The 60,948-nt window shown below is 44.1% G+C and overlaps 5 protein-coding genes across 5 annotated transcripts in view; 2 read left to right on the top strand and 3 right to left on the bottom strand.

Moving 5' to 3' along the window:
- The window catches only part of LOC115404660 (plexin-C1-like), a 6,776-nt gene extending 718 nt beyond the window's left edge, over positions 1-6,058 (bottom strand). Inside the window, exons 1-7 of the mRNA XM_030114064.1 lie at positions 5,073-6,058; positions 2,143-2,240; positions 1,028-1,162; positions 837-937; positions 660-765; positions 417-576; positions 158-260 (exon numbers count right to left, since the gene is read on the bottom strand). Of these exons, the coding sequence (XP_029969924.1) occupies positions 158-260; positions 417-576; positions 660-765; positions 837-937; positions 1,028-1,162; positions 2,143-2,240; positions 5,073-5,991 (1,622 nt within the window). The 5' untranslated portion in view covers positions 5,992-6,058. The remainder of the gene's footprint in view (positions 1-157; positions 261-416; positions 577-659; positions 766-836; positions 938-1,027; positions 1,163-2,142; positions 2,241-5,072) is intronic.
- Positions 6,059-26,643: 20,585 nt separating this feature from the next.
- LOC115404662 (fibrinogen-like protein 1) lies at positions 26,644-34,902 on the bottom strand. Its single transcript, XM_030114065.1, has 5 exons — positions 34,800-34,902; positions 32,720-32,811; positions 32,097-32,214; positions 27,047-27,226; positions 26,644-26,924 (listed from the first exon to the last, which is right to left on the bottom strand). Exons 1-5 carry the CDS (start codon positions 34,900-34,902, stop codon positions 26,644-26,646), a joined length of 774 nt encoding a protein of 257 aa, XP_029969925.1.
- Positions 34,903-36,365: 1,463 nt separating this feature from the next.
- Positions 36,366-40,843, bottom strand: LOC115404663 (angiopoietin-4-like). The gene is made up of 5 exons (XM_030114066.1): positions 40,810-40,843; positions 38,320-38,411; positions 37,240-37,357; positions 36,775-36,954; positions 36,366-36,649 (listed from the first exon to the last, which is right to left on the bottom strand). The coding sequence occupies exons 1-5, from the start codon at positions 40,841-40,843 to the stop codon at positions 36,366-36,368; spliced, it is 708 nt and encodes a 235-aa protein (XP_029969926.1).
- A 4,605-nt stretch (positions 40,844-45,448) lies between these two features.
- On the top strand, positions 45,449-51,724 carry LOC115404664 (fibrinogen-like protein 1). The gene is made up of 6 exons (XM_030114067.1): positions 45,449-45,575; positions 45,698-45,805; positions 49,451-49,542; positions 50,027-50,144; positions 51,131-51,310; positions 51,441-51,724. Exons 1-6 carry the CDS (start codon positions 45,449-45,451, stop codon positions 51,722-51,724), a joined length of 909 nt encoding a protein of 302 aa, XP_029969927.1.
- Positions 51,725-52,541: 817 nt separating this feature from the next.
- Positions 52,542-59,992, top strand: LOC115404556 (NXPE family member 3-like). The gene is made up of 9 exons (XM_030113947.1): positions 52,542-52,575; positions 55,245-55,282; positions 55,375-55,574; positions 55,726-55,906; positions 56,453-56,881; positions 57,037-57,332; positions 57,407-57,477; positions 57,591-57,794; positions 59,151-59,992. Exons 3-9 carry the CDS (start codon positions 55,462-55,464, stop codon positions 59,714-59,716), a joined length of 1,860 nt encoding a protein of 619 aa, XP_029969807.1. The 5' UTR covers positions 52,542-52,575; positions 55,245-55,282; positions 55,375-55,461; the 3' UTR covers positions 59,717-59,992.
- The last annotated feature ends 956 nt before the right edge of the window (positions 59,993-60,948 follow it).

Genomic DNA, 60,948 nt, shown 5'->3' on the forward strand with positions numbered 1-60,948 from the left:
TCTATCTATCTGTCCAAATTGCTATGATGAGCACGAATGATCACTTTACGCTGATGACCTTTTGCTGTATATAACTGAACCGTGCACTTCAATACCCCCACTGTGGAAACATGTTCCCCTGCAGCTGTCTCCACTGCTGTGTGAGTGAATGACTTACAAGACTCGGGTTGGTGGTCCACTCATATCAGAACAGTTCATTAACTGCAGTTGTTCGGTCAGACTTGTTGAGCCAAGCCTCATCTTTACAGTGACCAGCAGGCCTGTCGAACAGAAACATGATCTGCATTTCATCATTTTGAAAACTGACAATATGTTTTAATGTGTAACAGAATGCAATGAGACAAGAGATCAGTCAACTGGAGGTGAATATTGTGTCTGTTTTGCATTTCCTTCATCATTTCTATCAAATCACCCACCTTCAGGAGGAACGGTCTGCTTAGAAAGGATGCAGGTGCATTGTGGGAACTGTGGAGGAAGGCCATCCCGGCTACAAAGCTCCCCAGAAGTTGTGGAGAACTGACAGGCGAACCGCGTCTCTTTGCTCACATTCACATGAGTCTGGATGTTCAGAGTGAGCTGAGAGAGAAAGAACAGAAGATGAGTGGTGAATCAAGGAGCTCCAGCTGGTTTCAGTCCTCAGAGTGTGATCTGGTCTGAACCTGTCCAGTCCCGTCTTCAACAACTTTGTGGGAAATCAGTTTCTGCTGGAATACATCAGGAATGGACAGCCAGTGGGAGTCCTCACAGTCATCTTCAAAGGTGCAGCTTTGGAAAGAAACACATGTTCTCACCAAGTTCATGACTGCTTGAACTGTTCCAGAAGCTTCTTCTCTCACCTTCCTTTGGAGACACACCACACACAGTATGGATCCTGAGCAGTCCACCACTCCTGGACATTTGTGTGTGTGCTGCACTTTGCTACAGCCACACGCTTCATCTACAAACAAGAACATTGAGGAAGACTTCAAAACACACCAAATGCAAAGGAAAACTATTAGCTGTGAGAGACAATTCCATCAATATCTACCTCATTTTGAAATGGCACATACACATGTTTATGATCCACTGGATCCAGGTGCATTCTGGGAAACACTCGGCGGTCCTGGTTGGACATGTAGAGCACTCTGGGACAGGTGGTGTGATAGTTCCTGTCCACAGCAAGCTGATGACAAGAGTGTGAGTCAATAAATGTTCTGAGGAAGAAACTTCAACTTCAAACTGGATCCTGTTTTTCTCAGAAGTCTTTAAAAAGCTGTTAATCGTTCATCGTTCACAGGATGTGGTTTGTGATAAGTCAGAGCGAGGTATGTTTCGATGGTTTTGCATTTAATATGCGCCTGTTAAGATCTTATACTGCTGAGTTTTATTAGCATCAGGGGTTTCACAATCTTTATGACCGGAACAGCTTTTTTTCTGATTTTCCACCGAATCAAATTTATCTGGAGTCACAAAACATGTTTATCCTTTAAAATGAGGAGAGCACAGCTTCTCAAGTTCCACATATAATTCTTCATATATTATTTATAATTTATATTTGAGATTGATTGATTGAGAATTTATATTTAATTTATCATCCTTCATATATTATTTGTTGGTGTTCCACAGCGTAGTGAATGTGCAGATTATAACGTGTCCATCAAAGTGTTTTGGGGATGTTGGATTGTGTATTTGATGAGTTTGAAGAGGGGGAACAAAAATACCGTCCACTTCCATTGTGTTCGTCCCGAAAATCTTCCCCGACTCGCCTCTGAATAAACAACAGCTCACCCTCACAAAAAAAGTAAGTATGCTGTTTGAAATGACTCAGGAATTGCGCTAAATGGGCCAATTTGCCAAAATGTTGAAGTATCGCTTTAAGCTACAGCAAGATTAACGGTGACAAATAAAAACACAGAAAGGATGAAATGAACCTAAACAATATGAACAATATTTACAAGAAAAAGTGTTGCAGAGTTTTACGGCCTCAAGAAGGAAGAATTTTTAGTCATTTTTTACCATTTTATCTGTTTTTCATGCAACTTTTCTTTCCTCCTTTTTCTTGTAGATGAAATCGAATTACGGATTCAATAGTTTGAGGTTTTTTGGCTCTTAGGTCTCAAAAGCTGTTTAATGCTGACAAGCTGTACAGTTTGATGGACTCACCTTGATGAGCTGCCCGTCTCCAGTCCCGATGAAGAAAACCATCCAGCTGTTCTGCCTCATTGCCAGAACAGAGGTCATGTTGCTCTGTCTGAGGAGAACTGTATTGTGACGCACAGTTGTAAGCCACCTTTGAAGATTTTTCTGTAAAAATACGTATTTTTGGTAAAACCTGATGTAAATTTGCATGCTTCAAAGCAGTTTGCCATAACTTTTTACAGTAGTTGACCTGTTTTTTTTTTGTTTTTGACTGAGCTTGAATTGACTGTGTTCTGCATTAGTTGTCTGAGAAAAAGCAGGTTCAACACTCAGCAAAGTAAAATATTATGGATCACAGAGAAAGAAGTGAGGAGGATGATTTTCTGCTGAGCTTTGAGCTGCTAGCATGAAGCACCTGGACTGCACACACTGCTCTCCTCCATCATCTTTTTATCATCAGTGACGCCCTGTTATGACACTTTGTGTTGACAGGTTTATTATACATATTTTTTAAAGCTAAACATAAAGCTAAAGTCTCTGCTTTGCGTTCACCACGACCTCCTGAATGCTGATGTTTTCAGTCACTGTTAGCTACTAGCATAGTTAGCTTTGGCTGCAGAGTGGACACAACTTTGTTCAATTCTTTCTTATAAACCGTGGTTTGAGCACCGTGTTGCTTTCTTTAAGCCTCACAGCCAGGGTGAGAGTTTCACTATTGCTCAGGACTGTTTACGGTTTCATTTAAAAATATATTCAGGTGTAGATATTTTCCCTTTTGGTGTAATATGTTTTCAGATCTGTTTTTGTTTTTTTCTTTGTGATCACTGCTTTTGAGATCAGTCATACCTGAAGTCAGTCAGGCTGATTGGAGCTGCAGGATAAAGTGTGTGTGACTGCAGAGTGTGTGGCACACCACACTTATAAAGGAGTCATTGACTTAGAATGAGGTTTTATATAAACCCACAACACATCTCCACACAGAACCTCACTTCCACACAGGAACAACCCACACTGCAGCCACACATTCATGCTGACAATTTAAAGTCACAATTCTCAAAGTTCTCTTCAGTCAGATATAGTTCAGTTGAAGCGGGTTTTATGACTTTGTGTCTGTTATGACTGATTCTGAAGGCAGGGACCTAAAATGTGACGTGCAACTTTTATATTGTTGACAACCTGTTGAACATCATTAATTGTTCTGATGGATTGCATTTTACAAGACTTGGAGTATTTGAGGTTTGTTAAGCATTGAATGTGTTCAAAGCAGCAGGTCATCAAATTCAAAGTTATTTCCACATATTTTGTTTTTACATAATACTAATGGAAGCTAAACCCAGGACAGACGTCCTGGTGCAGCGTCGACACCTCCACTCCTCATCTTTGGTTCTGTGTCGCAAAATGTCACAACATCTGGAGCAGACCATGTAAACTTAGATCCTGCTTAGAATGAAGAATGCCCCTGAAAAGTCTGCTCTGTGTATCAAATGTAGACAAGATGTTGGCACTTTTATACATTCAGTATGGTCATGTATGCATATTCAGGATTTTTGGGTTGAGATTATCACAAAGCGAGATCTGGTATTTGGTAGGAATTTACAATTGGATCCAGTATGCCTTCTCTTAGGAATGCCCCATCCTCAAATTAACAACGTCCACAATCAAAAATCGCTCAGAGTCTTAACCTATGCTGCACGTAAAAGTTTATTATTGAAATGGATCTCACATAAACCACCATCTGTCTCTGACTGGCACAAGATTGTATTTGATTTGCTACCTATGGAATATTTGACATATTGGTCCAGGGGGACAATAGGACAATTCTATCATAAATGGACTCCTTTCCTTGATTATGTGGGCCCAAGAATATGCACTATTTTATGGAGGGCTCTGCCCAACCCAAGAAAAAATGGTTAGTGGTCAAGAGGAAGGATATGTTGTCTGTATGACTTTACCCGCTGTATGTATATATGTTGTAACAATGTTTAAATAATTTGATATCCCACTTTACAAGGCAGGACTATGCTGTGCTTTGTGTATATGTTGAAAATGTGCTGGTTTTTGTTTTGGTGGGGGGTGGGTGCGGGGTGTTAATGTAAAATGTTCATACTGTTTGATCAGGATGTGATGCTTGATTGTTAATAAAAATATTTTTCCAAAAAAAAAAAAAGAATGAAGAATGCATTGAAAATTTCAATGCAATGGATTTATATTTTTCAGTTATTTAAGGTGTTTGATACTGATTTGGTTTTAATAAAAACCTAATACTGACAAGTCATGTTGTGCCACTGCCTTTTAAAAACTTTACTGAGATGTATTAGTTTGAGGTGTGACATTTTTACATTATTTAATTTTAAAAAATTTATAGTAAAGTAACAATATCATAAATATATATGATTTGATTGATTTGATTTTATTATAGTGTCTTGCACATGAGTGCCCAGTCTCAAGGGCTTACAAGACACATTTAGCAAAATAATATTCAGATAAATCAGATAAATAATATACACATGAGAAATAGCACCAATCAAGCTGACAGTATGACACTGTAGGGATTCTCAGCTACACAATACTGTGATATTTTTCACAGTAATAATTATCATTGAAGAATTCTGGCTGTCGAAAAAAAAGCATCACTATGGTAACTTTAGCTGCCAATTCACTGTAAATTTACAGAGAAATTTCTAACAGAAACACATTGATCATCCAACCCAGTCTGAGTCAGATGATCACATAAACCTCCATATAAAAACACATGACTGATCTTTAAAAAAAATATTAAAATTCGATCATAAGTTCTGAACAGCATTGACTGTCATGTTGTTATTATGACTTTACAACAAATTGAATTTGTTTGAACATGTAAAACCCATTAAAAGTAAACTAGTGACTCACGATTGATCTTGATGAGGACAAACGATGATACCGCATTGATGTCACCCTAAGGAAAATAGGACTGATGTCAAACAGCAGCAGCTGGGTGTTGGCTTGTCCTCCATCCACACTGAACACGCCGCTCCACAGCAGCGGCACATCATCCGGGACGACCGAGGAGGCCAGCAGTCTGCTGCCATCACCACCATCGGAGAGGATGAGAGTCGCTAACCTCAGAGACTCCAGTGTGTCGTTTTCCTTTAAATTGTCTTCGAGCCAAAAAAGACGGACTTGGTTGTTTTGAGCGTCTGGTGGCACATTGGCAAGCAGATATATGATCGAGTTGATCTGAAATCCGTCCACGAACTCCACGTTCTCTTTACTTTGAAAAGTGTGTTTGCCAGACCACTCATTCAGAGACAATATTCTCGCGTCTGAAGTGTCCTCAGTGTTGTGAAGGTTAACAGTTCCTGAATCAGAGGGACATTTCTCCTCTCCAGACCCGTCCTGTTGTATCGCAGTCAGAATATAAGAGTCACTGCGAGGCTGGTTTTTCTTCAGGGTCACCAGAAAAGCGACGGACGCGCTGCTGCGTCTGGCTGGTCCCACCTGGAAGTTTTCCTTGTGCAGAATGTTGGAGATGTTGTTCAGGTCCAGAATCTCACAGTATCCACACGCTCTATCGATCACACCGCAGCTGATCACAGACTGATCAAACAGTAATAAAATATTGACCCTGAAAGTTGCGTTCCAGTCAGCGGCAGCAGGAACTCTGTAGAAGTCCTCCGTGTCCGGATTCAGGACTCCTCTCAGGGTCAGACTGTGGACCGGGGTCAGGTCGTGGTTCAGCTGGTACAGTTTCTCTTCAGTGGCGATGTAAACCGTGTTACTGTCCACGGCCAAGTGACGGATGTCTCCATCCAAGAGAAAGGATGTGTCTTCCTCCAGACACAGACTCGGGGCTCCACAGAGGGTTAAAAGCAGACCGAGCAGCAGGACCATCTTCCAGGGAGGGAGGCAGCTTCAGCTGAGAGACCCTCACACACTTCAGACCTGCATGGCTCTCTGCTCTCCGACACACACGTCCTGAAGCCGTGCGTAAAAGCGCACGATTGCCTCAGTGAAAAGAAGAAAAGCTGAAAATGGGAGGGAGCAAGACTGAAAGTCAACTGACATTTATCTGTGTTTATTCAGGAAATGTCACAATTACACAGCGCAGAACTATTTACTGCGCAATGTGTATTTTAATTTCAAAATTAAATCTGTCTGCAAATAATCTGTGTGCAAAATCTGACCATACCGATGTTGAGCGCTCCTCAGTAAAACACGACTTTAACCACAATGAAATTTGTTGAGAATTTTTCAGTGTGGAAATCAGGAACCTTAAAGGGGCTGTATCATGCAAAATTCACTTTTTGTATGTTTTAACCTTGTTATATGGCTATATACTCACCAAAAACACCCCCAAAGCGTTTTTTTCCTTTGTGCCTGCATGTTTGAGCTTTCCTCCTTGTTGTGCTGCTCAGAGAGGCAGCCCCTCCCACACCCGTGAAAACGCTCTGTTTTCCCACGTTCACGTCACACGGAGAAGATGGCTCCCCTGAGCCCCCCTCCCGCAGGCCTTCGGCAATCAGCGTTGCCGCTTTTTTCTAACTCTGATTACGGAGATAAGCTTTAACCATCGTCTGAAAGCAAGAGTCAAGCAAGAGCATAAGTCTGAAGGGTCTGTGCTTGGTGAGTTTCTAACAGGAAAAGATGTTTTCGCGTGTATTTCCGTGTAGAGAAGCGAGAGCTAAAGAGCTAAAGCTAACCCTTGGAGACGCTAACGAAGGAGGGGATTTCAACATGGGAGGGGATTTCAACATGGTTTCTGACCCACAATTGGACAGACTGAGTACCCCAGGAAGTCAATGACTCTGGCAATCCTCAGAAACTGTGAAACAGTACATGAAGGATTTTGGTCTTTGCGATGCCTGGCGCTCTCACCACCCCACTGCAAGAGAATACACATTCTTCTCTTCAGTTCACCATTCCTACTCTAGATTAGATTATTTCTTAACTGGCAGCACACTGATGAATGACATCTCAGAAATCAAAATTCATCCCATCGTCATAAGTGATCATGCACCAGTTTCATTTACTCTCAGAAATAAGAATAATAAACCACCAACTAGAAACTGGAGATTTAATACATCATTACTTAAAGATCCAGAGTTTATTAGCTATCTTACAAGAGAATGGTCTATATATTTAGAAAATAACTACTTGCCAGATACTTCAGCATGTGTTCTTTGGGAGGCAGGGAAAGCGGTGATGAGGGGAAAAATAATTTCCTTCTCCTCACACAAGAAAAAGAAAGAAGCTTCAAGAACTTTAGAATTGGAATTAAGAATTAAATCGCTGGAGGAGGCTTATCATGTTTCCCCACAAGAGAACAGACTGAAGGATATAAGGAAAGCTAAACTTGAACTGAATGAAATTCTAGATAAAAAAAAAACTCAATTCCTGATCCAATGACTCCGTTTAGAGAATTTTGAGCATAGTAATAGATCTGGAAGATTCCTGGCGAATCAGTTAAAAACAAACAAGGAGAAAAACACGATTTCAGCTGTTAAAGACTCAGAAGGAAACATCAGCCATGACCCAGACAAGATCAATAATATCTTTAGAGATTTCTATCAAGGATTATACAGATCACAAATAGACACAACAGATGAGGAAATTAATACTTTTTTTTAATGATATTAACCTTCCAAAATTGAAAGATGAAAATGGAATAGTGTTGGATTCTCCTCTTTCAGTGGATGAACTCCATAAATCTCTGCAGGATATGCCCAACAATAAAGCTCCAGGTCCAGATGGGTATCCAGCAGAATTCTATAAAGAATTCTGGACCATGTTGGCTCCCACTTTTCATAAAATGGTAATGGAAATAAAAAATAAACGAACAGTACCCTCAAATATGAACTTAGCCAAAATAACTTTAATACTTAAACCAGGGAAAGACCCCACACTTCCGTCCAGTTATCGTCCCATTTCATTAATAAATGTAGATCTCAAAATAATCAACAAAGCCCTGTCCAGGAGAATAGAAACGATAACCCCTCTCATAATATATCCTGACCAAACAGGGTTCATTAAAGGTAGACATTCATCCACTAACATGCGCAGATTAATTAATATAATAGATTACTCTACAATACATAATCTAGAATCCATTATTATCTCTTTAGATGCTGAAAAAGCTTTTGATCGAGTAAATTGGAAATTTCTATTTGGAACATTAACCAAATTTGGGTTTGGAACGTCTTTCATAGACTGGATTAAAATCTTATATAACAACCCAGCTGCATGTGTGAAGACTAACGAGCAGACTTCTCCAAGCTTCTGTCTGCAGCGAGGAACCAGACAGGGCTGTCCACTCTCTCCCTCACTGTTTGCCATCTTTATCGAACCTCTGGCAGCTGCTATAAGACAAAATAAAGACATCAGAGGGATTCTGGCCAACAATAAGATAGAACATAAAATAAGTCTTTATGCAGATGATGTATTGCTTTTCCTGCGGAACTCTCCATTTTCTGTCTCCCAGACAATCACACTTATTGACAAATTTTCACTAATATTTGACTATTCTATCAACTGGTCTAAGACTACAGCCAAGCCTATGAACTGTGATTTACAAAGTATACCCAATGCTACAATCCAGTCTGGAAACATTAGATATTTAGGCATAAACATTTCTCCAAGGATATCAGAACTTTCAAAACTAAATTATGTTCCGTTACTGAAATCAATAGAGGATGACCTCTTATGGTGGAGACGCTTACCTGTATCTCTTATGGGGAGGGTTGCCACCATTAAAATGATGACTTTACCTAAGGTTAACTATTTATTTTCAATGATACCAACCAAACCATCGTCTGGCTGGTTCAAATCACTGGACTCATACATATCTAAATTTCTCTGGAAAAATAAACCATCACGTATCAGTTTAAAGACGCTACAACAGACTAAAAACAGAGGTGGACTAGACTTGCCTAACTTCAGTAATTACTTCATAGCCAGCAAGCTGCAATATATCTCCAAATGGCTTAAACCTAACAATTTAGATGAGCCATGGCTGGATGTAGAGCAAGCATTATGTGAGGATCTAGTCATCTCTGACCTGCCATTCATCAGTCCCACCATCAAATCCCATCGGTGTTTTAAAAGTGTCAACATCAGTTCCTCTTTAATGGCTTGGTGGGACTTTCGGTAACGCTTCCTTTTACAGTACGGTAATTACCATGTATTAACATGGTAATTGCAAGGTAAGTACCATGTAATAAGGAGAAGTTACTGTAAAATTACCATGTAATTACAGGGTAACTATGTTGCTAATTACCTAGTACTTTTAGAGTAATTACCAAGTCAATTCCAGGCAAATACCAAGTAACTACCTGGTAGTAAGTATTAATTACTGGGTAATTATAATGTATATAGTAACTATGTCGGTAATTGCCAAGTACTTACTAAGTAATTGCTAAGTAATTACCATGTAATCATTGGGAAATGTAGACTTTTTACTAGGTATTACTAGGTATTGCTAGGTGTGTACGCTATGTATTTCCCTATTAGTCAAGTGTTTTTTACTACTTACCTGGTAACTTCTTAGTATTTCCCAGTAACTACAACATTTACCTGGTAATTACGGTTGAACTGTAGACGACTGCAAAAGGAAGTGAGGCCTGTTTCCACACTATTACCTGGTAACTACTTATTCATTACCCAGGAACTCCAAAAATACCTACCTGGAAATTACATAGTCATTAAAGTGGAATTGCACTGTAAAAGGAAGTGAGGTCTGTTTCGATGTTATTACATGGTAATTACTCATTTATTACCCAGTAAATAGAAAAATATTTACCTGGAAATTACATAGTTATTAAAGTGGATTTGTACTGTAAAAGGAAGCGAGGTGTGTTTCCATGTTATTACCTGGTAATTACTCAGTATTTAGCCTGTTACTCGGAAACTTTCACATACCCCACACACTTGCACCAAAAATGCAGCAAACCCCATCAGTGTCTGTGATACAGTCTCTGAACAGCACACTGTATCTGTCAGGGGATCAGAGTTTCCATCAAAACCACCATCACCAGCCATCACATTACATTAAGATGAACGCATTATTATTACACTTCCTCACTCCAAACACCTCACTGTGACAGACATGCAAAAACAAGAGAGCTGCCAAAGATAAACATTTTAATCAAATGGAGTTCAACTTCTTATAAAACAATTTACAAAACAGTGCACATTTTTAGCAGTCAGGCATCTTTTTTTTTCTTTTTTTAAGAAACAGAACAGATTTCTTTTGCAAAAAACAAAATACAAAAAACAGTGACAAACAATCACTATAAATCAACATTAATAAGTACACTGCTCCAGTCTTGTGAATTCACATCATCATGTGTTTTCTGCAGACCCATCTACAGGAACCCTTGATCTCCATCATCCCGAATACCCAGGACCGCCGTCCCCAGGTGTTGTCACGTCGTCCACGTCCAGACTTGTACCTCCCTCGGCGTGATGGAAACGAGGACAGCACAACAGTTCCTTCTTAATGCTCAGGGTTTATTCACTGTAACACCCAAACCCCAAACGTGAGAACTGAAAACATACAAATATACATATTAATAAACAGAAACTTACACAATCAACAACTATACACATTGCACAAGACACAAATATCTTTAAACCTTCAAATATACACATGAAACCGACATTACAACCGAAACATTAACCCAAGCCTGAACCACAGCCACCCAGCACCAGCTGCAGAGCTCCACACTACCACCACGATAATGATCAATAAAACACCAAGCAACACGGAAATATACACACCTCACTGGCTGCAGCACACTGTAAGCCGTTTGTTTTTGCTCATTTTACATACTTTTTGGAGCGTTTTCTCTCTCTCCCCACGTTTGTGTGCACCACTTAATGTGGTCCTACCCGGAACGTCTGCAGACGGTTAGTTCCGTCACTTGATGATATTTATAATTAATTAAATTTCGGTTCTACCTCGACTGAGAGAAAGCTTATTTATGGCAGAACGTCTGCAGACACTTGGTGATATGGTGATATTTATATTTAATTAAATTTCGGTTCCTACTCTAATGAGAGAAAGCGTGTTTACGGCGGAACGTTCCGGGTAGGACCACATTAAGTGATGCACAGATAAATGCGGAGAGAGAAAATAAGAACAAAAAACTCCGTGAAAAGAGCAAAAACAAACGGCTTACCTCCTTTACAATGTGATACAGCCAGTGAGGTGTGTATATTTTCGTTTTTCTTGGTGTTTTATTGATCATTATTGTGGTGGTAGTATGGTGGCTCTGCAGCTGGTGCTGGGTGGCTGTGGTTCAGGCTTGGGTGAATGTTTCAGTTGTAATGTCGGTTTCATGTGTATATTTGAAGATTTAAAGATATTTGTGTTTTGTGCAATGTGTATATTTGTTGATTGTGTAAGTTTCTGTTTATTAATATGTATATTTGTATGTTTTCAGCTCTCACGTTTGGGGTTTGGGTGTTAAAGTGAATAAACCCTGAGCATTAAGAAGGAACTGTTGTGCTGTCCTCGTTTCCATTACGCCGAGGGAGGTACAAGTCTGGACGTGGACGACGTGACAACACCTGGGGACGGCGGTCCTGGGTATTCGGGATGATGGAGATCAAGAGTTCCTGTAGACCAGACGGGTCTGCAGAAAACACATGATGATGTGAATTCACAAGACTGGAGCAGTGTACTTATTAATGTTGATTTATAGTGATTGTTTATCACTGTTTTTTGTATTTTGTTTTTTGCAAAAGAAATCTGTTCTGTTTCTTAAAAAAATAAAAAGGTGCCTGACTGCTAAAAATGTGCACTGTTTTGTAAATTGTTTTATAAGAAGTTGAACTCCATTTGATTAAAATGTTTATCTTTGGCAGCTCTCTTGTTTTTGCATGTCTGTCACAGTGAGGTGTTCGTAGTGAGGAAATGTAATAATAATGTGTTCATCTTAATGTAATGTGATGGCTGGTGATGGTGGTTTTGATGGAAACTCTGATCCCCTGACAGATACAGTGTGCTGTTCAGAGACTGGATCACAGACACTGATGGGGTTTGCTGCATTTTTGGTGCAAGTGTGTGGGGTATGTGAAAGTTTCCGAGTAACAGGCTAAATACTGAGTAATTACCAGGTAATAACATGGAAACAGACCTCACTTCCTTTTACAGTACAAATCCACTTTAATAACTATGTAATTTCCAGGTAAATATTTTTCTATTTACTGGGTAACAAATGAGTAATTACCAGGTAATAACATGGAAACACACCTCGCTTCCTTTTACAGTACAAATCCACTTTAATAACTATGTAATTTCCAGGTAAATATTTTTCTATTTACTGGGTAACAAATGAGTAATTACCAGGTAATAACATGGAAACGCACCTCGCTTCCTTTTGCAGTACAAATCCACTTTAATAACTATGTAATTTCCAGGTAAATATTTTTCTATTTACTGGGTAATAAAAGAGTAATTACCATGTAATAACATGGAAACAGACCTCACTTCCTTTTACAGTACAATTCCACTTTAATAACTATGTAATTTCCAGGTAGGTATTTTTGGAGTTCCTGGGTAATGAATAAGTAGTTACCAGGTAATAGTGTGGAAACAGGCCTCACTTCCTTTTGCAGTAGTCTACAGTTCAACCGTAATTACCAGGTAAATGTTGTAGTTACTGGGAAATACTAAGAAGTTACCAGGTAAGTAGTAAAAAACACTTGACTAATAGGGAAATACATAGCGTACACACCTAGCAGTACCTAGTAATACCTAGTAAAAAGTCTACATTTCCCAATGATTACATGGTAATTACTTAGCAATTACTTAGTAAGTACTTGGCAATTACCGACATAGTTGCTATATACATTATAATTACCCAGTAATTAATACTTACTACCAGGTAGTTACTTGGTATTTGCCTGGAATTGGCTTGGTAATTACTCTAAAAGTACTAGGTAATTAGCAACATAGTTACCCTGTAATTACATGGTAATTTTACAGTAACTTCTCCTTATTACATGGTACTTACCTTGCAATTACCATGTTAATACATGGTACTTACCTTGCAATTACCATGTTAATACATGGTAATTACCGTACTGTAAAAGGAAGCGTTACTGGACTTTCTAAAGCTAACCCAAATCTTCTCTGATCCCGTGTAAACTCACACCCATCTGGAACAACCCGGACATCCTGCAAAACAAAAAGATGATAAACTTCACTCAGTGGAGAAATCAAGGAATCAGCCAGCTTGAACATATCATTGAAAACGGCAACTTTCTATCATTCAATACTCTCATCTCACAATATGGAATCAGCAGCACAGCATTTTTAGAATGTCATCAACTTAAATCTATCATAGGTAAAAAGTATACCTTTAATCAATTGCAGGGACAGCTACCTCTCGGGGTCGAAGAATTCTTAAACCTCAGTTCCCCAAAGTTGCTATCAAAGATATATAAAATATTATCAAAGGTAGAAGATGAAATCTTCCTTCCGACCTTAAAATGGGAGGCTGACTTATCAAACAACTTTGACCCAAATGCGTGGTCACAAATATGTTTAAATACTTTCAAAATGACAAAGAATTCAAATATACAACTAATACAATTCAAAATTCTGCATAGAATTCATTACACAGGACGAAGGATGTTCCAGATGGGTTTATCACAATTTGATATCTGTTCACATTGCAATGATAACATGACTGACAGCTACCTCCATGCCTTGTGGTCCTGCACACCAGTGCAGAGGTTCTGGCAGCAGGTGTGTGAAGACCTGTCAACATGGTTCACATGCAATATCCCTGCAACTCCCACATTGTGCCTTTTAGGTGATTTGGGTGAAATTAACATGTCAATAAACTCTGTCGACATGGTTCCCATCTTGTGCATCGCAAAGAAAACTATCCTTGTAAATTGGAAATCCAGAAGTAATCTGAGTAACAGGCAGTTTAAGAGTCTTTTATTAGATCATATTAGCTTGGAGACAATGTCTGTCTGTTCAAAGGACCAATCAGCTGAATCTGGTTCCCTCTGGTCCCCTGTGATCAGCTCCATCACTTAATGTGAGGGGAAGATGAGGGCCTCTCCTCTTTGAGGGTCGGTTGTTGGTGGGGGGGGGGCCTGATGGCTGCGGGTGGTTGGCGCTGTCTTGGGGTCGGGATCTGGGCTGCTTCGCTGGGGGCTGTCTTCGTGTTTGGTTTGGATTGGGGGTGGGGGGGCCGCCGGTTGTTGGGGCTGTCTGGCGGCGGTGGGGCCAGGGCTCCGGGGGGCCTGGGTCGGTGGGTGCCGGTTCATGTCCGGGTGGCTGGGGTGTCCTGGGGCGGGTGTGGCTGAGGGCCCTGGGCCCTGGTGCGTGGGGGCTGTCCCCTTCCATTGGGGTGGGGGGGTCAGCCTGGCTGGGGGGGCCGGTCGGCTCGGGCATGCTGCCACTCCCTGGGTCGGTGCATTCCCTGGGGTCTGGTTGCTGCCCCGGAATCGAGGGGATCGGGGTGGGTGGTTGTGGTGGTGGGGGACAGGGGGGTGGGGTGGATGGGTGGGGGGGTGGCGGATGGGGGGTAGATAGGGGGGTGGTGGTGGTGGGCTGTGGGGGTTAGGGGGTGGGGGAAGGTGGGTGTGTGTGTACGTGCATGTGTATGTGTGTGGGTGTGTATGTGTGAGCATGTATGTATGTTTTTGTATGAGTGGGTATGTGTATGTGAGGGTGTGGGTGTGTATCTGGATATGTATGTATATGTGCGTGACTGTGTATGTGTAAGTGTGTATGTATGTGTGGGTATGTTTCTGAGGGGGGGGGGGTGGCGCTCCTGGCCCTGTCCTTCATCCGGGGGCTCCTGGGTGACGGGGGTGCTGCGGCATCTCTGGACCCCCCTCTCCTCCCGCTCTCATGCACACACACCTGGGGCTTTGAGAGGCAGGCTTATCAGGTAGGGTGTGGTGGAGGGGGCCATCGAAGTGGCCTCAATCAAAGCACCCTTCAGTGGCTCGCCTCTCAGTCTTAATTGCACTTAGTCATCTAACACGACCAAATACATACAAACACACACGTCGGGGGGTCTTGGTGCACTGTGCCGGGTTTGGACCGGCTGTGGTTTGGGGGACTGCTGGCTCTGGGGGGTGCATACCTGTCTGCAGCGGTGGGGTTTGGGGGGTGGGGGCGGCGGTTGTGGGTGGCGGGGGGTCCTGGATGTGGGGTTCAGTATTCCCTCGCCTTCCCCGGGGTCTCCCACAGGACATGATGGTTGGATGACGTGGGAATTTGAGTGTGATTGGGGTAGGGTTGACTTTGTGTGTGAGTGAGTGGGTGTAAGTGTTGGGGTTGCGGTGGGAGGGGTGGGTCGGGGGGTGGGAGGGGGGTGTGCCCTGGATCTCGGGGTGCGTGGCCGGAGCGCTGGAGGGGGTACTGGCCTGGGGTGGGTAGCCGCCCGTGTGGGCCGGTTCTCCCGGGTGGGTCATGGCCCTCCGCCTGTGTGGGGGGTTGGCTCTTGGGCTCTTGGGCCTTGGGCTCTCGGCTCTGCCCACCCCGGGCATCTGGCGCCCGGGGTGGACCAGCTCCTGCCGGTCGTGGCTCCGCGGGGCCCGGGCCCCGGGACCCGGGACCGCCGGGGTCCCCGGCCGGGGCTTCTCTCTGCCCCATTTCTGAACCGGAGCGTGGGTGTCTGCCTGCGGGAGCAGCTTGGATCCGGGCTCTGTGATGACCGCCAGCTGTCTGGGCTCTGAGGGCCTCTCTGGCCTGCTTCTGGCCTTCTCAGGGGTCAGAGGTCATATATGCATGATCACTATCACCATCATATTTGCACGATCACACTGATCTTTAATCACTCTTCACATACTCGGTTACCTTGTCTTCTTGTGGTGGTTAGAATAATGGTGATCTGTAGTAGCCCTCTCTTGATGCACGCCCTGAGTTTACTACTAGTTACTAGTCGGTTCACTACTATGGTTCATCAGGGGGGAAAAAAAAAAAAAATTATATAAATGTATGGTTCTGTCAGTTTTTGTGTTGGTTGTCGGCTCTGTTTTGGTGTTGTCTAGATTGGGGTTTGGGATGGTTCTTGGTTGCGTGTGGTCGACAACACTGTTTTGCATTTGTTGTGAATTTGTACATAGGTTGTGCCCCCCCCCCCCCCCCCCCCCCCCCCCCCTTCTCCCTGTCTTTATCTCTCTCTCTTTTCTGTCTCTCGCTCTCTAAGCGTTTCCATCCCGGTCCTGTCCAGCAGCCATGCCGGACGCCAGCTTTAAATAAAGGCAGCAGCAGGAGGAGATTCGTTCTCGTCCTGCTGCTAACATTAAAATCTGTTCAGATAGTAAAAGGCTACAATCATACAATATTGCATGCCCCAGCTGCTGAACAGGACAAGGGAAAAAAAAAAAAAAAAAAAAAGAGACGCTAACGAAGCGCTGATTGGTTGAAGTAGCTGTCAGTCAAAGTCCACAGGGGGAGAGGCGGGATTTTCAGTGAAACAGAACGTTTTCTCTTCCGGGTTTCAGAATTAGCCCCAGAAAATCTTTCATTTCACACAAAATGACTTTTCCTTTGCGCCAAAAATAAACTATTACCATGTTAATGCCATTTCTAGGGTTTGGACTAGCTAAAAAAGCATGATACAGCCCCTTTAAAGGTCTGAATGCTGCAATAAATAAAAATATACAAATTTACCCCGACTGCAAGACTTAAAAGCAAAATATTTTATTCTACCATATGTATGAAGACTCTTCGATTTGAAAACCCTTGATATTGACCAGTGCATGCAGATTTAGGTCCCGACTGCAATCTTTAATCACTGATTCAAATGAGATAGCCTTCAGAACAAGATCAAATCAGCCTATCAGATAGAGTTCAGGGAGCATTGATGCAGCCATGCTCCGTGTGGAATGAGCGCGAATCACTGCCGGAGGTGGGCGATTCAGTGCCTCGTAGGCAGCCGCAATAGCGCCCCCGACCCAGTGGGCAAGACGCTGGGAGGACAGCGGGGCTCCATGCCCCCTGGTCCCAAATCTCACAAACAGCTGGTCTGTAGTGCGAAAGCCAGCTGTGCGCTCAATGTAACAACGTAGAGCCCTGACCGGACACAGCAACCACAGCAGAGGGTCGTCCCCAGATGAGCCAGGCAGAGAGCCGAGTGGACTGATCCGGATCACTCTTGACCGGAAGTCCGAAGTGATCACCTTGGGATGACAGGCTGGGTTAGGTCAAAGGTGCACTAAGCCCCCATCCTGACTGAACACCATGCAGGAGGGATGGACCGACAGGGCGCAGAGATCCCCAGCTCTCTTGGTGGATGCCAGTGCCAAAAGGAGAGAAGCCTTAAAGGAGAGAAAGCGGTCCTCCACATGCTCCAAAGGCTCAAAGGGGGGTCCCTTCAGACCCTCCAACACAGTGTGGAGGTCCCATGGGGAAACCACATGCCTGGGGGGCGGCCTCAGCTGACATGCCCCATGCAGAAAGCGCTTCAGCAGCGGGTGACTGCGTGCAGAAAAACGGCCGAAGCCGCCATGATGGCCAATGCAAACACTGCGAGAGTGGATGCAGTGCGACCAGCAGGGCCTGGAGAAACTCCAATACTCCATCGATAGCGCAGAAGACCGGGTCCAGACCCCTCTCCAAGCACCATGATGTGAAGAGATGCCACAGAGACCTGTAGGCCTTGACAATAGAGGTGGCCCTGGCGCTCTGGATGGTGGAAACCACCACTGGGGGAAGATGTAGTTCCACTAGTCTCATCCTCTCTGCCTCCAAGCCAGGTGCCTCCCGCCCAGGAGAGGGCGGGACTGAAGGGCGCCCCCTGCCTGCAGCAAGGCGTCGGGCCCATCAGGGATCAGCCACGGGTCTCCGACTGCCAACTGGACCAGATCCAGGAACCACCGGGCACTCGGGGTGTCCGGGGCTACCACAATCACGTGGAGGCTCTGCTCCCTTACTCTGTGCAGCAACGGGGCTAAGAAGCGGGTCAGAGGGAACGCATACAGGAGGCCCGGAGGCCAGACTCTGTGCGCGAAGGCGTCTACTCTGACAGGGGGTCCGTTTGATGACCTGAGCGAGAACCATAGTGCGCACTGTGTGTTCTCTGCACTGGCGAAAAGGTCTGCCACTGGGAGGCCGAACCAGAGTCGGGCTGCCACCTAAGGGGACAGGCCCCACTCCTCCTGGAGTGGGCCTCTCTGGCACATTCTATCCCCGCCGACGTTGAGAGCCCTGGGCACGTGTCGCGCTCTGAGAGAGGCGAGTTATAGGTCCGCCCACAGTAGGATCTCCGCCGCCTTGCAATGAAGGGGGGGAGACTGCATCCCCCCCTGCCTGTTCAGGTACGCCACCACCGTGGTATTGTCTGACCTGACGAGCATGTGGCTGCCCTTCAGCCTGGCTTGGAAATGGAGCAGACCCGCTGCACCACCATCATTTCCAGCACATTGATGTGAATGGGCGTGGAGTCCCAGGCACCGCCCACCGCAAGGTGGCCTAGGGTGCCTCCTGTGGAAATTTACAACTTCTAATACTATTCTACTGTCTTCTGACTTATTTAATATCATGGAGAAATGCAGCTTGTGAATCATAATCTTGCTCGCCTAATCAGACATACGCTAATGTTCATGCAAGGAATCTTTGAGTACCTCTGTGCAGAAAGACAATTCCTTATCAGGCAAGAAGCAGCTGTGCTGGGACAACAGGAGGAACACCTTATCCACATAAGTGCGACAGAAGCAGAGGCCTAACCAGCCCAAACCAGCTCCAGGGATGTGTGACCCAGAAGAATGAAAATATCACCCCGCCTGTGAGCGGAAGACTTGATAAATACACACACATTAGATTAGACATTGCCTTTTGCTCTGACTCTGTCAGTGAGGGCTGTTCGCGGACAGACTAGGGACACAGAGGACCAGAATTCTGTCTTGAGGCTTCGCACAAATAAATTGTAATCAGCGTTGGAAATCTGCATTGGGACTCTTTATTTCTGCACTCTGTTTGGGATCCAAGAAAGAATCTGTAGGGTACGAGGAGCAATTGGAGGGGAGCCCAGCCCGGCACCGGAGGGAAGAAAACTCTGTCCTCGACAATTGGCGTCACGAACAGGATCCCGGAGGCAGAATAAGGAGGCAGAGAAGGCACCAACGTCACAACCAGCTGGCCAGCAACCTGTTGTAAAAGTATCCAATTGGAAACAACAAAATTGACAGTTGTGAAGTTGTTTGTGCTGGCACCTGCGGTTTAAATGTTGTAGAGGCAAATTATGTTGTTGTGCGAGGTATCATTTTTTACCTGCGTCTTGTCGGGTTCAAAGACACTTCAAACGTTAAACAATCCGAACAGTGAACACTCAGAGACGAGATTTGGGTTTTGGCTGCATCTGCAGATGGGGGAGAGTACAATGTTCGCTCACAGCCTCACAGACTGTCTCCGTCCCCCTTCTGATGTCTTCAGCTTTTATTGAGTTGGAAGAGCAAGCATAGACATGGGTAAGCGTGGGCGCATCCGCCCACAGACATTTCCTAATATGGTAACAGTAAAAACATTTCAGCGACACCCGAGAGTCTGGGTTGTCGGGTCCACATCCTCTTGAACTTTGGTTCACTTCTGTTCACACCTTGAGGGTGGGTTCCGCTTCTTCTGCACAGACAGAATGGACCAAACGTATTTCTGCGAAACAGGTGTCCAGACAACATTTTCCGAGAACTGAGTATGGCGAGACTTTCCGCGCGTTGTGCAAGCTTTCTGCACAGTTACAAAACATTAACTCACACAAGCACTTTGCACAAGCATTGAAGCAATTATCTTACAGTCTTCAGGGACATCAGGGTGGGAAGCTGGTTGGAAAAAGGATTACCAGTGGATAACAGGCCTCATTTTTTACCTGCGTCTTCAGGGACGTCAGGGTAGGAAGCTGGTTGGAAAAAGGATTACCAGTGGATAGCAGGCCTCATTTTTTACCTGTGTCTTCAGGGACGTCAGGGTAGGTTAAAGGTTAAAAGATAAAATGGATGGTGAACTTGATGACGTTATAAAGGAGTTGGGTGTGAAATGGATTGAGGATCACACCTGCGGTGTGTTACCATTTGGAAAATACTGTAAAAATGTGTGGAGATTTCTGGAAAGTGCCGCAGGGGGCACAAGGGAGCAACAGTTAAAGTATGGGAAACAGGTGAAAGAAAGGATCAAAGTGTGGCAGGAAACTAATTGTTGCCCGCCGAACAAAGATGCTGTGAGTATGTCACTGTGGTGTAGAGAAATGATAAAAAAGCTGAAGGAAAAGAAAGGCGAGCCGATGAGAGAAGAACAGGCTGCTGGACTGCTGAAGAAGGGAAAGATTAGAAAAACTAGAAATTGGCACTCAGAAAGTGCAGACCTCCGCCATAGCTCATATCAGTCACCAACAACCACAGAACACCATATATAATCAAACAACATTGTGATCGGGGCTGTGATCAGAGCGGAGCGCTGCAGCGTGCGGTGCCTCTGTCTGTCGCCCTCTCGCTCTCTCTCCCTGTGTATGTGTGTGTGTGTGTGTTTATCAGAAAAGGAAAACCGAAAAGCAACATAATTTGTGATTTTACTTGATTTTAATTTGAAAATGGACCAGATTCTCCCGTATTTTCCGTTCCCGACTGCCTGTGTGGTGCCATCTGCTCTGTCCAGCTTCAGAACTGGCGGTGCACGGCGCGCAGCTCGCGGAGAAAATAGAACAGAGCGGAGCAGCCGCAGTCCACAGCGCGAGCTGCTACGCACGTGGCGGTCCCCCGCGCTTCCTGTATGAACCGTCAGATAGGTTAACAGGGGCACCGATCTGAAAGTCGGTGCGCAGCGCTTCCACTTCCGCGTCTGAAGCGGCGCGTCCTGTGTGAACCAGGTGTTTGTCCCCCACTGTCGGCGGGCCTGCCCAACTATGTGAAAGACTCCCTATCTCTCAATGATAAAGAATCCTTAAAAAGATTCCTAGATCCAGACAGTGATCCGGATCTTCACCAAAATTTAATCAATTCTAAGTTAGCCCAAGACCCACCTTTCCACAAAGTTTCATTGCAATCCGTCCATTACTTTTTCCAGGATCTTGCTAACAAACCAACCAACCAACCAACCAACCAACCAACCAGCAAACCAACATGATTATATAACCTCCTGGCGGAGGTAAAGAGGGAAAGATGTGAAGAAGTGTTGTCGTTTATGTGAGCATTGCTGCAAGCGCACACTGCTGCGGAGGGGGCGAGACGCATACAGGAGCAGGAGCAGAAGAAGAAGAAGGAAGAGCTGTATAAGGGGCCCCTGTGGAGTGATGGAGAGACAGCTGAGAGCTCAAAAGGGAGGAAGGAGAAGCAGGAGAGTCTAGCGAGACCTCCATCCTCCTCGTCTCCTGATGATACCACTGAGGGTCACGTGATGGCGCCAGTGGTGAAAATACAGGTAAAATTTTCAGGAACAGGGGAATATGAGCAAAACCGGGAAAGCTGAAACACATGATGACTGCTACGCGGGAGCGCGCATGGAACTCAGAAGGGCATTACGAGCAGAAGAGGAAATGACGAAGAGAGCAGCAAGACACGAGGAGGTGGAGAAAAGAAGGAGACAACGTGTGAAAGAAGAAGAAAAAGCAGAAGACGATGAAGGAGGTGAATGAAGAAGAAATGAGGACACGGGTCCAAGAAGCACACTCGCTGGCATATGTAAACAAAAAAGAAGTGCTACACAGACTGAGAGGGTACTGTCACCCGCGGAAATGTCAAATCATGGAACAGGAGCTCAGAGGGTGTGAAATTTGCAACAAGTGGAACCAGGGAAAAGCAACAACATGTGAACCTGGTAAGTATGAACCTCTTCAGGGACCTGGAGAAGAGATATTGATTGATTTCACTGATATGGAAAAAGGGTAGGAGGTAAGAGATATCTTCTGGTCATGGTGGATGCATACACCAGATGGCCTGAAGCATATCCGTGTGCAAAAGAAGATGCACAATCACTTGTCAAAGCGTTGGTGAACCATTACATACCGACACATGGATTCCCAACAGTGGTGGGCCGTCAGGGCCTGCAAAGCCTTCTCTGCTGGCCTCAAAATTATCTGAATTACAGACTGATGTAAATTATATTTTGTCCATAAATAATTAGTAAATGATTCCAAACGGTATGTTCCAGTTCCTTTCATAGTTTTCCCGTGGTTGCGCTGCTTCCAGACATGTTTTTTTCATATTAAATCATTTAACCAATCAGATTTCAGGCATCATCTGTTGCTAGGGTCAAAGAAATCTGCCCGAGGCCTTCACTATCCGTTCCTGATGGCGCAGTGAAGTAAAGTGAAGCATCAAACAGACAGCTGCTTCAACCAATCAGACAGTTGCTTCAACCAATCAGACAGTTGCTTCAACCAATCAGATTTCGAGTTGGCGACTCAGCGCCTTCTAGCTTCTGACAACAGCATATCCAGGCCCTCTGATTTACATTCACCAAGAGATACAGTAGGGGGCGGTATGCACCTAAGTTGTTGGTCGCCTACCTCAATTATTCCAAAGAAGAAGAAGAAGAAGAAGACCTGAAGAGAAATAAAACTTACGCCAGAAATACCACAGGGCAAGCTGGACTTTAAGCCCTGGCTTTATGGAACTGAAACGCACAAATAATCTATATGACAGAGCAGTTGAACTCTTTTTGTTTTCAAATAATCGGGATTTTGGTGAATAAAATGTTCCTCTTTTCCTAAATAATATTGCTGTTTTATTAAGTTGTTGATGCTCATTGTATGTGCACAGATGTAGTAGGAGAATTGTGCACTCAGCAAAGGCATTTATTCTGGCTGCACAAGTATTTATCTGCTGTGCAACAACTCTTTATGTGCATATCGGCATAATAAGATTTTTTTTTTGTAGACAAAATAGTTATTGAGAGGTGGATTGGTTCAGGTGGATCTGTTCTGAAGGCCTTAATGTGAAATGCACGGTCCGCCACTGATTCCCAAAGATGATCAAAAGTGATAATGGTTCACATTTCCAAAACAAACACTTAGACCTGGTTGAGAAGGCATTGGGACTAAAACATCAATTCGGGACTAAAACATAAATTCAGCTCAGTTTCCATCCACAGTCACAGGGAAAAGTTCAAAGAATGAATGGTAACATTACGCAGAAGATTGCCAAAATTCAACAACAAACGGCAAACAAATTTTACCGACCAATGTAACATCTTGAAGCCCTCTCAGGCAACTGTTGTTGTGATACTGGGCTATACAAAAATAAATTGATTGATTGATTGATTGATTGATACACTTGGGTGACAGCTTTACCGGTTGCATTGCTTAACATCAGAACTGCAGTGTGTCAGTCCACAGGTTTGACTCCGTCTGAACAGCACACAGGGCGGCCGTTTCCAGGGCCATGGGCACCCCTGCAGGAGACAGTTCCAGCCACAGGAAACGCAGAACTCAGACAGAAGGTAAGTGCCCTACTTAAACATCTGTCCTGTGCATATGTTTCAGAGGAGGACCCACAGAAACCACATCAAGCCCAAAAGAAGGACAACCTGGGACAAGTGGACCTCAGGCGACTCAAGACGGGGTGGAATGAACCACGCTGGGAGGGACCATACCAAGTGACAGCAAGGACATCTCATGCAGTGCAACTCAAAGAGAAAGGGACTAAGTGGTATCACGTTACTCACACAAGACCCACACAAGACCCAGTAGACTGTGTCAAGAAGTAAATAAAGTTATACAAATTGGCTGTGGACCACATAAAATATAACATGACAGGTGGGAGAAAAGCTGGAGGCAACAGTATGCACCCCGGGAGCAATACGAGGAGCAATCGGAGGGGAGCCCCGCCCGGCACCGGAGGGAAAAAAACCCCGTCCTCGACACTCCCCATCCTGCGAGAGACGCATCCTTGAACACCTCGACATGACGCGACACGCAACCCATGGGAACTCCCTGCATAAGGAGAGCAGGATCCATCCAGAATAGGACCTGACGTGCCTGGGGCGGGAACGAGACCTTTCTGCATCTGTCCCGCTTCCCCAAGAGGCGGAGGCCAGAGAACCACCGTTGGAGCCTGCGCATGTGCAGAAGGCCCAACCGAACCACAGGGTGGGCCACGGCCATCAGTCCCAGAGCGGTCCTGATCAGGCGGACCCGGGCTACGGGCACCGCTATCAGGGACCTCAGGGTCGATAGGAGAGACACACACCTCTCCTCGGAGAGGCGGGCTGTCACGGTCAGAGCGTCCAGCTCCAACCCCAGATAAGCTATCTGCTGAGCTGGGGTGAGCGCACTCTTGTCCGGGTTCACCACGAACCCCAGGAGCTCAATGTGGTGCAGGACCTGGATTGTATGCTCCACTGCCTCCTGATAAGAGGGCGTTAGTATCAGCCAGGAGTATCCGCTAGTATCAGCCGGCTGAGAAGCCGTGGCCACACTCCATACTGCCCCGCGAGGGACTGCTGCTCGCCAGCATGTCCAGGGCCCTGCAACTCGCGGCGGCAAGGGGCCATGTCAGGTGGACCGGCCATCATGGACGGGGCAGCAGGGGAGGCACGCTCGGTGTTCCTGGCCGGAAGGCAGACAGGAAGTGCGAGTGGGGGGGGGCATCATATCATGTCCTCAGGGCCAATCTGGGATGCTAAGGACCAACGCCGCGTCACCAGAGGCACCCCTCTACAGAGTCTCACGAGCACCGGAGGCCAGGCTCGCTGCTGCCACCAGAGCTGGGGTGAGAGGACCCGCATCGGCCACTGCCGACAGGGAGAGGTCACAGCTGGTCTTCGCTCGCCAGTGATGCGAGCGTCCAGGTGCAGCCACAGCATCTCCACTTGTTCTGATACTCCGCGTCTCATGACGGCAAGGAGTGGACACCGTGGATGGAGGAAAAGAAGGCCACAGCCAGGCTGCATGGCGTGATGTGAGGAGTTGCGCTCCTTGGTCTCATGACATCAGGGCGTTTCTCAACTCCATTCCCGCTGGATTCAAGCCCACGACCTTCGGGTCGCTGTCCGTGCAGTAATCCTCTCGGCCACTGGCGGGGATGGGATGACAGAGCGCCTCAGGTGTGCATCACCGCCCACGTTGTCGGACAGAGCCGCTCAATGCTAATGGCCGTGGAAACGCCGGGCGCATGAGCGGAGGCTAGTCACATGCTGTCACCTTGGTGAGGACGGGTGTCTGGTCGCAGCCAGAGCGTACCTCAGCCCTCTCCATGCGCCGCTTGTCCAAGCGGCGGCTGGCAGGGCCGCCAACATCGCCGGGGGGAGCCGCCGGGCGCCCGGCGCTCCGGTGCTCCTCGCCACGCGGAAGTGGGTTGTGGTGAGGACAGCCGTCGAGACGCTCTGCCGGGTCAGATTCCCCGGCTGTGGAGCGGGAAACACGGCTCCCCAGAAAGCAGTCCGGCACTGAACCGCTTGCAGCGGGAGAAGAGAGCAGGCCGAAGAACACGCAGAGTTAGCTGCTTACCTGAAGCAGGTGAAGCAGCTGTCCTTTCTGGAGCGGTGCACAGCAACCGCAGCAGGAGAACGGCCTGACGCCAGATGGCGACTCTTCCTGGGCCGGCTTGTCCATCTCTTCTTATCTTCTTGTGTTTGTCTTGAACAGAGCTTCAGATCAGTTTCAAGGGCTGAGAAAGAAGAAGGAAGAGGTTCTGCCGCACGCTGATTATATCCCCTTGTTGAGGGGCTTGGCAGTGTGCCAGCGCTCGTACGGGATTGGAGCGGCGATTTCGGATCTGTCTCAATGACTGACTGGCGCCAGAGGGGAGTACCAATAGCGAAGCCTGTAGGTGGGCTAAGCACTACACGAAGTAGAATTGTTCCATAAAAAAAGAAATAATTTTCTCATTTGTTTTCACTGTTTATACCACTGTTTACCTGAATGTTTAATTTGTGTAAGAAAAAAATAAGTCATATACATTGAAAAGAAAATCTCAACATGCTAGCGCTGCTACGATTAAAAATGGCTGAAATCATCAGGAGTGCTAACAGCATAAAAGGTTGTAAAGACAAATGTGAAAATACATATAATATGTTATTAAATTGTGCAAAAATTGGCTAAATGGAGTTTGGAACCAAGATGTTCCTCTGTTTTATTCACTGAATGTTTCCCATCCAGTTGCATCTTTCTGCACCGACAGTATTTATTTAATTTTTGGAATACAACCCAGTTTGGATGAATTTCCACCACTTTTTTTTCTGACATGTTTGGTGGTGCAAAACATCTCGTTGGGCACCGTTAACATTTCCAGCCAATTGAGAGAAATCAAGAATAAAATGTCTTAAACACTGGCGAACACTCAAAATCTTACCAAGTCTGTTTGAAATTGTTTTTTTCATCAAAATGCCTTGTTCCACTTGATTTGAGATAAATCACCTAAAAAGTATATTCCAGCAAGGTAGAGGTACTTGTTTGAGCGTTGCAGAACACATGCATCAACAACCTGAAAGAAAGAAGTAAATCAAAAGGATTTCGTGGGAGTTTTTTATTCAATGCTCAGTTTACAGTTATCAATGTGTGTCACTCTGCTATTCTTGATTTTTGACTTTGTTGAATGAAATAAACACACATTTCCCGACCCGAATGGAGTAAAAGGCTCCTCTCACTCAGATTTTATCATCATTCTGGTGGCCGTGAGAGAATGATGGCCCTTCCAGGTATCCCAGTAGAGTTGATGCTTCATACCAGAACGGTAAGGACCATTGAGATTAGCGGAGCCACATCCGCTGAACCACCAGCCGCCACCGTAGACATCGGAACATTTGCCAAAAGCAATGTCAAATCTGATGATGCAAACGGGGCAGTTGTCGTTGTCTCTGTCGGACGCGCTGAAGCCGTAGCCATTCTGGCCGTCAGAAGGGTTGCGACCCCGGATGGCATCACCTGTAGACAGGAAGGTACAAAACATTTCCGAAAGTTTACACCCAATTCTTGAATGCTGGTTTTATCATTCGTGCAAATGAGATCAACTTATTCTGATTTGAAAGTTCAAGAGCAACCATTACCTGCAGTTCCTGAGTATCTCCCAACACGGAGTTCATAATTCGACTGTGGAATCCCCAGATTGAAGTCCTTATACTCGGCATACGCAGTTTTCCTTTCATGGTCCCACAGGTCCACCCTCAAGGTCATCCTCTTGGACTGGGTCAGCCAGTGAATCTTATTCAAACCAAGCCAGTGGTCCCCTGAATTAAAGCACAAAGAGTTGACGGCGCCTTTCTTTTACCTGGAGAATTGTTCCACACATCAGAACACAAACACTTAATTTCAATTCATCTTTAGTCATTTCTCTGTGATTTTTGTACATCTGATGTTGTGGCAACCATGAAATAAAAAGCAAAGTGAATTGGTTACATTCCGTAAATCAACTAATTGCACGTTTTATGTATTAACTGTGGTTTTCTTAGCAGAGAATGAATGCACAGTGCATTGTGACACTTTGTTGCAATAGATTTGATATTTATAACAGCATGTTTCACTTGCAATAATGATAAATTTGACATTTATTGTGCAGCCCAAAGCCCCCCCCCCCCCCCCCCCCCCATTGTGCAGCCCAAAGACCCCCCCCCCCCCCCCCCCCCCAACACCACCTAATCCCCCTGGGTAATATCATCAGCAAGCATGGAATATCATTCCTTCACTATGCTGAAGAGCCACAACTGTACCTCAGGACAACCCCCAGGCCTTCTGCTGCCCTGCCAACATCCACACTGATCCACACTGATATGAGGAGATCGAGGCTTTACAGGTCGTGTCCGGAGTTTCCGTTCGTTTCCAATGCATGTATGATTTTTTAACAGAGCTTAAAGGTGCATTAAGGAGTTTTTCAACTTTAAAAATACTTATTATCCACCTTAAATATGTTTCACATTTTTAATGATGTGTACAATGTGCCCTGACATATTCATTACAAGTACCGCTAACAGTGTTAAATTGTCACTTGAAAGTTGCAGTGCCGGTTCGGCACCAGAGTTTTTTTGGGGAGAATTTGAAAGGAATGACGTAATGCGCGCTGCGGCTGGCCTGATTTAGTTAGGTTTTGTTTTGTCTGCCATTACTCAGCCAGATGCTTAAGGCTGGTCCATGCTTCACATGTACGCATTTCCGCGTCTGCTTTGGAAGGTCCGCGCACCACCGATGCGGACGCGCTGTCTCACATACTGCATTTTGAGCTCAGCTGTGCACGTCTCATGCTGGTGCGGTGATCCACGCAGCCTCGAGAAGCTTTTCCGGCACTACAGACTGGTTATCTGCTCCTTTATTACGGATTATTTAGAGAAAATTAAGCACATACATTGTCAGTACATTATCATTAAGTATTAAAGTTTATTTAGCCTTTTTTTTCTGTTTCTGAATCGCGGGGGCGGCGCCGGAGCGATTAGGTACTTTTTCACTTCTGTCTGCAGACCTTCTCCTCCGTCCAGACAGTGTCTGTGTCGGTGTCTTTAAAAGAATACTCCGAAGATTTTGGACCCACGCCCTATCCCTATCATTTACAAAGTGAGATAAGCTCATAAATACCTTTTTTGTGTCCGTTGGTCCAGTGCCTGGCTAACAGCTGTTAGCATTGTAGTTAGCTTAGCTCAACTACGGCAGTTGACGAGGAGACAGAGCCAGACTGAGAAAGTGGACATAATCCTCCTTCCAGCGGTCCAGGGGATGGCGTATGAGCAAGCAAAGTAAATCCGAATGGTTATAAAACATTTTAAAAGACGTGTTTTCTTTTCAATCCCTTAAAATAGTGTTTTGATACACACAGACCTGCACAAGCATAGTGCGCTGCGGAAGGATATACCAGGCGCACAGCGGCTGAGTCTATGCTTCTACTGCTGTGCTCCGGTATATCCTTCCGCGGAGCACTGCGCATGCGCAGGTTTGTGTGGATCAAAATGTTATTTTAACGGATTGAAAAGATAACACGTCTTTTAAAATGCTTTATAACCATTCGGATTTACTTCACGTGCTAATACGCCGTCCCCTGGACCACTGGAAGGAGTATTTTGTCCACTTTCTCAGTCTGGCTCTGCCTCCTCTTCACCTGCGGTAGTTGAGCTAAGCTAACTGCGATGCTAACAGCTGGGAGCCTGCGGCTGGACGAACGGACACAACAAAGGTATTTATGAGCTTATCTAACTCTGTAAATGATAGGGATAGGGCGTGGGTCCAAAATCTTTGGAGTATTCCTTTAAGTGGAGCCATCAGGCTGGAGCTCCGTCTACTTTCACTTTTACCGTCATGTTTTGTTTGCTATGGCGCTCTAGCGCAGGCGCACTCTTCCGCGACCTGCGCGCACTGCGCAACGCGGTCTCAATTTCTGGCTGCTGCGCGGACGTCCGCGGATCGGTCCGCGCGGACCCTAGCGGCCAGGAATTCATGACGATTTTTACGTCACGCGGACCAACGCGCAACGCGCACCCACGCGGAAATGTGAAGCATGGACGGGCCTTCAGTGAGCAACAACTGTGCAGGATCTTCCAGAAAGTAAGAAAAGACTGGCTTCTAGCACTGCCACAGCTTCAGCACAGACTCCACCAGGTAAAAGAAACTTAAATCTTACTCGAGCGCTACTAAAAGAGCGAGGAAGGAGTTCCCCTCTTCCATGCACGCGAGCCACAGGCACGAGTTTTTCACTAAGCTGCATTACGCCCAAGGCCTGCAGGTGGCGCTGTTTCATATAAAATGTGCAAACTCCTTAATGCACCTTTAAATGTGTTAGTCTGGTTCGGTACAGTAATATAATATTAGCATGTGGGTGATTCTCTGAATTCGGTGCACTTTGGTGTCCCACGCTTTTACCTCAAAGATTTTCATATAAAGTGAATCACAAAAGGCATTTTAAATCAAGAAATTGAAGGATCCATGTGTATTTGCATTATAGCACACAAATATATTTTTAAAATTATGTTTAGAAAAATTTTATGACTTGTTGAGGCCTAGAGGTCTGCCAAATGTACATGTCCCCACTTACCAAAGTTACTTTTTCATTGAATATAAACCAAATAAAAATATCCAGTAACTATATTTTTTTTGCTAATATAATAATTTTCTTGTCTATGATTACCTAAATTGAAGAAATATAAGAAAAATACATTAAAAATGTATATAATGGCTATATTTAACCATGTCCCTCAGTTTTGTTCAACCCTGTAACACCATATCAACCCTCCCCCTTTTCAAAATAATGGTTCAGCCCAAGTTCTTCAGCATCCAGAAAGTGACATCTCTCATCATTTTCCCGCACATTCTGTTAAGAGAGGAAAGTGTTAGCATACTTTCTTTGTGATATTTAATTGTTTTTATCATCAGATTGACATCGTCAAGCTCAACCTTTCAACTCTGTTACATACATAAATGATACTTACTATTGTTTGAGTAAAAGCAAATAATTGCCTTGGTAAAATACATGAATTTCTTGTTTTCCTCATGGTATATGATGCTCTACACCCTCGCTAATGTGGATGTGTGACTATTTTTAGCTAAAATCTTCAACCCCGTAACATTCAACCCCGTAACCAAAAAGCACTTTTACATGGTTGAAGCGCTGTTACGGGGTTGAATGTTGCACCAGCCAGTCCATTTTAAATCAATAATATTTCACATTCATTTGGATTTCATGCCTAAGGTGGAAATTCCTATTTTCTCTGAGGTTCAAATATGCCTTCATCAGATGCAATTATTAGAAACACAATTTTTTGTGGAATATTTTTCAATACTCAGAGAACTCAAAGAGCACCGAATTCAGAGAATCACCCATAAAGCAATATAAAAAATTATTTATGAGCCCCGCCTTCGTCTCATAGACCCCCATGTTATCCTAAAAAGCGCTGGTCAGCTTCAGCCAATACATTTCGAGCTTCTGCCTTGTCGTGCTGTCAGTCAAAGTGTGCACGCAGCCAGAGAGCACGTGCACTCACCCAGGCAGAGGTGAGTTAGCTACTCAGCAGCCGCCGCGCTTACCTCAGATATATCCACTGTCTGCTGAACATCCACCGTAAACAGCTAAACATGTAGGATGCTGTAGGACTCGGAGGCTCTCATTTTCACCCGACTGATAATGCACGTGCACAGTTAAAGGGGCTTGCCTAGTCACTCATGAAAGCAGAGGGAGGGCGGAACCTCGAGACGTTGGATTAAAAAAACCTCTTTCTTTCAAAATTCCGGACACGAGCTTTAATGAAGTTCAACTTCCTGCAGCTAAACATATAAAAAAAAATGAGGCCATCCTCGTTGGCACACCACACTAGCCCCACTGTTCGCAGTGGTTAGCGCTCTTGCCTCCCAGCAAGAAGGTCCTGGGTTCAAATACTGGACAGGGCTTGGGGCCTTTCTGTGTGGAGTTTGCATGTTCTCTCTGTGTGTGCGTGGGTTCCCTCCGGGTACTCTGGCTTCCTCCCATGGTCCAAAAACATGCATGTCAGGTTAACTGATCACTCTAAATTGCCCCTCGGTGTGAGTGTGAATGGTTGTCTGTCTATGTTAGCCCTGCGACAGACTGGAGAACTGTCCAGGGTGCACCCTGCCCTTGCCTGCAGTAGCTGGGATCAGTTCCAGCCACCTGCAACTCTGAAAGGGAGAAGCGGCAAAGAAAATGGATGGATATTATTATTATCACACACACATGTTTGTATTTCTATCCTTGTGGGGACCTTCCATTGACTCCCATTCATGTCTAACTCCTAACCCTAACCCTTACCCTAACCCACACCAGAACAATGCGTAACCCTAAAGAAATGTTTTTGCACTTTTACTTTTTTCAGTAACAACAACATGGCCAAGAAAACACTGTTTCCCCCCATGGTGACCCAAGAAATGTCCCCACGAGGCACATCGTGCCAGGTTTTCCAGTCCTTGTGGGGACATTTGGTCCCCACAAGCATAGAAAAACCCGTACACGCACACACACATACACACACACACACACACACACACACACACACACACACACACACACACACACACACACACACACACACACACACACACACACACACCTTTACTATTTCAACAAGTTAGTTTATTCCATTGTCTCACTTGCACATATTCCCCTTTACTTACACGTCAGGTGACCAAAGCCGTGTTCATATGAAGCCCAGTTTTGCTCAAAAGACACTGCAGCTCCAGTGCGTTTCTGAATCACCGTCCAGCCGCCATCGGCGCCCATCTCACAGTACACCTGAGCAGAAGATCCAGAGAGAGAAACCAAGAGTGTTTAGCTGTTTGAACTGAAACTCCAGTTCTGTTATTATACTAATACACAGACGTGTGAAGACTAAATGAAGAAACAGATCCATATGTTCTTCTCTCACAAAATCATTTAATGTCAAATTACAATATTTTTACTATTTCCTGCTGGGAGAGAAATTCACCTCACCTCGAAATCACAGAATTGTTTCTTGAGAAAGAAATAAATAGCTTATTTGTTTTCACTGCTGACCTGAATGTTTAATATGTGTGAGGACATAACGAAGTTCCACAGTTAAAAAAAAAAGGTCACGCAAGTTATTGCTGCTAAAATGGTGGAAAAATGTATGCCTAAGAGTGCTAACAGCCCAAATGTGGAAAAGAAAAATGTGAAAACAAATAAAATGTGACTAAATTGTTCTAAAATCAGGTATATAGAGTGAAACTGCTGAAATGACTAAAAACCTGTCTGATCTTGCTGAAATGTGGTTTGATACCTTGAAGGGGATTCTGCTTGCAGCAGGATGGATCATATAAACTCCGCTGCGTGACTCTGGCAGGAGCCTCTTAATCTCAGTGCAGTCCGATCCTGATGTTTCACATTGAAAGACAGGAAGAAAGAAAATAACAATTATTCCAAAGATTTCTGGTGTTTTGCAGCTCACAAGAGGAAATCAGGACATGTGCCATACCGTGAGGAAACACATCAACCGGATGTTTCTAGGAAGAGAAGAAAACAGCTTCAGAGTGAAGTTTGATTGTGTGTGAAGACAGCAGAAGAAAGCAGTTCTCAGAGTTTACCTGCGGTTGAGCTGTGACGCTGGAAAGAAGGACCAAGATCAGTCCACAAAGTCCAATCAGCATCTTCATTCTGACCTGAGGAGCAGTGACAGGTTGGTCCGAACAGTTTGATGTCTTCCTGACCTGATCCCTCAGGAAGAGTGTGTCCGTCCTGGTTTTACCTCAGAATATATAGCAGAGCTGGAACCAGGATGCTCCTCTCTATTATTCACTGAATGTTGCTCATCTGGTTGCATCTTTCTGCACCACCAGCATTCCAATATGGACAAAGGATTCTGTAGAGGACTGACCAGTGCAAACTGTGAAAGGCTGAAGTCATAAATCTTGTTCAGGTCAAATGTCTCCTGCAGAATAAAAGAACCCAGTCTGTAAAATTAAGAACTCCTAACGAGTTGATGATTAAGAATACAGACCTGTTGTATTACACATATCCCTCCTCTTCCTCATTAATGTGTGAGTGTACCAGTGTGGTCGTTTGAGTTGGAGTTCTTGTTGGATAATAACACATTCTGTTGGTTTCAGGATTCACAGACGGACACTGGAGTCCAACCGTCGACTTGTTTGTACCTGAAAAACCTGTTGGGTCAAATATCTGGAGGAAAGTTCTCTATTGTTGATATTTGAAATAAAATCCACTCTAATTCTTGAAAATGTGAGTTGACTTACATCAGATGAGATGTTCTGTTTTTGGAGACCAAGTTTGCTGATTTGGTGACAACTGAGTTCACAAACGACCACAAAGAATCAAAAGTTTTTACATTCACTAAACTTTCCTTTGTTACATGAAGGAGGTGAAAACTTGATTATTCTTAGTTGTTTGGTTACTTGAAGATTCACTTTGTGTTTTTGATCTTGAATTCATTGGCAAAGTTTCTTCTTTTCCTTTGTAAAGAGGCTGAATTTGAATTTCTTTTCCTCCGTCAGAGTTCCTCTGAACACAATTATCCCTCAAGTGGATTCAAGATCTGTTCCTATTCTTAATTTTCAATTTAGCTTTGAGAATTCAATGTTCTCATTACTTTCAGGTTTGCATTTATTTTATTTTCAAGAAACAATCGTCTGCATCATTCAGAAACAAAGTGGTCACTGGATGGGGAAAAAAAATAAAAGGCGAAGGAAAATGAAATTGTGTTGATTGTATTTCTAACTGAGCAGAACAATAAGATGTCCCAACTCATTGCCAAAGGACTTTAAACGGGTTTGGCTGGATGGAATGTCCACCTGCACATACAGGGACAAAAGGCTGCAACATTTACCCTGGAGTGAGTAAAATGGAAAAATGCCACTTATCCAGTGTGGTCATCTGTTTTTTCACCTCAAGGCAAGACTTAAGTTGAAAAGAGGGTCGGAATGTTTTAATGGACGTTGTAGATTTGGGGGTGAGAGCTTTACAAAGGTTTTCTTTTTCACCCAAACCTTTTCAGTGCATTCCATTGTTCTTCTTCTCCCTCTGTCTCTCTTTCCCACAAAGGATTCACCAACAAATATATTTTTTCTACAATTCTGTGAATTGAAAATGAACATTCAAAGCAGAACAATACTTTTATTTGATATCAGGACGCACATGTACAAGCACAGAGGGACAAAAACATGCCATACAGACTGTAATGTACACCACTCCCTGCCTGGCATCTCCCACCAGATTGTCCAGGGACTCTGGTGATTGTCAGCTGTTCCTGACTCAGTGCAAGATGCATCTCATCCATTTCGCCTTTATTATCTGTCACCTGATCGGGTGATCTTGAAGCTTGGGCTGTGGCCAGTGCAATGATCTACGGGAGTTCACCTGAACCCGGGCTTTCCTGCAGGTCTGGACCTGGTTGTGAGGCAGTGAGGCCCATGCTTTGCTGAAGCTCCCAGAAAATTTGGAGGACGCCATCAATGCTGCGTTCAGAATTGACAGATAACTTCACGAACAACAGAGAGGGAGGCCAAGCTGTGGGGTTGCCCACGGTATTACCGACTTCACGGCTTGTTCTGGAGATTCTCTGGGGTCCTGGCGTGTCCCCATTTGACCTGGCACCTGGTGTTCATTGACACTGGGACTGATGCCAACCTCATGGTGGACCAGCTCCGGTTTGGCATGGTCTCACTCAGTTCCCCTCCTCAGACTGCAGCACTCAATAACCGACAGATCTTGCAGAAAACTCAACACACAGACCCAGTTGAGCTCACTTTTGGGGATGGCCACTCAGAGTTTCAGGGCTTTTTTGAGATTCCCTCTTCTACCCATCCCCTCATTGTGGGAATCCAAGGCAGAGGGAACACAACATAGCTGACCTCAAGCCGATACATCTCAACAGATTCCAAGGGCCGATTATCCGAGGATTTCCCAGTGGTCAAGCTCATAAGACCAGGAAACGAGGAAGGAGAGGTGGCACTCGTCTGAGACTGAAAAACCAGCTGCTCTCCTGGATCCCACTACCATCTATAATGCTACCAAATGTCCAGTCCCTGTGGAATAAAAGTGACAAGCTTCAAGCTCAAGCCTGCTACGACCATGGCTTCCGAGAAGCCTGCTGCCTTGCCTTTACAGACACCTGGCTGTCTGACAGGGACCTTTTCTTATTAATATCTGTGTGTTATTGCGTATAACAATCGGAAGGTGGATGCATCCCAGGCTGGTAGATTTTCTGGATTTTTTTTAAAATTTGTTTTGTAATTTTTTACATAGAGATGAATAGATTTTTATTTTTGTGATTTTGTAAATTACACTTTGCAATGTTTTCACCAAACTGTTTAAGAAAATAAAAAGTTAAAGTTATTCTGGTAATATTATGCATTTAAATTTGTGCTTTCATTTCTTTGCAATGCATGTTTTAAAATGTGTGAAACTAAAAATATGCATATTGTTTGCACATTCATATGTTTGTGATGGTTCCATAATGTTTGAAGAATGTATTGATTTAGATTACAGAGGGATAGTTTGGTTAATGTTCCCATCAACAGATGTATTTACATCCAGTGGTAAAATAGGCATGGCTTTACTGTTACCGAAACCTATTTAAATGACCCAGAAGGCTTGCTTTGTTTCAATGATTTCAATGTAAATTTGTTTCTTTCGTTCTCTTTGTGAAACAATTCAATTTGCCCTGTTTACAAACGGTGCTGTACAATTAAACTTCCCTCATCTCCTTACAAAACTTTTACATGAATGTAGAATGATTTTCTTGTAAAAATTTGTACAACAACTGCAAAGAAAGAAGTCAGTGAAAAGGATTTGGTGGGAATCCTTTTGTTCGGTGCCCAGAAGATAACAAACATCAGCAATGTCACTCTGCAGTTTTTCATTTTTGACTTTCTTTAATAAAATAATCACACTTTCCCAAATGGAGGCTCCTCTTACAAAGATTTTATCATCATTCTGGAGGCCTTGATTGGGTGATGGCCTCTCCAGGTGCTCCACCTGAGGCCTGAGTGGCCGCTGTCAGCATAGAAAGGACCGTTGAGATGAGCGGCGCCGCAGTCGCTGAACCACCAGCCGCCACCAGGGTGATCGGCACATCGTGAAGAAGCAATGCCACCGAAGGGGATGCAATAGTTGCAGCCGTCATTGTCCCTGTCGAACGTGCTGAAGCCAAAGCCAGTTTGGTCTCCTTCAGAGTTGGTGCCACGGATGGCATCACCTGCAGACAGGAAGGTAAAAAAACACAACATTTAGGGACTTTTACATCTAACTCTTCAATGTAGCTTTCATGATGAGTTTGAATGAGATCAAGTTGTTCTGATGAAGCTTAAGAGTAACCATTACCTGCAGTTCCTGAGTATCCCTTGATACGGAGTTTATAAGCCGTACTTGGACTCCCCAAATTGAACTTCTCATACTGGGCATAAGCAGTTTTCCTCTCATGGTCCCACAGGTCCACCCTCAACATGTTGCTCCTGCCATGGGTCAGCCAGTAAATCTTCCTCAAGCCAAGCCAGTGGTCCCCTGAATTAACCAACAAAGCACAAAGAGTTGTCGGTGCCTTTCTTTCACCTGAAGAACCTGATGGTGATTGTCCAGATGTCAGAACACACAAACCACATGATGACATACAAACATTTATACATCATTTTCAACCGTTTGTTTTCGATTTTTGTGCACGTGATGTTATGGCAACCATCAAGTAATGAGATAAGTGAATTGGTCATATACATTTATAAGGTACTCAATATTTCAACAAGTTAGTTTTCCATTGTCTCACATGCAAGTATTGCCACAACCTTTACTTACACGTCAGGTGACCAAAGCCGTGTTCATATGAAGCCCAGTTTTGTTCAAAAGAAACTGCAGCTCCAGTGCGTTTCTGAATCACCGTCCAGCCGCCATCGGCGCTCATCTCACAGTACACCTGAGCAGAAGGTCCAGAGAGAGAAACCAAGAGTGTTTAGCTGTTTGAACTGAAACTCTAATACCGTTATGATACAAATAAATACGTGTGAGGACTAAATTTACAAACAGACCCATATGTTCTTCTCTCACAAATTCGTTTCATGCTAAATTACAATATTTTTATTATTACCTGCTGGGAGAGAAATTCTCCTCACATCGAAATCACATAATTGATTCGTAAGAATGAAATAATTATCTCATTTGTTTTCACTGCTGACCTGAATGTTTAATATATGTGAGGAAATGAATAAGTTCCACTGTTAAAAAAAAGAAGGTCTCACAAGTTACTGCTGCTAAAATGGTGGAAAAATGTATGCCTAAGAGTGCTAACTACGGAGCCCCAGACATGACATGGTAAAAAAAAAAATTACATTACATATAATTACATTATATTCACTGCTGCGTCTTGTAAGTTGTAGACGGTCCCTGAAGCCCGCAGCACTACCGGGTGCTGATTGAAATCAATATTGTTTCTGCTGCTTGATAGACAGATATTTTTAATAAAAATGAACTTGTAGCATATCGTCCACCTCACAACGATGGGATGCAGGCGCCCTTTGTATGTTACTGACATTTTGTTAAAGAGTTATTGAGACTGAAATTCCGTATCTGTCAATATGCTGCCAACTTTACTGAACTGTTCAGTATATGAACGATATAACTAATTCGTGGGAACGAATTAGTAATTCGTGCGCACGATTTAATTATTTCGAGGGAACGAATTAGTAATTCGTGGCCACAATTTACATTTTTTTTTTACCATGTCATGTCCGGGGCTCCGTAGCTAACAGCCCAAATGTGGAAAAGAAAAATGTGAAAACAAATAAAATGTGACCTAATTGTTCTAAAATCAGCTAAATAGAGTAAAACTGCTGAAATGACTAAAAACCTGTTTGATCTTGTTGAAATGTGGTTTGATACCTTGAAGGGGATTCTGCTTGCCACAGGATGGATCATATAAACTCCGCTGCGTGACTCTGGCAGGAGCCTCTTAATCTCAGTGCAGTCCGATCCTGATGTTTCACAGTGAAAGACAGGGAGAAAGAAAATAACAATTATTCCAAAGATTTCTGGTGTTTTGCAGCTTACAAGAAGAAATCAGGACATGTGCCATACCGTGAGGAAACACATCAACCGGATGTTTCTAGGAAGAGAACAAAACAGCTTTAGAGAGAAGTTTGATTGTGTGTGAAGACAGCAGAAGAAAGCAGTTTTCAGAGTTTACCTGCGGTTGTGCTGTGACGCTGGAAAGAAGGACCAAGATCAGTCCACAAAGTCCAATCAGCATCTTCATTCTGACCTGAGGAGCAGCGACAGGTTGGTCTGAACACTCTGATGTCTTCCAAACATGACCTGATCCCTCAGGAAGAGTGTGTCCGTCCTGGTTTTACCTCAGAATATATAGCAGAGCTGGAACCAGGATGCTCCTCTGTATTATTCACTGAATGTTGCTCATCTGGTTGCATCTTTCTGCACCAACAGCATTCCAATATGGACAAAGGATTCTGTAGAGGACTGACCAGTGCAAACTGTGAAAGGCTGAAGTCATAAATCTTGTTTAGGTCAAATATCTCCTGCAGACTAAAAGAGTCCAGTCAATAAAATTAAACCTTCCCAGCAAGTTGATTGTTAAGAATACAGATCTGTTGTAATACACATATCCTCATTAATATGTGAGTGTACCAGTGTGGTTGTTTGAGCTGCAGGACTTGTTGGATAATAACACATTCTGTTGGTTTCAGGATTCACAGGCAGACACTGGAGTCCAAACATCGACTTGTTTGTACCTGATAAACCTGTTGGGTCAACTATCAGGAGGAAAGTTTTCTGTCATTTGTTGTTGGTTTTTGAAATGAAATCCACTTTAATTCTAAAATATGTGAGTTGACTTACTTACTTACTTAAAGGGATAGTTTGGGATTTTTGACAAAAATCTGCATGGCCTCCCCATCAGCAGTGTTGTGCATTCACACAGACTTACCCCTGACAGCGTCCAGTGAGCGGAGATCCTGTCTGGTTTAGGTCCAGAGGAAAGTAGTCCGGCAAGTTTGCTGGGGTCCCGAAAATAAAGCGTTTTTATTCTCAAACCAATATGTGTGCAAAAGAGTGATATATTTGCATCACAAAACCGTTGTTGACGAAAAAGTCAGACCTCGTAAATGCTTGGCACTATTTTCTCTCCCTTCATATCACTCCGCGCCAAGAAGGCGGTTCAGTCAGCGATATTCCATGAGGGCGCATCGGAGCCGGGCTTCACGTTGCTGGTCAATGATGTTTAGTGTCCTCTCTGATATCCAGGGCTTTCTCGGGGATGATCGTGAGCGTCCGAGGACATTGTGAGCAGAATGGAGGACACTTTCCTTGAAGGTCGCCCAATCTGTCACTTTGTCGAGGGCAGTGCGGCGGATGGAGCAACTGAAGTCTGTGGCGATGTTGGGGTCATTGAGTCGGGAGGAGTCGGGGCGAGGCAGAGTCTTGTGCTGGTTGACTCAGAGCTTTAGCTGCAGCTGGGCCACCAGCGGACGATGGTCTGTGTTGCCAATCTGTGCTCCTCTGTACACCCAGCAGTTGGTGACAAATTACTTCCAGCATCGAGAAATAAGGATGTGGTCCAGCGCCTTCCTGGTTTTGCCATCTGGGCTATACCACGTCCAATGATGAATTTGTTTCCGAGGAAACCAGGTGTCGGCAACGTAGAGGCTGTTATGGTGGCAGAGGAGGAGGAGGAGGCAATTGCCACTGCCATTTGTTTTCCTGTCAATGAGGGTGGTGCCGACAGGTGAGCCGGGGGACCGATCGCTGCTGGATAGAGTGGCGTTGGCATCCATGAGAATGATGGTGACGTCGTGTGGTTCAGCTTTGCTGACAGCCTGGTGGAGTTGGTCAAAGGATGCGTCCTTCACATCCTCACCAGCGACATCCGTGGGGCATAGGTGACAACCATTGTCATCTTGTCCTGGTGGTGGAGGAAGCGAGCAGACAGTAGCCTGTCACTTAGAGGTGTCCAGCTGATGAGGGACCTCCGGAGGGCTTTTGGAATGGCAAGAGTCACGCCATAAAGGCCAGTCCGACTTTCAGGGTCACTCCAGATGTAGCAATGGTCGCCTGCTGTTGTTTCGCCATGACCTTGCCATCGGACCTCACAGAGCCCTGCCAGGGAGATGTTGTAGCGGCAGAGCTCTCGGGATAGCAGGATGTCAGCTCTGGGGCGAAGGAGTATCTGGACCTTCCAAGTGGCAACACGGGTGCAACGATGAAGGTCGATCCGTACTCATTGGTCGGGGGCAGTTACCATGTGGGTCAGTCTGGCTTCTTTCTCTGGTCAGTTTCGTAACAAGGGGGTTTCTCCTGGGTGGGTTGTTGGTCCTCCGCAGGATAGCCGGTTGGTAGGGCTGCCACCTCACAGCGTACTGGCACGCTGGGGTTTGGAGTCAGAGCTGCCCATCTAATCTCAAGTGGGTCAAGGAGAAGAAAGACTGGACTGTTGGCCAGTGGTCCAAGGTCCTCTTTTCCAATGAAAGTATAGTGTGCCCTTCATTCGGAAATCAAGGTTCAAGGGTTTGGAGGAAGACAAGTGAGAAAGAGAACCCAAGCTGCTTGAGGTTCAGTGTGAAATATCCACAGTCAGTCATGATTTGGGGTGCAAAGTCCAGTGTAGGTGTTGGTAAACTCTTCTTTCTTAAATCCAAGGTCACTGCAATAGTTTGCCAAAATGTTTTGAAGGATTTCATGATTCCTTCTGCTGAGGATCTGTATGGAGATGCAGGACCTGGCAGGGGCCCATCCCGCCAGAAGCACCAAAACCTGGTTTGATGCTCATGCCATCACAGTCACATTACTTTTTCTGCTGGTCCTTGGTTTAGTCGTGGTTGATGGGCTGGTTCTGAGAGCTTGTTTGTCTCTGTATTTTCAGTCTGTTGTGCGACAAGCCTCCCTGAACTTCTGACTGGTCAGCGTTATCACACATTGGAGGAACTTCAGCTGGAGGAGTGAGGGTGGGAGGCCTCTTGGTTCTTTTCTTACTGGATGTCTTCTGCTACACACATTAATATCAGAGTCAGTTCAGGCTGGAGTCGATGCTTTATGTTGGGCTTCCCATGCTGTTCCAGTAAGAAACATCGTTGGAGATGTTTGAGTCTGGAGTCTCAGCAGCTATTTCAGTCCCATTCACAAAGATTCATGGGATTGTTTTTGACATGTCCATGGTGGATAGCTCAGCATTAGATGTATTCTCAGCCAATACAGTTTGCGTGCGGGAATTCACATTTACACCATTTAAATAAACATGGCTTTCTAGTATTTCACACAGTGAGTCAGTCTTCTGTTAAAGCTGTTTTATCGAATCAGCCATTTTCTCTCAGTTCTTCCAGCTGGATGACATTTTTTCACTGGTCAGTTTGTTGAACTCCTCAGGCAGCTGGTTGAGAAAGTCCCATCTCCCAAAGTGAAGTTTTGTTCCTCTTATCGGTTTCACAAGGAATGTTTCTGTCAGCAAAGTATTTCTTTGAAAAGCTCTCTTGTAAAAAAAGGGTAAAGCACAAAGGAGTAGGAAAGAAGAGCAAAAGCAAAGTGGAGAGTGAAGAGGACACGTCTGCACTGATTGTGCATGACTGTGATTGTAACTCCTACATGGCAGTTTTCACACTGAGACATTTGGACTTTCTCTTCAATTTAAATCTTAATCTTGCCTTGAGGTGAGAAAGAGAGGATCACACTGCATTTTTCCAATTTCAGCACTCCAGGGTCAATAGTTCAACCACTGACCCTGGAGTGTTCAAGGGAGTGTCCTTTTTACGAGCAGGTCGACATTCACAGTCCAGCCAATCCAGTTTAAAGTCCTTTGGTGATGAGTTGAGACATTTTGTTCTGCTAACTTAGAAATACAATCAATGAAAATTCCTTTCCTTCATCTTTCATTTTCCCCATCCAGTGACCGCTGCCTTTGTTTCTACATGATGCAGAAAATTACCTCCTGAAAATAGAAACAAACTCCAACCTGAAAGTAATGAGAACAATAAGTTTAGGAACAGACCTTTACACAGATTCTGATTAAAACACTCACATATTAATGAGGACGAGGAGTGATGTGTGCAATTCAACAGGTCTGTATTCTTAATCATCAATTCGTTAAGAGTTTTTAATTTTACTGACTGGATTCTTTTAGTCTGCAGGAGATATTTGACCTGAACAAGATTTATGACTTCAGTCTTTCACAGTTTGCACTGGTCAGTCCTCTACAGAAATCATTTGTCCATATTGGAATGCTGTCGGTGCAGAAAGATGCAACCAGATGAGCAACATTCAGTGAATAATACAGAGGAGCATCCTGGTTCCAGCTCTGCTATATATTCTGAGGCAAAAGCAGGACGGACACACTCTTCCTGAGGGATTGAGTAAGTCACGAATGATCTCTGTGTCTCCTGTTGACTCATTCATTCTTTGAAAGGAAGCGACAGAATCTAAAAGGTGGATCACACATCCTGGTGAGTTTATAGAGAAACAGAAGCTCAGTTTTACCTTCAGTCTGGAAGACATTCAGAAAAAGTGTCATGTCTCCTTGATAAGGCCTCATTTTTACTTTCATTGGTCATTAATTTTTTATTTTCTATTTTTTTTATTATTTTTTTTATTTAACCTTTATTTATACAGGTTATCCCATTGAGACCCAAGGTCTCATTTACAAGAGAGACCTGTGGTGTCACACTGTCATTATACTGTTTAATGTTCATGTTTGGAAGACATCAGTGTTCAGACCAACCTGTCGCTGCTCCTCAGGTCAGAATGAAGATGCTGATTGGACTTTGCGGACTGATCTTGGTCCTTCTTTCCAGCGTCACAGCACAACCGCAGGTAAACTCTGAAAACTGCTTTCTTCTGCTGTCTTCACACACAATCAAACTTCACTCTAAAGCTGTTTTCTTCTCTTCCTAGAAACATCCGGTTGATGTGTTTCCTCACGGTATGGCACATGTCCTGATTTCCTCTTGTGAGCTGCAAAACATCAGAAATCTTTGGAATAATTGTTATTTTCTTTCTCTCTGTCTTTCAATGTGAAACATCAGGATCAGACTGCACTGAGATTAAGAGGCGCCTGCCAGAGTCAGAAAGCGGAGTTTATATGATCCATCCTGCTGCAAGCAGAATCCCCTTCAAGGTATCAAACCAAGTTTCAACAAGATCAAACAGTTTTTTAGTCATTTTAACAGTTTTACATCATTTAGCTGATTTTTGTACAATTTAGTCACATTTTTCACATTTTTCTTTTCCACATTTGTGCTGTTAGCACTCTTAAGCATAACTTTTTTCACCATTTTCGCAGCAACAGCTCATAAGACCTTTTTTTTTTAACCGTATAACTTATCTATTTCCTCACATATATCAAACATTCAGGTCAGCAGTAAGCTAATTGTTATTTTCTTATGAAATAATTATGTGAGGAAAATTTCTCTCCCAGCAGGAAATAATAAAAATATTGTAATTTGGCATGAAACGATTTTGTGAGAGAAGGACATGTGGGTCTGTTTGTTCATTTAGTCTTCACACGTGTGTTTATTTGTATCATAACAGTATTGGAGTTTCAGGTCAAACAGCTAAACACTCTTGGTTTCTCTCTCTGGACCTTCTGCTCAGGTGTACTGTGAGATGGGCGCCGATGGCGGCTGGACGGTGATTCAGAAACGCACTGGAGCTGCAGTTTCTTTTGAACAAAACTGGGCTTCATATGAACACGGCTTTGGTCACCTGACGTGTAAGTAAAGGGGAATATGTGCACGTGAGACAATGGAATAAACTACCTTGTTGATATAGTGAAGGTGTGTGTGTAATAATGACAATGATGATTTTCATTTGTAAAGTACTTTATATTTTACAATGTCAACAAAGTTTAAAAAATAATTTTTGATTCTTTTTAAGATAAGTTTTTAAGTTCCTCTTAAATCAGTCAGTGGACTGCTCTCAGGTGATCAGAGGGGGGGTTCCACCATCTCGGGGCAGCAGAGCGAGACGTTCCTGAAGATCAGGGAGAGTGTGATCATTTTAGGCAGTGATGGGTAAGAAGGGAATGGAGTTCAGCAAGGTTCCTCAGATGATCCTCAGTTTCAAAGGAGAGTGGAGGGTCCAATTTACCGCCGAGAGGGCAATGCTTTAAGTAAAGGGGATAGCTGAAGAGGGATGGGTGGTGCGAGGCTGGTGTGCCGACAAGGATGGCCTCATTTTTGAGATGTTTAGCAGCAGGAAGTTAAACTTCATTCAAGCCTCGATCTCCTCATATCAGTGTGGATCAGTGTGGATGTTGGCAGGGCAGCAGAAGGCCTGGGCGTTGTCCTGAGGTATAGCTGTGGCTCATCAGCATCGCGAAGGAATGATATTCCATGCTTGCTGATGACATTACCCAGAGGGATTAGGTAGACAGAGAAAAGGGTGGGACCCAGCACCGAGCCCTGGGGAACACCGCAGGTGGCATTGTGGGTGTGAGATTTTGCTTTGCTCAGGGCTCGGTTCTGCCAGACAGAAATGAAGTAAATCAGTTATGCACTTTATTTAAGAGTCCAATGGTTTGTTGCAGGGGGTGAAGGAGGATGTTGTGGTTTTTTTTGTTTTTTTTTTTTTTGGGAGGGGGGGGGTGTATTCGGGCTGCACAATAATTGTCAAATTAATTGTTATTGCTATTTAAACACACAGTTTTAAATATCAACTCAACTGCAACAAAGTGTCACAATGCACTGTGCATTCATTCTCTGCTAAGAAAACCACAGTTAATACACAAAACATGTGCAATTAGTTGATTTACAGAATGTAACCAATTCACTTCTGTTTTTGTTTCATGGTTGCCACAACATCAGATGCACAAAAATCACAGAGAATTTTTTTAAGAAATCACTTCAAATGAAGTGTTTGTGTTCTGATGTGTGGAACAATCACCACCTGCTGCAGCTGCTTCAGATGCTACAGGTAAAAGAAAGGCACCGTCAACTCTTTGTGCTTTCTGGTTCATTCAGGGGACCACTGGCTTGGTTTGAATAAGATTCACTGGCTGACCCAGTCCAAGAGGATGACCTTGAGGGTGGACCTGTGGGACAATGAAGGGAAAACTGCGTATGCCGAGTATAAGGACTTCAGTCTGGGGATTCCACAGTCGAATTATGAACTCCGTGTTGGGAGATACTCAGGAACTGCAGGTAATGGTTGCTCTTGAACTTTCACATCAGAACAAGTTGATCTCATTTGCACGAATCGTGAAACCAGCATTCAAGAATTGGGTGTAAACTTCCTGAAATGTTTTGTGCCTTCCTGTCTGCAGGTGATGCCATCCGAGATCCCAGTAGTGACCTCGTCTCCGGTCCCGATCGTTATGACGGCCAGAATGGCTACGGCTTCAGCACATCTGACAGAGACAACGACAGCTGCGGCAATTGCATCATCAACTTTTACATTTTTTTCAAAAAATGTACCGATATCTACAGCGGCGGCTGGTGGTTCAGCGGATGTGGCTCCGCTAATCTCAATGGTCCTTACCGTCCTACTCGTATGAAGCGGCCACTCTACTGGAAAACCTGGAGGGGCTATCAATCTCTCACGGCCACCAGAATGATGATAAAATCTGAGTGAGAGGAGCCTTTTACTCCATTTGGGAAATATGTGTTTATTTCATTCAACAAAGTCAAACATCAAGAAGAGCAGAGTGACACACAATGATAACTGTAAACTGAGCATTGAATAAAAAACTCCCAGTAAATCCTTTTGGTTTCCTTCTTTCTTTCAGGTTGTTGATGCATTAGTTTTGTAACGTTCATACAAGTCTTGCTGAAATGTACTTTTTAGGCAAATTTATCTCAAATCAAGTGGGATGAGACATTTTGATGAAAAAGCAAAACATTTCAAACAGACTCGGTAAGATTTTGAGTGTTCTCCAATGTATAGGCCATTTTATTCTTGATTTCTCTCAATTGACTGGAAATGTTAACACCAATCAATGAGATGTTTTGCACCAACAAACATGTCAGAAAAAAAAAAAGTGGTGGAAATTCATCCAAAACGGGTTGTATTGTATGAAGGAGGAAATGTGCCAAAATTAAAAAAATAAACACACCATTAAATAAATAAATTAATAACTGCGCCATTAAAAAGTTACTTAAATGTGTCATTAATTAATTGAACTTGGATATAAACACTGTCGTGGAAATTCTATGATGAAAAGAATCCTCAACAAATGGTTTTTTTGAAAGTTTTATTTGGAGTTCAGAGGTCATACAGACATTCGGCTTACCTGTACGACAAAAACTCTCTGACAGATGGATCGAGAAAAATAAACTTATACCCATCCCAAGTCGGAGGAGTCAGAGCAGGTGCTGGACAGGTCGAGGATAACAACCATGGAAGCAGGGTGCGAACTACGGAGGGGCCAGGGGGGTCTCAGCCCCCCGTTGATGAGACATGAGCCCCCCTGAAAACATGATTTGTGAAATTTTGGGGGGGGCCCTAAATATTGGCAAAATGCTGTTTCCTCCATGTATTTCCTTTAATTTATAATTAATTTTGTATGATCATAATCATGGATCATATGCGGAATTAGGCCATTTTTAGTGGATGATTTGCGCATCACTGTTTCACTTCAATAAAGGTGCCGGCCTGCATGCAGTACTTGTCCTCACCATTGAAGTGTGGGGGCGCTATGCCTTAAACGTCACTTTAAGCAGACGTATTCGCTCCGAGGTTGACGTTAACTGCACCAAAATCATCTTGTAGACTGTCAATGGACAAAAACCATTGATCCAGAGAGCGGGACAGTCGGTATCGCGAGAAGACAAGATCTCGCGGGAATTGCAACATCTAGCAGTCACACAATCGCTGGCAAATCACAGAAATAAATCCAGAGCGATGTGTTTCCTCACACTCAATTCATAAGACACGCATTACACTGTACCAGTAGTACATGGTACAGGTAAACTCCCATGGATCATTGCACAGGCCACGACCCAAGTTTGAAGAACACCCCATCAGGTGACAGATGATAAAGGCGATATGGGTGAGATCAGTGGGGTACGAACCTGGCAGCACCTCAAAATGCATCTTGCACTGAGTCAGGAACAGCTGACAATCACCGGAGTCCCTGGAGAATCTGGTGGGAGATGCCAGGCCGGGAGTGGCTGCAAAAAAGGATTGTTCTGCTTTGAATGTTCATTTTCAATTCACAGAATTGTAGAAAAAAAAATATTTGTTGGTGAATCCTTTGTGGGAAAGAGAGACAGAGGGAGAAGGAGAACAATGGAACTCACTGAAAAGGTTTGGGTGAAAAAGAAAGAACTTTTTTTTTAAAGCTCTCACCTCCTAATCTACCACATCTCATTGAAACATTCTGACCCTCTTTTCAACTTAAGCCTTGCCTTTAGGTGCAAAAACAGATGACCACACTGGATAAGTAGCATTTTTCCATTTTACTCACTCCAGGGTAAATGTTGTCACTTTTTGTCACCTTTATGTGCAGGTGGACATTCAATCCAGCCAATCCGGTTTAAAGTCCTTTGGTGATGAGCTGAGAAATCTTATTTTTCTGCTAATTTAGAATTACAATCAACACATTTTCATTGTGCTTCGCCTTCATTTTTTTTTCCCATCCAGTGACCGCTGTCTTTGTTTCTGAATGATGCAAACAATTGTTTCTTGAAAATAAAATAAACTCAAACCTAAAAAGTAAAGAGAACATTAAGAGTAGGAACTGATCTTAAATCCACTTGAGGGATAATTGTGTTCAGAGGAACTCTGACGGAGGAAAAGAAATTCAAATTCAGCCTCTTTACAAAGGAAAAGAAGAAACTTTGTCAATGAATGCAAGATCAAGAAAACAAAGTGAATCCTCAAGTAAACAGGTTTACAGGTTTACAAGTTTTCACCTCCTTCATGTAACAAAGGAAAGTTCAGGGAATGTAAAAACTTTTGATTCTTTGTAGTCGTTTGTGAACCAAGTTGTTACCAAATCAGCAAACTTGGTCTCCAAAAACAGAACATCTCATCTGATGCAAGTCAACTCACATTTTTAAGAATTAGAGTGGATTTTATTTCAAATATCAACAACAAATGACAGAAAACTTTCCTCCAGATATTTGACCAAACAGGTTTTTCAGGTACAAACAGGTTGACCAGTGGACTCCAGTGTCCGTCTGTGAGTCCTGAAACCAACAGAATGTGTTGTTATCAGGTTTCTAAAGATCTTGATTGAAACAATCACGTATTAATGAGGATGAGGAGTGATATGTGTAATTTAGGTCCGTATTGTTACTGAATAGTCAACTCATTGGGAGTTCTCAAGTTTACTGACTGGGTTCTTTTATTCTGCAGGAGATATTTGACCTGAACAAGATTTATGACTTCAGCCTTCCACTGTTTGCACTGGTCAGTCCTCCACAGAAATCCTATTTCCATATTGGAATGCTGGTGGTGCAGAAAGATGCAACCAGATGAGCAACATTCAGTGAATAATACAGAGGAGCATCCTGGTTCCAGCTCTGCTATATATTCTGAGGCTACAGCAGGACGGACACACCTGAGGGATCAAGTCAGTCACGAATGATCTCTGTGTCTCCTGTTGGCTCATTCATTCTTCATTCATTCAATCCAAAAGCTGGACCACACATTATGGTGAGTTTAACGGGAAGCAGGAGCTCAGTTTACTTTCACTGATCAATTATTGGTGTCACACTGTCGTGTTGTTTATTGTTCATGTTTGGAAGACATCAGAGTGTTCAGACCAACCTGTCTCTGCTCCTCAGGTCAGAATGAAGATGCTGATTGGACTTTGTGGACTGATCTTGGTCCTTCTTTCCAGCGTCACAGCACAACCGCAGGTAAACTCTGGAAACTGCTTTCTTCTGCTGTCTTCACACACAATCAAACTTCACTCTGAAGCTGTTTTCTTCTCTTCCTAGAAACATCCGGTTGATGTGTTTCCTCACGGTATGGCACATGTCCTGATTTCTTCTTGTAAGCTGCAAAACACCAGAAATCTTTGGAATAATTGTTATTTTCTTTCTCTCTGTCTTTCAATGGGAAACATCAGGATCGGACTGCACTGAGATTAAGAGGCGCCTGCCAGAGTCACGCAGCGGAGTTTATATGATCCATCCTGCTGCAAGCAGAATCCCCTTCAAGGTATCAAACCACATTTCAGCAAGATCAGACAGGTTTTTACTTATTTCAGCAGTTTTACTTCATTTAGGTGTTTTTTGCACAATTTAACCACATTTTATTTGTTTTCACATTTTTCTTTTCCACATTTGGGCTGTTCGCACTCTTAAGCATAACTTTTTCCACCATTTTAGCAGCAACAGCTCATAAGACCTTTTTTTTTTAACCGTATAACTTATCTATTTCCTCACATATATCAAACATTCAGGTCAGCAGTGAGCTAATTGTTATTTTCTTATGAAATAATTATGTGAGGGAAATTTCTCTCCCAGCAGGAAATGATAAAAACATTGTAATTTGGCATGAAATGATTTTGTGAGAGAAGGACATGTGGGTCTGTTTGTTCATTTAGTCTTCACATGTGTGTTTATTTGTATCATAACAGTATTGGAGTTTCAGTTCAAACAGCTAAACACTCTTGGTTTCTCTCTCTGGACCTTCTGCTCAGGTGTACTGTGAGATGGGCGCCGATGGCGGCTGGACGGTGATTCAGAAACGCACTGGAGCTGCAGTTTCTTTTGAGCAAAACTGGGCTTCATATGAACACGGCTTTGGTCACCTGACGTGTAAGTAAAGGGGAATACCTGCATGTGTTCCTCATGATAAGGGAGGGTGTGATCATTTAGGCAGTGGTGGACGAGAAGGGAGTGGAGTTCGACGAGGTTCCTCAGATGAAAGAATGTTATTCTGCATAAGTGTTTGGTGTGAGTGTCAAAGGAGTTGAGGGTCCAACAGCAGAGAGGGTGACGTTTTGACTAGAAAAGGTGACACTGGTGAAGAGGGAAGAGTGGCGCTGGTGTGGTGTGTCGACAAGGATGGCCTCAGGTTTTGAGATGTCTAGCAGCAGGAAGTTGAACTTCATTCAAGCCTCGATCTCCTCATATCAGTGTGGATCAGTGTGGATGTTGGCAGGGCAGCAGAAGGCCTGGGGGTTGTCCTGAGGTACAGTTGTGGCTCATCAGCATCGCGAAGGAATGATATTCCATGCTTGCTGATGACATTACCCAGAGGGATTAGGTAGACAGAGAAAAGGGTGGGACCCAGCACCGAGCCCTGGGGAACCCCACGGATGGCGTAGTGGGTGTGAGATTTTGCTTTGCCCAGGGCTCAATTCTACCAGACAGAAATTAAGTACCAGTAACCAGTTATGGTCTTTATTTGAGAGTCCAATGGTTTGTTGCAGGGGGTGGAGGAGGATTTTGTGTTTTTTTTTTTGTTTTTTTTTTGGGGGGGGGGTGTATTCAGGCTGCACAATAAATGCCAAAATATCAACTCAGTTACAGCAAAGCGTGACAATGCACTGTGCATTGTCACGCTGTGCGCAATGTGCACTTTGCTGATTTACAGAATGTAACACACTCAGACCTCTTTTTGTTTCATGGTTGCCACAACATCAGATGTACAAAAATCACAGAGAATTTTTTAAGAAATCACTTCAAATGAAGTGTTTGTGTTCTGATGTGTGGAACAATCACCACCTGCTGCAGCTGCTTCAGATTCTACAGGTGAAAGAAAGGCGCCGTCAACTCTTTGTGCTTTCTGGTGAATTCAGGGGACCACTGGCTTGGTTTGAATAAGATTCGCTGGCTGACCCAGTCCAAGAGGATGACCTTGAGGGTGGACCTGTGGGACCATGAAAGGAAAACTGCGTATGCCGAGTATAAGGACTTCAATCTGGGGATTCCAGAGTCGCATTATGAAATCCATGTTGGGAGATACTCAGGAACTGCAGGTAATGGTTGCTCTGAAACTTTCACATCAGAACACGTTGATCACATTTGCACGAATCATGAAACCAGAATTCAAGTGTTAGATGTAAACTTTTTTTTTTTTTTTTTTTTTTTGTACCTTCCTGTCTGCAGGTGATGCCATCCGGGATCCCAACCCTTATGACGGCCAGAATGGCTTAGGCTTCAGCACGTCCGACAGAGACAACGACAACTGTGACCTTTGCATCTTCGAATTTGACATTGCTTTTCACAAATGTACCGATATCTACGGCGGAGGGTGGTGGTTCAGCGGATGTGGCTCCGCCAATCTCAATGGTCCTTACCCTCATACTTCTATGAAGAGGAGTCCCTACTGGAAAACCTGGAAGGGCTTTCACTTGCTCACGGCCACCAGAATGATGATAAAATCTGAGTGAGAGGAGCCTTTCACTCCATTCGTGTCGGGAAATGAATAAAATTGGATTGAATAAAAAAGTCCCACTAAATCCTTTTGATTTCCTTCTTTCTTTCTGGTTGTGGATGCATGGGTTTTGTGACACTCATACAAGTACCTCTATATTTATGATGGAAAAAAAAATTCAAACTGACTCAGCAAGATTTTGAGTATTTTCCAGTGTTGATTTCTCTCAATTGGTTGGAAACGTTAACAGCACCCAATGAGATGTTTTGCTCCACCAAACATATCAGAAAAAACTGGTGGAAATTCAAACGGGGTTGTATTCTATGAAGGAGGAAATTAGCCAAAATTAAATAAACACACCATTAAATAAATAAATAAATACCTGCACCTTTGAAAAATTACTTAAATGTGCCGTTAATTAATTGAAATTCGAAATGAATACTTAAATATGTCATTAAAGATTGTAATTAATTCATTAAAATACCAGTCTTTTTTTTTATTTCACTATTAAATTAATTATTTCATGGCCCAGCATTTCATGAATTCATTTTATCTGTAAAACTCGCCCAGATACTATTTAGAAGTACTCTTTGAATTTCAAATAAATTGAAATATGAGCTTTATGACTTATTATTGGGAGGAAAATAAATCTACAATATTTTAACAGTGGTACAAAAACACATTTTTTTTTATCTTGAATTTGAATTTCATCAAAGCAAAACAAATGTGCTCTCATGTCAGGGTTTGTGTGTCTTTTTAAATCCCAGCCTTCCTCTGCAGAGACGCCCCGCCCACCCGCACGTCACGTGACTTCCTGACAGCTTCCCTTGGCGGAAGTCCACGACGCGTCTCTGCGTGCGCGCTCTGGTATGTACACCGGATTTAATTAATCAAAGCACAAACCGGGAATTCTCTTCTGTTAACAGACGTCTGTGTTTTCTTTCCTTTCCTCTCTTCACTTCTCTGCACGTGAAACCCGCCGCGCTGCACGACGGAGTGTTTCCTAATCTGAGTTATAATCTGGCGTCTGTGACGGTTCTCCTTCTAACTTCAAGATTTCGTCCTGCTTTCTTTTATTCTTTCCTCCTTTTTTGGTACTGTCCAGTGTGTGTCTGGTCTAAAAAGCTGTGCATTTTCACAATAAATCTCTTTGTTTTTCTTCTTCTTTTTCTTTCAGTCGTCGTTACGTTTAATTTCGTTGTGGATTTGAAAAGCTGAATATTGTTGGATGAATGAACCTCATCCAGTCAGATAGTCATAAACTAACTTCTGTGGTCTGCCTCGGTGTGTTTCAAAAACTTTCACTTGTAGAATTACGTAGGTTTTTTTTCTTTTTATTTTTTTTTAATATAATTTATGGAGTTGCTGCAGCATCATGAAACGTCTGTGACTGTCTGCTTCCGAGGAAGCTTTTTCTTTTACTTATTTAGTGCATGTCTGGAGTTTTGTGTTTTTCTGATGTCTTTATTTTGTATTATGTCACGTGACAGTTTTTAAACATGGTTTCTGAAGAGGCTGTGACTTTTTTTTTTTTTTAAAGATTGTGCAGGTTTTGCTTGTTTGGGCTGGAAGGCTGTTAATGTTAGGTGGCAACCCTATTGTCAAACACCTTGACCTCTTGACCCTTTTGAGTTTCAAGTGAAAACGCCTCGGTATTGAGAAAAACACTTTCGTGTTCATACAGAAATGTTTTGAAACAGCAGACACAGTGAAGTTCAGTCCCCAAAAAACCACACACACACACACACACACACACACACACACACACACACACAAGTTTATATTGTGATTGTCGCTGCAGTCGGGTGTCCTTGCAGATATGGTGAACCTTTTCCTTGAGTTTTAATGGTTTAAATCGTCCAGTGGAAGGAGCTCACGTCTGAACCTAAGTTGATTAAAGCGATATCAGAAGATGCATGTTGTCTATTTTGGTCTGAAGTCCCGACCAGCAGCTTTTCTCTCCTCTTGTTTTGAATTCTTTCTCACAAACACTGATAAACGTTGTTTTCTGTCATGCGGTGTCAGAATACTTCAACAGACATACCTTTAAAGCTCAGTACGAGATACTGTACGTTTAGGATCCACCGCCAGACATTAAGTTCAAATGCAGTTTTTCCATAATTATTAACTTCCGAGTGCTTTTCTTTCTTTTACTCTTTTACAATTATTGTATGTTCTTATCGCGGCTGCTCACTTCAAATCATCACTCTGCAAACATCAGACTTAAAACCATCCTGAAAAGGGTTCTGTTAAGCCTTTGCGTAGACAGACACATAATGTTTTACATTCGTTGATTTGGATGACAAAGCAGGAGCTTTGAAGACATCCAGTAAAAACATTTGCTGTTTTAGAAATATTTTTGAAGAGAAATACTAATAACTTGTGTAAGCTACAATGTTAAAATCAGCCTCTGAACATGCCTTAATCCTGGAGCTTTGTTGAACATTTGTTTAAACACTGATGTGATCTCTACAGCTCCTCTTCAGTCACCTTTGAAATTATTCATTTAAAAAAAAAAAATGCTGTAAAAGACTGTGATTTACCTGCTAAACAAAAAAAAATAAATCCTTGTTGAGAAATTTACATTACGCATTACATTACGCTTGTAAAACACACACACACACACCCTGTTAACCTTTGTGCTGTTGGGCATCAACTTTATGGTCAGGTTGTCGATCGATAATCATCAAAGATAGTTATTAATTACCCTATGTGACGATACACAGGAGAGAGAGAGGTGTGAAAGAGAGACAGGTGGCTCAGGTGAGGTCAGGCAGGACAACACGATAGAGAAAAGTGATCAGTCTTTGTGAGAAACGTCTGCAGAACGTCTCCAGTCGTTCGGATGGTGCTGAATTACGTGTGTGGCGCTGCTTTTGGTTGGGCGCAGCCTTGCAAGTTGGTCAAGTCATGCAGGACCGTGTGTTGTGACGAGGCACAGCTAATACTAGTTTATAGGCTGATAGATCATCCCCAGTTCACTCAGTCATGTAATTAACTCACACATCTAATCTCATGTAATGCCCAGGAGCTGGTGGCAGGTCCTTGTTTCCTGGTGTTTGCGCTGCGGCAGAAGCCACAGAGGGTTGTATTTCTGGACCATCCTTGCAGCGGTTCTGGTTCTCCCGTGAAGGATCCTTTGGTTTCAGTTTGGAAGGGGAGTTTCAGGGGAAGCTGGTCGCTGAGGCCTGTGTGTGTGTGTGTGAGTCAGACTCTTTGGTGAGGCTCTGGAGGGAGATGTGATCCTTCATGCTGGACCGAGAACAAAAGAGAGTTGTGAGCTTTGACTTCCCCTATTTGGGTCTCAGAGGAAACAGGGCCTGTAATGAGGCTGGAATCTGAGTGCTGGCCTCTGTAGTCTGGTCAGGGCCTGGATCTGAGATCAGGAGACCGGGGAGAGCAAGAAGGACCAGGCATTTCTTACCTTTACGTGACTGAATGAATTGAATCAGCGTTTCTGCCTTTCTCACTCTTTTGAGCGATTATACACCCTCTTTGCCACTTTGTCATATACTTTTCTTTTCTTTCTAATGCAGCCTCAGACTAATGACCCTCGCTGCAGGACATCCTGAAGGTGAGAACTTGGTTCTGTGAAGTTGTTTAATGACGTTAAAGGTAAACACACACACACACACGTTCATGCGTTGTCTTTCTTTCTTGGCACAGATACGAAGCAGTTGTGTAGTTGGAGCCGCAGCAATGAGCTGCAGGTTTTTATTTCCGCTCTGAGGTTGACCTTTACTCCTGGGACGCATGTCGTCCCTACACTCACAGCCACTTCCTGGAAGTCACCACTGTCCGCCGCAGGATGGGGCAAAGATTCTGTCTCGTCTGAATTTGCTCCCTCCAGAAGAACTTGTTCCAAGGCAAGACACTTTCAATTTCGTAGTTTCCAGTATCTTATTTGTGTTATTGTATGTTTTTTCTTCTTTCTTCATTTCTAGTGAACAAATTCTCTGTCACTCTAACATAGTGAGGATTTACCTAGTTTTGGTTTGTTTCCATCTTCTATTCCAGTCCTGCAGCAGCTGAAGTGGTCAGAGTACTCCACTGTACCCAGAGACCACCCATCATGGAGGTCAGACCCTGTCAAAGGCACAACGTCATCAGATTTGTTTTCCCAAAGTACGGCCGCATCTTCCTGTTTTTGATTGTGTGTGTTCTGATCTTCATGCTGTTCTCTACGGACATCACAGAGGTGAGAGTTTGAAAACAAGCGGGTGACCAAATGTGAAGTGTTTAATGTCTGTTTAAGCAGAGTGTGATTTACTGGGTGGAGTGGAAGAAATATTTTCCAATATCATCATTAGGGACAATTAATAACGTACCTACCTCATGCATAATGATCAGAGCTACTCCACCAGCACACCAGAGCAAAAACCTCAAGAAACAAATGTTTAAAAGAAAGTACAGCAGAGCTGTCGTCTCTCTTGTGTTCAAAGTTAAAGTCACATACTCAACCCTTCACTCACATAATTTAGAAGCTATACATTTTAATTGAATTACAATTTCACACTGTATTCAAAATGCAACAGCAAGTCTGTTGGATAGAAACCAGGAGAACCGAAGGGGGCCTAGAACTGAGCTCTGTGATCTGTATCTGAGCACAATGTGCTTGCCAAAAGAAATGTAAAAAATACCTAAACGTTTTGAGGAAAACAATCTTTAGCGTTTGCCTTCTTGAGTTTTTACTGTATGGTTCTCCATTTGTCATATGTGTTTGTCAACTTTTCATGTGTTCCAGAATAAATCCAAGCCCATTATCAACACTCCAGGAAGTGTCACCAGCCGCCACAGCTTGTGCAGCTTTCGACCGATTTCCCCTGAAGAGGCTCTCGAGGAAAAATCCATACTTAAGTCCATTACTTGGCCGAAATCTCCATCTCTGGGACCTTATTATACTCTGAGAAGTACCAGCCACCCAGCCTGTAGCAATTTCACCATTCTCCCAAGAAGAGGAGGAGGAAGCTGGCGCATCGGGGATCAGCTCGAAGTCTTGATCCAAATACGGGACTACCACTGCCGCCCCAAGAAGTATGGCGGGGACGTCTTACTGGCTCGTCTTCACAGTCCTGCTCGTGAGGCCGGTGTGGCAGGAAGAGTGGTGGATCACCTCAATGGAACCTACTCTGCCGTCTTCCCCCTACTCTGGAGAGGAACTGCAAAGGTTGAGGTAATTCTGATAGAAATGTAGATGTTGCTTTCTCTTTTGACATGGAATTTCAGTTTTGCTCTCATGATTGATAATTGATGGTTATGGTCAGTATCGCCTCGTGCAGATTGCCTCACGGTGAGAAGAACTTTGAATCTTTTGTCCCGTCCTGCCAGGTGACGCTGGTTCACTCCAGTGAGGCAGTCAAAGTGCTGAGCAGGCTGACCAGCGAACACCCCGATCGGATATTCTTCAAGAGCCTCTTCCGCTCGGGCTCGGAGACTCACTTCGCCGTGTGCAACGTCTGCCTGCGGCCGAGCCGCGCTCCGCTGTGCAACTACACCGACGTCCGCACGGGCGAGCCCTGGTTCTGCTACAAGCCGAAGAATGTCAGCTGTGACGCCAGGATCAATCACTCCAAGGGAGGATTCGAACAGAAACTCAGGCTTAACGAAGAGAATCTCTTCGTAAGGTGAGAATTATCATTTTATTTATCTGAAATCAAGTCAAGGTAGTTTTAATTTTAACAACCATGTTTTCCGGCAGTGACGTCAACATGAAGGTCCCCATTCTGACGACAGGATCATCTCGTGTGTTCACAAAGCCCGACATGCTCGGTAAAATATTTATGTTGCAGCTCCAGCTGATAGTAGGAAATGACAGGTTACAAGGTGACCAGGTTGATTATTCAGATGCAATCTGTTTCTCCATTTTGAACCTTTTCTGTTAGGTAAACGTATTTCCGTGATGAGCAGCAGCAGATGGAGACCTTCTGGTTTTTACTACCACGGTGTGTGGAGATCACTCGGTGGAGCTGCGGTTCAGCAGTTCACCCCCGAGCAGATGACTCGGTGTCTTCAAGGCAAGAAGGTCCTCATGTATGGAGACTCCACCATCCGGCAGTGGTTCGAGTACCTGAATCAAACGTTGCCAGGTTGGTTACACAACATGAATTGAGTTGGATTTACCATTTTCATTTCACAAAATGTTTCGTTTCACAGTTACACAGCAACGTTTTGAAATCGATATCTGTTTACACAGAAGCAGAAATACTAAAAAAGGTTTAGTTTTCATCTTGAGCTACTATTCGGTGCCATTTGTATTGAAACCACGCAAAGGTGCGCAAAGAACAATTGTTGGATATCTGAAACAATGGCGTCAGTGATAATTATAAAACAATCTCAAGAAGTTAGGCGTTAACAGAGTTGGTCATTTTCTGCCAGTTTCTCCATATTATCAGACACATTGAGTTCATAACCAGCTTGTCAGGACGAGGGATGTGCCAATTTACAATTTAATTACGATATTGCACAGCCGAAATTATCATATCACGTCATTTACAACATGTTGTCTGATTCATTTGGAGACAAGCCCATTACTGAAACAAACAGCCATTGGTCTTACCCAAGGTGTCAAAGCCTCTGCAGCAAAATGTACTACAAACACCACAAAAGTCCCACATCCATAGAAAACCCCTAAAGTATGTAATTTTATGCCAGGATGATAAAAACGAGGCATTAACACGTTCGGTCTGACGGACACTGTACCGGCCCCCCCCCCTCAGCGCACCTCCCGACACAAAACGCAACAGAACCAGAGATCCCTCTGCTCCACCCCAACATAATGGGCCTCATATGAAACTAGGAAGGCTGCACTTTAAGAGACACCAGGCAGAATGTTCTCTGAGCCGACCGCCTCTCGTGAGGGACAAAACAAACTGAAAACCGATCTTCACATTCCACAGCCAGCACCTCAGATTGCTTGTTTCTCACACACTTCTTCACCAAATCTCAAAGCCATTCTCACCAAACGCAACATGTTTTATTTCCTTACCGTTTTGTGGTCATTTTCCATCTATCCAGACTCTCCTCTGGCCAAAACTAACGTCATAATCCTCTGCAGTAGTGAGCGTTATGCGCCTGGATGTTATTGTCACCATCTTGAGGGCTTGTTGTTAATCTAGGCAAGGGTAAAGTTTCATTTTTTTCCCTCTACTTTATCAAAATTTGCTCAGGCATGTTTCAATGCACAGTGTTGTTGACGGATGTTGTTGACAGATTTCACTGTGTTTTTGGGCATTTTCAACAGTATTAAAAGCAACGCGCCAGTATCCTGATAATATCGTGAATCGTGATATTTTGGGCCACCAATATCGTGATATCAATTTTTCATATCAGCACATGCCAAGTCAGGACTGTCAGTCCAGGTAACGGAGAGCTATCTCAGGTATGCTCGGCCTGTTTCAGAGTACATGCGTCTGTTTAACCAGTTGTCTTTGTGTTTTCATCAGCTATCAGGCAGTTTGACCTGCACACCTCGAAGCAGACCGGACCCCTGATGGCCATGGACTACACCAACAACATCATGGTGACGTTCCGCTGCCACGGCCCCCCAATTCGTTTTGGCCTAGTCCCGATCGGTGAGCTGCGTTACATAGCCAACGAGCTGGATAGTGTTATCGGAGGCAGCGACACCGTCATAGTTCTTGGCATATGGTCGCACTTCAGCACTTTTCCCATGGAGGTCTACATCCGACGGTTGATGAGCATCCGCAGGGCGGTCGTACAGCTTCTGGCCAGAGCTCCGGAGACTGTGGTCATCGTACGAACCGCAAACCTCAAAACTTTGACGCTCTACGAGACGCTGACCAACAGCGACTGGTACTCAATGCAGCGTGACAAGGCGCTCCGAGCCGTGTTCAAAGGTACCGGCGTTCATCTAGTGGACGCCTGGGAGATGACGCTCGCTCACCACCTGCCACACAACCTCCACCCAGATCGTCCCATCATTAAAAACATGATCAACGTGCTTTTATCATATGTCTGTCCAGCAATCCATCCGTCCATCAATTTTTAACCACTTATCCAAGACCGGGTCGCAGGGGAAGCAGTCTAAGCAGGGATGCCCAGACTTCTCTGTCCCCAGACACTTCCTGCAGCTCTTTAGGAGGATACAAGGTGTTCCCAGGCCAGCCGAGAGACATAGTCTCTCTAACGTGTCCTGAGTCCCTGGAGTCTCCTCCCAGTGGGACATGCCCGGAACGCCTTCCCAGATAAGCGTCCAGGAGGCATCCTAAAAAGGTTCCTGAGCCGCCTCAGCTGGTTCCTCTCGATGTGGAGGAGTAGCGACTCTACTCTGAGCTCCTCCCTGGTGACTGAGCTCCTCACCCTATCTCTAAGGGAGCACCAGCCACCCTACGAAGGAAGCTCAGTTCAGCCGCTTGTATCCGAGATCCTATTCTTTCAGTCATGACCCAAAGCTCATGACCACAGGTGAGGGTAGGAACACAGATTAACTGGTAATTTGAGAGTTTAGCCTTTCAGCCCAGCTCCCTCTTCACCATGAAGGACAGATACAATGACTGCATCACTGCACCAATCCGGCTGTCAATCTCACGGTCCATCCGTCCCACTCATGAACAAAACCCCAAGATACTTAAACTGCTCCACTTGAACCACGCTCTCTTCGCCGACCTACAGGGGGCAGATCACCTTTTTCTGGTCGAGGACCTTGGCCTTGGGTTTCGGCGGTGCTGATCCTCATCCCCATCACTTTGCCCTCCGCTCCAAACCGCCCCAGTGCATGCTGTAGGTTCGATGGAGCCAACAGGACAACATCATCTGCAAAGAGCAGAGATGAAATCCTGTGGCTACCAAACCGGACCCCCTCCGGCCCCTGGCTGCACCTCAAAAGTCTGTCCATAAAAATTACGAAATTAGAATTACTGGTGACAAAGGGCAGTCCTGCCGGAGTCCAACATGCATCGTAAACAGGTCTGACTTACTCTGGACAATGTGGACCAGACTTCTTCTTTGAAGTCCAGCGTCTTCTCCAAAAGTCCACAAAACACATGTTGGGCAGTCCCACGGACCCACAAACAGCCTATGGAGGGTCAAGAGCTGGTCCAGTGTTCCACAACCAGGACGAAAAACACATTGTTCCTCCTGGATCCGAGGTTCGACTATCAGTCGAATCCTCCTCTCCAGTACCCTGGAATAGACTTCCCCGGGAGGCTGGGCAGTGCCATCCCCCTATAGTTGGAGCACATCCTCCGTTCCCCCCTTTTAAAAAAGGCAACCCCCAAGGCG

Source organism: Salarias fasciatus, chromosome 17 (assembly GCF_902148845.1).
Source record: "Salarias fasciatus chromosome 17, fSalaFa1.1, whole genome shotgun sequence".
NCBI lineage: Eukaryota > Metazoa > Chordata > Actinopteri > Blenniiformes > Blenniidae > Salarias > Salarias fasciatus.

What these genes read in the sequence shown, in the direction of transcription:
- LOC115404662 (XM_030114065.1), bottom strand. Translation starts at nt 34,902, where the DNA reads ATGGCGTCCTCCAAATTTTCTGGGAGCTTCAGCAAAGCATGGGCCTCA. An exon ending in CGGCTTTGGTCACCTGACGT is followed by an intron (nt 27,227 to 32,096) that starts GTAAGTAAAGGG and finishes GCTTTAATTCAG; the next exon opens with GGGACCACTGGCTTGGTTTG. An exon ending in GAGATACTCAGGAACTGCAG is followed by an intron (nt 26,925 to 27,046) that starts GTAATGGTTGCT and finishes TCCTGTCTACAG; the next exon opens with GTGATGCCATCCGGGGTCGC.
- LOC115404663 (XM_030114066.1), bottom strand. Translation starts at nt 40,843, where the DNA reads ATGGGCAGCTCTGACTCCAAACCCCAGCGTGCCA. An exon ending in CGGCTTTGGTCACCTGACGT is followed by an intron (nt 36,955 to 37,239) that starts GTAAGTAAAGGT and finishes TGGTTAATTCAG; the next exon opens with GGGACCACTGGCTTGGCTTG. An exon ending in GGGATACTCAGGAACTGCAG is followed by an intron (nt 36,650 to 36,774) that starts GTAATGGTTACT and finishes TCCTGTCTGCAG; the next exon opens with GTGATGCCATCCGTGGCACC.
- LOC115404664 (XM_030114067.1), top strand. Translation starts at nt 45,449, where the DNA reads ATGACCTTGAGGGTGGACCTGTGGGACAATGAAGGGAAAACTGCGTAT. An exon ending in CAAGCAGAATCCCCTTCAAG is followed by an intron (nt 49,543 to 50,026) that starts GTATCAAACCAC and finishes CCTTCTGCTCAG; the next exon opens with GTGTACTGTGAGATGGGCGC. An exon ending in CGGCTTTGGTCACCTGACGT is followed by an intron (nt 50,145 to 51,130) that starts GTAAGTAAAGGG and finishes TGGTGAATTCAG; the next exon opens with GGGACCACTGGCTTGGTTTG.
- LOC115404556 (XM_030113947.1), top strand. Translation starts at nt 55,462, where the DNA reads ATGTCGTCCCTACACTCACAGCCACTTCCTGGAAGTCACCACTGTCCG. An exon ending in TCTCTACGGACATCACAGAG is followed by an intron (nt 55,907 to 56,452) that starts GTGAGAGTTTGA and finishes CATGTGTTCCAG; the next exon opens with AATAAATCCAAGCCCATTAT. An exon ending in GAAGAGAATCTCTTCGTAAG is followed by an intron (nt 57,333 to 57,406) that starts GTGAGAATTATC and finishes GTTTTCCGGCAG; the next exon opens with TGACGTCAACATGAAGGTCC.